Raw genomic sequence first — 72,089 nt, 5'->3', positions numbered from 1 at the left:
AGAATACAGACAGGTATATTAACCCTTGACTTGAAACATATCAAGTAATTCAAGAAAAATTGCAGAGAGAAAAATCCAATCACCCATCATGAATATCAGAACAGACAGAACAGTATCCTGATAGAAGATCTTTGTTATATTCAAATTTGAGAGTCAAATTCAAATTCACATTTGATCTCATGATAATTCTGAGACTCATTAATGGCTGCTGTATTCCAATTTGATATTTAAATAATTAAACTCAATGTTTCAGCAGATCACTAAGTTTTTCATTACATTTTCCATAAAATCAACTTCTAGAATCCTTATTATAATAAGTTACAAAATGTATTTCTTTTTTCTCCTATACCTTATACCTCTTTTGTCTTGATTTTATTTGTGATTTATGTAAAAGATGCCTTTAACATTTGTAAAAACTAAAATAAAATTATACATTACTATGTACACAGAATTAATGTATTAAAACTTTATTTCATTTTGTTAAAGGCCTTAATACTTATTCCATATTAGTGATGGATGACCAAAGCTTATTATTATCACTGACATGAACCCCAAAACTATCTTGTAGGGCAAATGATCAGAAAGGTGGTGCCATAATTGATTAATAAAGCCACCTGATGGTGTTGGGAATCATAAAAGATCTAGTTGGCATAATGATAAGTTTTGTGTTAAAGTTGCTGTAAAAAAAGAGAGTGCACTTTATTAGAACAAACATTACAATGTGTTGTTACTACCCTCTGTTCCTTTCCAAGAGTAAACGTAAAGATTTCTTAATAACATCTCTTCTTATAGTGTGGATCTGACAATGCACTTGTGCTGAAAGTGCACAGATCTACGATGTAAGACCTGGTGGGAAATTTGTGTTTTTAACAAGCTCCCCAAAGTAATGCTTATATGTACTATAGTTTAAAATAACACATGCTGAGAGTCAACAGAACCAAATTTATTTATAAATTTGATATCAGCAAGAAAAGAAACGAAGAAAAGGGGAGAAAAGGGAAGGGGAGGGAAGGGGAGGGAAGGGAAGGGGAAGGGAAAGGAAAGGATAGGAAAGAAAAAGGCAAACAGGGAATCAGATACAGGATGTATTTCACAACCTTAAATTTTAAAAGGGAAAGAAGGGCATGCGTTCTGATTGAAGTGGGCACAAAGCCAAGGTCATTAAAATTCTGACTGACTCCCTGCCTGATTTCTTAGTGACCTGGTCATATTTTAAGCAATTCATCAATCAAGAATAAATATTTAGTGAGAATGTACGGCATGCTCAAGGTGTGGTGTGATTTCTCCTGGTCCCTGGACATATGGACATATGTTATATTTGTGTGATTGATTGTGCATGATATCTCAGTATTTCTGCACTCCATTGGCAGGATGTAACCACTACTACACCCAAATTGCCCTCAACAGGCTACTTATGAAGGAGATGGGAAACAAACCCAAATTAAATAAATGAGTCAGATTTAGATACTAGGCAAATCCAATAGGACCATGCTGAATGTGGTTGAGGTTTCAAATCCGTTCTGTGATGAACACAGACAGCCTGAGCTTTAACAGCATTCTCTGAGGTTGTATCACATTGACTAAACCATATATTTCAAATTACATTGATTTTTAAAAAGTATTTACTTTATAGACTAATTGAAGTTTAAAAAGCAAAGGATTTAGAATCCAATAATCTGTGTCCAGGTTTGACTGAGCTTCTTTTACATGTCCTATTTAAAATATGGATGATTACGGGTTCCTTACAGGACTCTTTGGGCAATGAGAAGCAAATGCCTTATTATATCAGAGATCATCTTGATGCTATAAAGGGCTATACAAATATTGTTTGAAACAATCAACTGTTCATTTCAGGTAGACCCATGACAGAACTAAAGTTCAAAGCTTGTCACTTGCACTAGGATTTTGATAACATGCCTTGTAAAAACCATAGGAAGCTAGAAATTGGCAGGATTTTTGGCTCAATGTGTAAGGATTTTCTGAGGAGAGACATAGGGCTAAGATCCAATTAGGCTAGAAAATACCCAGCAAACAACAGGCGAGTGCTATGCTAGAAATATCATGGTGTTTCACCTCCCTTAGCTGCCATATGTCCGTGATCATTAATTATAGTGACTTCATCCATTGTTCTTGGGGTGGTATCTTGAATTCTCTATATTTCTTTATTGGGTGCTCCCAGGTACTGTGCCGAGCAATTCACCTGCATTAGCTTAGTTATTCTTCACAATATCAATCTGAGAAACACATGACACTGGCCCCATTTTATGATGAACGTAACCTCCATAACAAGAAGAAGCTTGTCTGTGGTTATACAGAAAGGAAGAGATGAAATCTGAATTTAAAACAAGACCATTTTTACTCCAGAACTCTCACTGGGAAGTGCCTCATTATAATTCCTCCTAGGGTTTTTAATTATTTTGAATGACATATTAAAAGATGTGTTAATTATGTTCTTTGTTGTCATTTTCATAAGTTTCATGTATGTTAATTTTTTTCTATTGAAATATTTTTAACAATCTTAATTGGATTCCTTACACATTAGGTTCTAAGCTCTAGAATTTGTTCTCAGAAATAATTCATCCTGCCTTTAATGTAGAATAAATGCATGATACATTTTACATTTTAGAATATTGATATTTTCAACACTTAAAACATTTTCAGTAATACATCTGCACCTGCTTTCAGGGCTAAAGACTCTAGAGATTAACCTTCCATCTGAGTCTTAACCTGTCCCCCAAAATAGCCATATGCAGCATAGGGAATATAATCAATGGCATTTTAATAGTGTTGTGTGGTGACAGATGGTATTGTGGTGAGTCCAGCATTAATGTATAAAGTTGAATCACTATGTCGTACACCTGGAACTAATGTAACATGGAGTGTCAACTATACTGAAATTTAAAAAAAATAGAAAAGAAAGAGCCATATAAAGAGGAAAAAATTGTGAGAAGTTTGCTTATCTGACAAGTCAAGGGAAACTAGTGATCCAAGAGGGATGAAGGGCCAGGCGAAGAGGAACAAGGAAACAATTGGGGGTGGGCTCTGCTTGTCACAATGTCATAGACTCCAAGGATTAGTGGACCACAGGTAGCCCTGGCCTCTTAAAATTAAGGATGTATGCCCAGCCTGCAGGATCTCAACCACTTCCTTACAGCCAGTGGGCAGAATGGACAAATGTGATCCAGTGTACTGGGAAAGAAATGATATATCTAAATACATCACAGTGTATATTCTAAATATTCCTTTTACAATATGACTGTTGACTTGAATCCTGGTTCTGTCATTGACTCATTGAATGATCTTAAGAAACATACTTATTATCTATACCTAAGTTTTCTCATGAGTAAAATGGGGGATCATAATAATGCCTACTTCATTAGGTTATTGAGAAGAACGCATGAGTTAATGCATGCCAAATATATAAGTAAACAGAAAGATGCCTGTCCCACAATAAGCACTCAGTAAGTAATTGCTATTGATTTTATTAGCTATTTTTGTCTATTGTGGTTCAGACCATACTGCATGGAAAGATAAACATAATACTTGGCACAAAGATGGCACTCGGTAAATATCATTGAATTAAATAATACATTTAAACTTTCCTCCATGAAATTACTTAACTATTCATGAAATAGTAAATTCTCTATATTGTAAGACATTGTATGCAGTTAAAGAAGAATTCTTGTGTAATCCTATTCTTATTGGGTACTGCTGGAAATGTTTCCTTTGTTAAAGTCAAAGCTAACACTGACCATTATATATTTTCAGGAAAAGACCACATCTGATGGTCTTCCAAGATATATGAATCTTTAGATTTCCAATAAAAGAGCTCTGATGAGAAGGAGAGATTTGGCTTTGGACTGCTCTCTTCTAAGAGAATTCTGAGCTCCTTGCCTGACAAATCATTACTAACAGAAGTGCCTGGTTAAGACACGATTTGTTGTCAGTAATAGGACAGTCTTTCAAAGCAGGTCTTGTAGATTTTAAGCCACCAAATCATGCTCAAGAAAAGCTTTGTGTTTAATTGCATTCTTCCCCCCTTCCCCAAACCACACTTTCTCACATAAATTGTATCCTACATTGCTATGCTAGAGGGATACAAAATAAAATCTCTAAGGACTAAGAGGACAGCAAGCTTGGTCTCATAATATCCAGTCCAATTTTCCAGAAGTTTATGCAAAAGTGATAATTTGGAGTAATCCTTACCTCATACTCCAAACCTTGAGAAATGCACCCAGCACTGCTCTTTGTTATGTAAATATCATCCCCCTCTACCTGAAAGACACAGCTTGAGTTTACTTTAATCCACCAGCTCTCCTCTAAGTGATAAGGAACAGTGCAAGGCTTGCATATGTTCAGTACCATTCACTGGAGCTGTGAACACTGACAGGCTGGCAGCCCCCTCCTTCCCCCTGGTTACCAGCAGAATTGCTGCCGCCAATGTCTGTTGCTGTTTCACACGCCTTCCTTACACTCCTTCTTTTTCCAGAAAGGCATTGTATTTCATGAAAGAAGCCTGGTCTGGCAGCCAGGGACAAGAAAGTAGGAGAAAATAACAGTGCTCCAGCTTATCAGAAATAAACTAATAAGAACAGAAGTACAGTAGTGGTAGTGGAAAGCATCCTCTAGCCCAGGACTGAGCTATGCAACTTCCTCTGCTATCAAATTTCCAGTCCCTCGTGCCAAGGCAAGATCTCATCTATTAAGTTAAGATGAGACTCCTGAAGTCTTTTCTCACTCAAAGATAACACTAATATGGAAATTAAATCAAACATTGGAGTTTTCAGTGAGGAAAGAGTCCTACATGGAATTTACTACATAGACCAACATATGAAAATTTAGTTAAATAACTTCATTTTACAAAGAATAAAACTGAAATCCAAAAACATTAAGTGGGATGGATTCAGGATTCGAACTTCAATCACCTAACTTCCAATCCAGTGTTCTTTCCATATAACTTCATCAAAATTTCCATGGAATATGTCCAGGCAGCATCTGGTAGCTTGTGGAGGGGGTAATTTAAGATTAAAAAAATAATAATAGGGGCGCCTGGGTGGCGCAGTCGGTTAAGCGTCCGACTTCAGCCAGGTCACGATCTCGCGGTCCGTGAGTTAGAGCCCCGCGTCGGGCTCTGGGCTGATGGCTCAGAGCCTGGAGCCTGTTTCCGATTCTGTGTCTCCCTCTCTCTCTGCCCCTCCCCCGTTCATGCTCTGTCTCTCTCTGTCCCAAAAATAAATAAACGTTGAAAAAAAATTAAAAAAAAAATAATAATAATAAAATGAGAGAGAGACCTTTCAGAGGTCACAGAAATCAGCTCCCATTACTTGCATAACTCATCCTGTATTTCGATCTTGAAACCTGTAAGTGCAGACTTTTGTAGGACTTTCACTCATGGGAATGCTTGTGTGAGAGGGGACAGAATGGAGATGTTCAATTCCACAGGTAAGAAGTATAATACAGGCCTCTTAAGATAAAGTCTGGATAAATTTTATCTCTGGACAGTATTTTAAGTAAAGCTGATGATTATAATTTGAAACAGATTTCCTGTATTTGTGCCTCCAAATTTTAAGAATCTATTTAAGATATTTATTCCACATGATTTTATCCCACAGTATATTCACTTTTACATTTTGAATCTCAGAGATTTTTCTCTAGTGCTTCAAATTTAGGAAATCTAGAATGACAGCTTTCCTCCAAACTTCCATCTTTGGCCATCTGGACTGAACTAAAATCTCTGATTTGAATGGAGCCACTGGAGATAATAATTGTGGCCTTCCACAAGACATCCTTCTCCAAGTTTTCCCGTGTGTCATCAAATCCAGGCAAGGAGCTGGTCTTTATAAATTGTACTCAGTTTACAGCTGGAAATCTTTAATGGGTAGGGCATTTTATCTTTAGCTGTGCATATATAAAGAATGAATATGGGATAAATACATAATTGAAATGGATTTGGTCAAAAGTAATGAGGTATCAGGTAAAAAGGAGACAAGACCAAATAAATGAAGTTATCAAAAAAAGAATAATACTCAAATTTATTTTTATTCTCTCAGCAAGGGGTAAACCATTTCCTGAATAGATGAACTTCATCCGTCAGTTTAAGCTAAATTATGATGCTATAACAGGCAACACTAAAGTCTCAGGGACTCACAACAAAGTTGTATTTCTCTTGGAAGTTTTATGTCTATCACAAACTGGCTCTGACCCTGTTTCATGTTGTCTTACTCCAGTATTCAGGCTTACAGAGGAGACCTAATTTAGGACATTACCAACCTCATGTCGAAAAATGTAAGTCAGAGCTAACACAGGAAGAATTTATGGAAAATAAGTGTTGATATTTTCTCTTAAACCTCACTAATAATTGATTGGCCAGAGTAAGTTATGTGTTCAGGCTTGAGACGAAGAGATGTGAGATGATACTCCAAAGGGAGGGCCACTGAAAAGAAGGATCCTCACAAATGAGCAACAAGAACATGAACAACATGAACATGAGCAATATGAACATGAAATGAGCATGGTTCATGTTGAACCATGATGCAACTCACTACATTGTCCTGTATGTCAGAAGAGGGATGCCTTACAGTTGAATATGTCATGTAGCCTCATATCACCTCCCAATAAAAATAATTATGAAAGTATATACCTCTCCTTCAAAAAAAAAAAAAAATGGAGACTGGCCACCAACCAAATGCCAGACTCTTGTTTAGTCTGAAGAGTAAACAGATAATCAAATGTGTGTAGTATGACCATGTGTCCCAGTGTCCCAGTTTTCCAGACATAATCTCCTTTCACTTTCAAAAATGTCCTGAGGTTGTATGTTTAAAAAATTTTTTAATGAAATATTGACCTAAAAATTGTTGTAGATTGATGGTCAGCTATATTGTCACTCCTAGGGATAGGTAATACCTCTCGCTACGTGTTATTGTCTCAAATACTGGCCCTAAAACCATCAGGAGGTAGAAAAACACAAGCTTATTCTGAGATGTTGTCAATAACAGTCTGGAAAGGCTCTTTCCCCACATATCCATGCTCTCGTAACTTTCTGCATTTGGGTAGGAACAACTAAACAGAAATGAATTGTCACTATTAAACCAAGCAAAAGTAAGAGAGAAGTAGAGAAGTAAAGAAGTAAAGAAGTAGAGAAGTAGAGAAGTAAAATGGCACTGTAAGTCCAAGTGAATACAGAAGGAATCTATGGAAATTGCAATTTTTTTTTTTTTTACATCCTTCCTCAAGTGTGAGTACAACAGAGCCAGGTGGTGGGCTGGTAAAAGAGCAAAAAATAAGATCTTTGCACAGAAGATGAGTAAAGTGGCACAACCACTTTCAAAGCACAATTTGTTGATATTAATTCAAATCCTAAATAATGTACATGTTACTTATTTCAGCAATTTTTCTTCTAGAAACTCATGCTAAGGAAATAATCATAGCTATAAGCAAAGAAGTGTGAAAGCAATTATTTTCACTACCATTTTTAGAACACTTACAATGCACTAAGCACAGAACTAAGCACTTTGCATACATTTTTTAGTTAATACTGACAAAAATGGAATGAAGTCTGAATGATCATCTCCCTTTATCCAGGAAAAAAGACGGTAGTCTAAACACTTCAAAAAACAAACAAACAAAAAAAGCCCTTAAACAGAATGAAAGAGTAAACTTTTGAATCCAGATATGTTAATCTGGATAGGTTAGAAGAGCTTCCCCATGCTGTTTTCAAAAAATTAGAAACTACCTAAATAAGGAGAAATTAACCACCTATTACTTACACCGTAGTCCAAATATCCATTAGAGAGATAATTGCAGTTATCAAAAAGAATATTTTAGATGAGCACATAAGCAAAACTGGCACAATAGGTAACTCCAAGAGTCCGTCCACCCACAGGAACATTGAAAAATCAAGCAAAAATTATCAGAATCAACTGTGTCAGAACTATGGAAAATAGTCAAAGGCTTACAGCAATCAAATCAACACTAAATCAAGAAGAGTATAACTTAAAAACCATAAAAAGTTGTGGCGCTTTTCTTGCATTTGTACCATTCCCTCCTTGGTGGTGGCAGTCCTGAACATGGCAGCCTACTTCCTGCATGGAATCCTCTGTGGTTCCACGGTGGGCAGGCATACCTTATTCTCAAAGAACTGTGTCTACGTGTTCTAACCTGTCTGGGGCTACCTGAAGACTGACACAAAATGTATGACTTAATTTTGCCTCACATAGAACTCACACAATCTGGAAAAGTGGTAGACATTCCACAAAGACATTGTAATACAAGTGAACAACTTGCTGTGGCCTGTAGCTTAACATTATAGTTACAACAAACAATAAAACATATAAATCCTAGGAGTAAAAGTTGGGGAGAGAAGTGTTTTGTTTTGTTTTTTAATTCCAAAGTACGCATGTATACTATAGAATTTTAAAGTTACGTATATTCCAGGTCAAGATACATGCTCAATGAAAGACCTGAGAAGACCCTAAATTTTCACTATAAAACACTGCTGAAAGAAATTAAAGAAGACATCTATGAACATCTCATGTTCACAGATTGGAAGATTAATATTGTTAAAATGTTGATACTGCACAAAGAGATTTACAGAATCAATGCAATTCCTGTCTAAATCCCAATGATATATTGTGTTTGTTTGTTTTTGTTTTGTTTTGTTTTGCAGAAATAGAAAAACTCATCCTAAAATTTATATTAAACCTTAATAGACCCTGAATAACCAAAACAATCTTGAAAAGAAAAAAACAAAGCTGGAGGACTCATATTTCCTGATTTCAACACCTACTACAAAGCTAAGGTGATAAAAACAGTGTGGCATTGGCATAAAGACAGGTATACTGGGAAATTTAATAGAATGGAAAGCCTAGAAATAAACTCATGCATATATGGTCAAATGGTATTTGATAAGGGCATCAAGACCATTCAATGGGAGAAAGCAGTCTTTTTAACAAATGGAAGTAAGAAAACTGGATATCCATAAACAAAAGATGAAGTTGGACCCTTATCTAATATTATATACAAAAATTAATTTAAAATAAATCAAAGGTCTAAATCTAAGAACTAAAACTATAAAACTTTTAGAAGGAAACATAGGGCAAAAGCTTCACAACATTAGATTTAGCAACACTTTTTGGATATGGCATGAAAGACCCAGGCCACAACAGGAAAATAGACAATTTGGAATTCATGAAACCTTTAAAATTTTGTGCATCAAAAGACAGTATGAACAGAGAAAAAAGGCAACCCTCAGAATGTGAGAAAATATTTACAAATCTTGTATCTGATAAGGGATTAATATCCATGATATATAGAAAACTCCTAAAAGTCAACAATAAAACAAACCACCCAATTAAAAAAATGATCAAAGGACTTGAATATACATTTCTCCAAAAAAGATAGACACATGTCCAATAAACACATGAAAAGATGCTCAACATCACTAATCATTAGGACAATGCAAATCAGACATGCAATGAAGTATTACCTCATACCCATTGTGATGGCTACTATAAAAAATTTAAATAAATAAAATAAAATAAGATAAAATAACAAATGTTGGCAAGGATGTACAGAAATGGAAATCATTGGCACTGTTGGCTGAAATGTAAAACAGTATAGCCACTGTAGATAACACTATGACAGTTATTTCAAATATTAAAAATAGAATTGCCATAAGATCTAAAAATTACCTTCTGGCTATATACCCAAAAGAATTAAAATCAGGGTCTTGAGTAGATATTTGTACAAACATTTCCATAGCAACATTCATAGTTGCTAAAATATGGAAGCAATTCATATACCCATTGATGGATGAATGGATAAGCAAAATGTGGTATATACATACAATAGACTATTATTCAGCCAGAAAAAGGAAGAAAATTCTGACATGCTACACCACAGGTGAAACTTGAAGACATTATGCTAACTGAAATAAGCTAATCACAAAAAGAAACACATAAGTGTGATTACACTTATACTTGGAGTACCCACAATCATAGAGATAACTAATGGAATGAGGAGATCATGGGAGTTATTTTTTAATGGATATAGAATTTCAGTTTGATAAGATGGAAGAATGACTTAGATGGATGGTGGTGATTATTGTACAACATTATGAATGCACTTAATACCACTGAACTGTACACTTCAAAATGGTTAAGATGGTTAATGTTATGTTATATGTATTGTACTACAATAAAACATTTTTTAAAAAGGAACCAAACAAATTCTGGAAGTGAAAGCTATAATAACTGAAGTGAGCAACTCACTAGGTGGTTTTAATAGCAGATTTGAGCAAGCAAAAGAAAGAGTCAGCAAACTTGAAAATAAGTCAATTGAAAATATCTAGTCTGAGTAACAGATAAAAAAAAAGAAAGAAAAATGAACAGAGCCTAAGACCTGTGGAACATAATCAGTCATCCTAACATATATGTAATGGCAGACCCAGAAAGAGAGGGGAGAGAAAGAGGCAGAGAGAATATTTGAAGAAATAATGACTGAAAACTCCCCATATTGGATAACTCTCACATCACGGAAGCTCAACAAATTCCAACAAGAATAAACTAAAAAAGATCCACACCAAAACACATCAAAATCAGATTGCCAAAACCAAAGACAAAATGAGAATCCTAAAAGCAGCAGGAGAGAAGTGACTCATCATAGCCAAGTGGTCCTCTGTAAGATTAACAGAAGAAAGTGAGCCGGCAGTCTTAAACTGCTGAAAGAATACACTGTCAGCCAAGATTTCTATACTCAGCAAAACTCCCCTTCAAAAACTGAAGGGAATAGTAAGAGTTTCCAAGATAAATAAGAATGAAGTTGGATTCCTACTTTACAGCATATACAAAAAATTCTCTCAAAATGGATTAAATACCTAAATGTAAGGGATAAAACTATAAAACTCTTAGAAGAGAACATAAGGGTAACCTTCATGTCCCTGGATTTGGCAGTGGATTCTTAGATATGACACCAAAGCCTGGGCAAAAAAACAAAAAACAAAAAAATGGACTTAATCAAAATTAAAAATTTTTATGCATCAAACAACTTTATTAAGAAAGTCAAAAGACAACCTACAGAATAAGAGGAAATATTTGCAAATCACATATCTGATAAAGGTCTAGTATCTGGAGTACAAAAAGAACTCTTATAACTCAACAACAAAAAAGACAATCAGCTCAAAAATGGGCAAAGGACTTACATAGACATTTCTCCAAAGAAGATATACAATAGCCAGTAACACATGAAAAAATGTTCAATATTAGTCATCATAGGGTAATGCAAATCAAATCACAATGAGATATTGCTACACTCACTAGGATAAGTATAATTTTTAAAATTGAAAATAGCAAGTGTTCACAAGGATAGAGAGAGATCAAAAGTTTTGCACATTGCTGACGTGTATGTAAAATAGTGCAGCCACTAACAAAACACTTTGGCAGTTCCTCAAAAAGGTACATATAGATTTACTATATGACCCACCCAGCAATTCTCCTCCTAGATATATATCCTTAAAAATAAAATAGGTACGCAAATGTTTACTTGCATATAAATGTTCATAGCAGCATTATTTATAGTAACTGAAAAGTGGAAACAACCTAAATACCCATTATCTATTGAATACACACACACACACACACACACACACACACACACATACACACACACAATGGAATGTTTTCAGCACAAAAAGAATGAAGTAATGATATGTGTTAATACTTGGATGTATACCTCAAAAGCATTATGTTGTTTGGAAGAAAAAGAAGTCAGAGACAGACGTCACATATTGTATAATTCCATTGAAGTATTAAGAGTATTCAGAAATATCAAGTCAGAAATTAGGTAAGTTGTTTTCCAGTGGTGAATAGGAAACGGCTGCTTGATTGATAGTCGGGTTTTCTTTTGAGGTGATAAAAACGCTTTGAACAAGACAGAGATGGTGGTTGCACAATACTGTGAAAGGATCAAGTACCACTGAATCATACGCTCTTCAGTGGTTGATTTTCCAGGTGCTTGTGTTTCACTTCAATTTTAAAAACATGTTTTAAATATTTTATGAATTGAAAAATGCTGAACATGCATGATGTTAACAGAATATGTATTAAGAGGTTGTGTGTGTGTTTGTGTATTTGTGTATCTGTTTCTCAAATACATTATCCTGTAAAGGACAGAGTTGTTTTTTTTAAAAAAAATTTTTAACGTTTATTTATTATTGAGAGACAGAGAGAGAGACAGAGTTCACTCCAAACATTTGTTGAATGAATGAATAAGTCTATGATTAGGTGAAGGATAGAGAGAAACCAAAATATTACTTCTTGCTATCACTCAGAGAATTGTGGATGATTTTATTTTCTTCAATTTGTTTATTTGCATTTTTCTGATTTAGTTCTTTTAAATAAATATGTGTCATTTTGTAATAAAAACTAATGACAACAAAAGGAGATGGCTTTTAAATTAGGTATTCTTACAATTGACCCCTTCTTATTCCAGTTTAAAAAAAAAAAAGACATATTCCAGGTAAATATTTCATCAGAGCATGGTACAAGCCAGCTACTAAATCCTTGGGGAAAGACATTGAAAATAATTTTCTTAGGGCACTACTAAAAATGTCTTAGTGCTCCAAATAAGAAGCTGGCATTTCTTTTAAGAAAAATGAAAAAAAAAATCAAGTGATGAATAGCAAACATTTTTCCAGTAAAGAGATCTCTGATATAAAAACAATAACAGAATGCGACGACCATGTCATCATTGTGGGTGCAAATTGCTGAAAATATACAACAGGAAAAGCAAGGTCAACAGATATTAACATACTATTTTTCAGAGCCCCAAGCAAGCAGATTAATATGCTACTTAATAAAGTGCAAGCTTTTCAGAGGTGGCTGTTTAATGAACAATTATAGAACTCCAGATGTTAAAGAAGGAATTGAAGACAGCATAGTATTTTGGAACTCATAATGAGTCTGGATATAATGAAATCTACTTCAGTAATGAGACGACAATAGACCTAAAACATGGATCCCTGAAGCAGTGATGAGTTAACCTTTAAAAATCATTGTGAAATCTAGTTAAGAGAAAGAGGTGAAAGCTCAGATTCCTTAATCTCATTAATTGGAAACTTCTGCACACTGCACACACTGAAAATCAGTTTCATTATAACAGAAAGCCTCAACTATATAAGAATAAAAATTGTTTTCACCAGGATATTATTTGAAACTAAACTAGGGAATTTAAATTAAGGGGGAAAGAGCCTTAAACATTTATGGTCACTGGGAAAAAATAGAATAAAGCAACAGTCTGACTGGTTTCATTTGATCAGAATTGACTTTTCAACTTTAGCTGGAGGCTGTCATATTTCTCTAGAGAATTCATTAATGATGTATTTGGAATTCCAATAAAAATTCAAAGTTAGAAAATAACAGGAGCTCCCTGTCCATGATGAAAATCAGAGTCTATGTGCCGAATATGACATCATCTTGCCGCATCTGTACTGAAATGACCAGCTACAATAGGGAAATCTGACAAATCATCTACAGTTTTTAATTGCAAGCAATAGAAAAACCTGGAGTTTATGGAAAGGATATTAAGTCACACACACAGAATGACCAGGCATCCTTGAGATCACACTTGGGAAACAGTTGGAATCAAGGGCAACTATACACTATGACGTCTATCCGTCCCCATTGTTACTGAATGCAGGATGTTCTAGTTTGCTACCTTGATGCCGATGTGCAAAATATAGAATACCATGTGTACTGGAAAACTGATATTGCTGCCAACACCACCATCACCAAAACTGAGTCTACAGTGTTCCCACTTCTGTGTATTACTGACTCCCATTTCAAGGTCTGAGTGTGTGAGCTTAAATGTTAGGGCTTAAATCCTTTATCTGTCCTTTTGTTGCAAGGGAGGCTGACTTCTCAGTTCCTATAGGAAACAGGATTCGGTTCCTATGAAGACAAACACAGAGGAAGTTCCCAAGTATGAGATGATATTTCAATAATGGACTGGTAAAAATTATTAATATTACCTATGATCTAAAATTTTGGTTGTGCACCTCAATATATATGTTTCTTGCATTTTGAAACAATGGTCTTGCCTATTATAATGCAACTATCACATATCGCAAGCAAAACCCCTCACCTCATAACCTTGTAAGGAGACCTCCGAAGTCATGTTATGTACTATGTCAACAAGATCTATTGATAATAGTGTTTCTTTACTTCTGCCTGAATACCATCTATATATAGGCAAACTACTAAGTCATAAAAGTAGCCAAACCTATTATATTCAACAATATAGGGGAAAAAAAGAAATATTCTCTCTGTCTCCCAACACACACACACACACACACACACACACACACACACACACCCATACATGTCCATGCGAAGGAAGAAAACACATATATATGATACATTAATTCTTTGACTTAATTCTGCAAGTAGCTATGAAATGGATTTACTATTTCCCTTCTCTAGTAATAGCTAAAGGTTACTTTTATTCTCATCCAGCTCTTCAAATGGTCAGCAGTCTGCCCACAGTGGGATGGTACACACACGCCATTTCTAACAGATCCAAACCCTGTGATTCAAGGTTTTGGAGGCCTGTGCAAGGTTTCAGTGTTCTTGGAACTTGTTACTCTTTTTTTTTAATTTATCTTTCTAAAGTGTTTATTTACTTAGTGGGGGAGGGACAAAGAGAGGGAGACAGAGAATCCCAAGCAGGCTGCACACTGTCAGCGTGGAGCCTGACACGGGACTCACACTCACAAACTGTGAGATCATGACCTGAGCTGAAATCAAGAGTCAAAGGCCTAAACAGCTGAGCCCACCCAGGTGCCCCATTATTCGTTACTCTTGAACCTAGTAGTAAAAACATGTACCTTAGGGAATCCCAAGGGTATCATTTGTACTCCTCCTTGACCCCAGCATGGTAGCCTAACAGAAATCCAATTAACCCTTGATATTTCAGATCTATTACCTGGACATCATAACACTTTTTTGGGGGGGGGGTGGTAATATTGATCAACTGACATGAAAAGAACAAAATGGCCGGGTGACAGTCTTACTCAGCTTTTAATTCAGGGGAAATGTTATTGTTTCCTTAGTGGCAATATTTCTTCAGTAAGCATTAAAATCTCCAAATAGAGCTCCAAATGGAAGTAAGTATTTTGCCAACAGACCTTGAGGGCTAATCATGAAGTGTTATGCTCTGCAGATATCAGCCTTCCCCAGAAAATCCCTCCCAAATCCAGTAGATTTCAGGCTGGTAAAAATATTTGGATTTTTCCTTTAATCTCACATGAAAAAGGATATACGCATGCAACGCAAGTACCCACAGAACTTCCAGTTCAAGAGAGACACAGGACTATGTTGATAATGCAAGAGCTCAAATCAGACAGTCCTGGGTTAATTTTAGCCAAACTAGTACCGGCAATATGTTCTTGGGGAAGCCACTTAATATCCTTTAAGCTTTAGTTTTCCCATCTGTAAAATGGAGATAACACCAACTACACAGAGATGTTGATTTTTTTTTCTCCTAATAAGATAATATACAGTTAAAGTGCATAGGGCATTGCTTACTAATGTGAATGCTTAATTCATAGAAGCAGGGGTAATATTTAAAGTATTTTGTAATCAACACATCATAGGCACCAGTCATTCAGAACAGATTCAGACTTTGATAATAGTGCAGGATCTTGGGAGCCTGGCATTGGCCTTTGCGATGGTGGAGATTGAGGCAGTTCAAGAGAGAGGCTGGGGCATCAGAAGCCATGTAGGGAGTTTCAGGGAAGCTGTGTTTTAGCAAACCAGGTAAGAGTATTTCAGTGGTATAACAGTTGGCACAGCTAGTGGGTAAGAACTGCTGACCAGCCTGCCATAGAAACAAGTAGGAGCCATGGATGTGGTGAGGGTTATGACGGTAGTTGTGATAAAAACATTCCCTTAGTAAGGATAAGCAGAAAGAGATAAAGTATCCAATGCATGAGAAGACTCAGACTGAGAAATAAAGAAGAAAAAAAAACACCACATTCATATGAGAGTAGGGTGAAAAAAGTCATAAATTGAATACAAATGATGTTCTTGAAATTTCAAAACACTACAGTTGTTCGGTAGTTTTTAACAGAATAAAAATGTGACTCATTATTCTTAGAAATAAGAACACTCCATAATGTTTAGGTTTTTCTTTATGAAACAATTAATTTTTAAAGGAAATTTAATTTTGTTTGTCAGTATTTTCTCCCAGCCAAATGGAAAACTCTTATCGAGAGTTAATTATATTTCATTTTCTAGAATTTGTGAGAAAAGAAAAGGGGAAAAACATCAGCTTCTGAGACATATATTTTGCTGCACAGAAGAAAACAACACTCATAACTTTCAGTTTTCCTTTATCTATGTTTATATTTTAGAACAATAGCTATAATTAAAGATATGGTCTCCTTTTGAGAAACTATATTTATTTGAAGTCGTATTTATTGGGCATCTACCATTTACTAGGTAGGCAACAGGATACTGTGATTGATAGAGCATGGTATTTGTGAGGGAAACCAACATTTACGTTCAGTTCTGTCCTACACAATAGACAAGTCTCCAGGCTAGCTTCCGTGAGCTCTTGTCAGTTTCCCCCTGTTCCTTGTGCTCTAGAAAGTCAAGCTTCTATTCCAGTCCCTAGAGGAGGCCAACCTTAGATGTGACTTCAGTTTTTTGCATTTACTCTATCCTCTATCTGGAACACTCTTGGCACGCCTGCCTTCCTTTCAACATTTACCCTAAGTTCCACCTTCTCAGAAACAATCTTAGCTCCTCATCTTATCCTATGCCAATCTTAGCTAAAGTAGCAACACTCCACCACTGATGACTCTTTAAACTAATTGCCCTGTTTTATTAGTGTAGAGATACTCATGATCCAAAATATGTATGTATTTATGTACTTATGATCTACCTTCCAAGTACAAACTGAACCAGGCCAATATTTTCGTGTGGTCATCACGATATCTTTAGTGATAAAAACAATTCTTGGCATAAAGAGAGGACTCAAAAATAATTATTTAATAAAAGTGGTAACACAAGGTAAAACCAAATCACTTGATTTTCAAAAAGTAAGAATACAAAGCAAAACTGAATCACTTGATTTCCAACTATATAGATTCTGGAATTGCTAGAACTCTACACTGCATTTGAAAAAGGCTGTCATTACATATATCACATATTTGAGGAAATAAACATAAAGCTATTTGGAAATGGTATATAAGTCTATTCCATGTGGGTTCTTTGGCTATACTACTATATCTCAATAGTAGATGGGGTTGGGGCTTGTATTAAAACAATTAAATTTAAGCCTAAAATAATGTGTCTTAAAATTTTCAATGTTTTGGAGACCTGTTCTTAAGGCCCTGAACTAATTTGCACTTATCTATTAAATATGGAGCTTCTCATCCAGTCCCATGCTGTGAGGTTGTGCTAATAATGGTTTATCTAATTTTTAAATCCAATGTTCAAAGGGGAAACAGAATTTTTTCTCTGGATTCGTGTGGAGAGATAAAATGGCTGTAGGAATGAAAGAACAATAGATCAAATATGAAACCACACATCTAAAGCTTGAGGAAAAGAGCAGAAAAGGAGATGGCCAGATACCAACTTTTAAGGGAAAAGATGATCATATTGGAGAAAGATAAAAGAAAAAGAAGAAGGAGTAGAGGTTTTACTATATGAACTTTCCCACAGCTCAGAAAAATATGAAAAGTTCAGTCACTTCAAATTTAGCTGGCATATCATTGTCATCTAACTGCTGACAGATAACTTTAAAAGATTGTGCACCCAATAACAATAGATATTTATACAATAGATAGCTGATAGAAAACAAATATATGATGCACAATTACAAGAAATGTAAAACACATGGGAAAATCATAATAGTAAACATGTGAGACATATATAGAAAGAATCATAATACTTCATTGATTTCAAGAAATGAGGATATTGCATGAATTTAGTGTTGAATATAAAGATTGAATAATACAAATATGACAGTAATTCCTAAATTAATTGAGCTTAAGTCAATTCAAGTCAAAATACTAATTATGCATTTTTAATAAAATTTTACAAAATTATTCTATGTAAATTCAATGTAAAATTACATGGTAATTCTCTATCAAATAATTTTTATAATTTATTTATTCCAGAAAAAAGTATTCATGTTTGAATTTGAAAAATAAATAACTGAAAAGAAATACAAAGATTACATGGAGGTTAATATTAAAGAATATAAAATTATCTCTACAGTCAAAATAATTTGAATAGTATGATACTTACCACAGATTGGGCAAACAGATAAGTATATCAAACTGGAAGCCTTGAAATAAACCAGAGTATGCAATTATTTAGTCTATGAATAGGGCAGTATTTTAAGTTAGCTGTAAATACTAAAATTACTCCAAAAGTGGTGTCAAGATAATTGGCCAATTCTATGGAGGGGGAAAGAAGATTTTACTTTACTTTATGTATCACAATAAATCTCAAAATAATGAAAGAGTTAATAGTAAAAATGTGGAAACAAAAATTTAAATAAAATACAAATATTAATAGAGACTTTCTATACATGACAGCCAAGGTGGAAATTATAAAGGAAAATATTGGTAAATTAAAATCTTTCATCATCAAAAACACAACTAAAAGACAAAGAACAAAAATTAGACAAAAACTATTCAATTAAAAATTAACTAACATATATTATTTTGTAGAATTCATAAGGCTTCCAGTAAAATATTAAAAAAAACACTTCAGCAAATCACAAAGAATAAAAGAAAAATAACTCCAAAGCTCTTCCACACAGATTACTACATAGCTAGCATTTTAGTAAATTTCCCTCCAAATATTATTTTCTCTGCACTGATACACATAGAATTGCAAGAATATAAATATGTGTGTGTGTGTGTGTGTGTATATGTGTATATGTAATTTTATTTTTAGAGAGAGAGAGCACAAGTCAAGGAGAGGGGCAGAGGGAGAGAGAGAGAATTTTATTTTTTTTTAAGTTTAGAACGTGAGAGCAGGGAAGGAGCAAAGAGGGAGACAGAATCTCAAGCAGGCTCTGCCCTGTCAGCACAGAGCCTACTCCAGATTTGACACTGGGCTTGAAGGGGCTTGTCCCATGGCTGGAACTCACAAACCATGAGATCATGACCTGAGCCGAAATCAAGTCAGGTACTTAACTGACTGAGCCACCCAGGCACCCCAAGAGATAGGTGGAGAGAGAAAGAGAGAGATACTCTTTAGCAAGGTCCATGCTCAGTACAGAACCCAATGCAGGGCTCACTCCCACCATCCTGGGATCATGACCTGAGCCAAAATGAAGAATCAGACACTCAACCAACTGACCATCCAGGCACCCTCAAGAATATATTTTTACTTTTTAATATATGTTAACCCGATTTTCTCCAAACAGTATGTTCTGGAAATACAGGTATATGGCCCCATGTTAAATAACTACATATTATTCCATTACTTACACTAAAGTTCGGTTAATCTTTTTTATTCCTTTTGTCCTTTGTATAATAATATGTGTAGTTGTTAACATTTTATCCTGTGCATTTTTATCCTTTATCATATAATGAGTTTCCTGACAGCAGAGATGGTCCCCACCATTTTTCCTGCTGTAATCCCAGGGCCCATGCAGGATCCAGTTAATGCTAGGTTCTCTAAAAGTGGCTATTGGGTAAAAACTAAAGGTATAAAGGTGTACTAGATACTTAAGGATACCTAATTTTGAAAACAAAATAGACTATAAATGGCCTGGGGGGGCCAGCAGCGGGATTTGAAACCCAGATTGTTTAAGAATATGAGTGGTAAAGATAATGGGTGATACAGAAACTATGGGGCCTGATTCTCATTAAAACAATGTGACCATGAGCTTGACATCATTTTACCTTGATGACACGGAGGGTCAAAGTAAGTTTTGTGAATTAATTTATATCATTATTCATAAGAGAAATTACATATTTGTTCTTCAACTGGGGTCAACCATGTAGGTAAGAGAACTTATATATAAGAACTCCACATTTTCTACAAAATAATCTCCTGGTTTGAGTTCTCCAGAATGGATCTAAGTAAGAAGTGGCTGACATTGGAGTCACTGACTGACCCATTAACATTTCTCTACAGAAATTTCAAAGTATCCAAACATTACTGTACGAAGATTGTAGAACAGAGTTTCTAATAATAGAAAAAATGATGGATAAAACCTGCATGAACAGTGATAAAGGAATGGTTAGATCAAGTCTGTGACTTCTAATTATGAGAAGATGAGGAAGTGTGACTATTTTGCTATCTCTAGGTGCTCTTCAAACTATCTGTGGTATCAAGATTTTGTTTTTCAATTTCCAATCTAATGCAGACTGACATTTTACAAAATACAAAGACATTTTTCAGCAATATCAAATTACTGTAAATTTTCTAAGCACTTACCCTGATTTTCTGTACTTATCTGTTTGTGGACCAATTAAAAACAGTTCAGAAACTGGCATCAGCCCATGGACCATACTTTGTGTAGCACAGTTTTACAAAACTTTGGTAAACATGCTCATTAATTCAAAATTGAAATTTTTTTTTTTTAATTTGAATCCCAAATATGCCAAATATATAAATGGGCTTACTTGGAGCGTTTTTCACTATGATATTATTCATCTCAAAGTAAAATGTCCATGTGTAATACTGACTACACTTCAGAATATGGGAATCATTTGTCACCAACTGGTTTTTTGCCACAATTATCAAAGCTGGGGACTCTTGTTGTTCTAGCTTTTGTACAGCAAACATTAAGTTGATATTTAGAATACTTTAGAATATACTAGCTACTCTACTACAAACAAAATATATGGAGTTTTACCTTTATCTGTCTATTTTCCCTATATAAATAAAACTACCAGTCAAGTCCATTCTTGGGAAAATATTAGCTAAAGTTCATTAACATCAGGAAACAAATAACTAATATAATCTCAGCCAGGAATCCTTTCCAAAGAGCTAATTAACTTCAAGTATTTGAAGCCAACAGGATTGCCCACCCTCACCCCAAGAGAGGGCAAATAGGCCTTATTTCCCTGTAATACACTCACAGGCTCTGTTAATAGTTAAAGTCTGGCAGTCGAAACCCAGAGGTTGAGTTTTTAGTGCTGTTAGATTATCCCAGGGCAGCATCAATTTCTGGCAGTGATAATGCATGCAATGGCTTTCCGGCAGGACACGGCCACAGGGTTCCTGGCAAAGCCACTGAGCAAGGTTTTTGTAAGCAGATCCATATCATTTTTGACAGGACTAACATATGGCTTCGAATTTCTGGCCAAAGCCTCCTTCATGGTTCCTATCAGAAGAGACCCTACACGCTCTCTGGCAACACTGCCATGCAATGTAAAGGATTTAATTCCTGGAAGTATATTGCCACAATGATTTGCTACAGAACAAATTTCAAAGTTGGTTTCCTGCCAACACAAAATTCTATAGGTCATGTCAAGGCCAACACCACAGTGAGTTTTCAGCAAGAAGATATTGAGCTGATCTTTTAATAGCCCTCATACTCACACTTTGCCATATTCTTAAGTGTTTCTGTGCACATTGAGCATAAATGAAATGTTTTCTACATGAAAGAATAGTGCAATCATGTAATGTGTTTTGTGCATGTACGTAGATAAGCATTCTCCAGCACCTCTCACTAGTTCACCTAATAGAGTAAATTGCAATTATTTCAAAATTTCACTCTGATTTCCAAAAGCCAATGCATGTTCCTGCTAACAGTGAGGATGGAAAGAACAATAGTGTCCCACAGTTCAAAATATAACTTAATTCTTTCATCTTTTTATTCTGACCACAAGCTAATTCAGCAGCTTAACTGACTGCAAATATCTGAGGGGAAGAAGCCCTGGCCTTTGAAAGGTGATCAAAGTTCCAGATGTAGGACAGGAAGTAGCAATATATCCTTCACTGGGGGGGGGGGGGGTATAGTCATTATCTAAATTAGCACTATGCACTATGCATATATTTAAAATGCTATTCTAATACTGCTATCATCGCATTGGGATTGACAATATCATATCACATTTTCCTAATACTTTCATCACACTTGGGGTCACCCTGCTCAGGGTTAACTTGGCAAGTACGGATTCAGGTAAGAGCTTTCTCAAAGAAAAGGTTGTAGAATCACTATATTCTATTTGATTTATGTGAAATATTAAACAAACTGCCAAGAGAAAAGCAAGGCTCCTCAGCTCAAAATAAACAAAATGCTTTTTTTTTAAGTGATTATTATTCAACAAAAGCAAATAAAAAATTTTTCTAGGTCACTTCCTTTCTGTTTCATGTTGCCTCTGGGGTCTTATGATAACAATTAATTCACTGTAGCTCTTAAAATCTGTTTATTTTCATCCTTAGAAAAACACTGTCCCCAAACCGAAGCTTATTCACACTTGAGTAACCCTTGAGATACACGCAGATTAACTCTAATGTGCAAACTGATGTGATGTGGGGGAAAATGTCTAGGTGAAACTCAAAGGTATAAAACTTACTGGCAAATGAAGATTTGTTGTTCATTTTGGTATGCCTGACAGAGAGAAAAGTGAAAGTTAGAAAAAATTCAGAAAAAACATTTTCTGAGTGCCCTTTGGGACCAGAGCATTGTATTGATGAATGTACTATAGTTGTAATTCCAAATCAGCTTTTACCTTGTCCCTTCACCAAAGCTTGACAAAGAGCCCCGAAGCTGATTTCTGTCCTTTTAATTTAACAGCTGCAAAGGCATCCTGGATCAGGTTGAACTCTGGTTGTTCTTCCATAATCATCCTAATAATTTTGGAATTGTCTTACTACATCTGATGCAAAGTTTAAGACATGATTGTCACGGATTTTCAGTATTTCATTCATTTATTTGTTCGATCAGTAAATAGTAATTGAGGAAAAAGTATGTGCCAGGTACTTAAGTGTAGCCTTTGGGTGTGGAGTGTCCTTACAGGGTTCAATACTCTGAATCTTATCCTAGGACCATAATAAAGGAAGCCTTGTCAATTGTAATTAATTTCTGCCTTGCCAAAAGAAATAGGTCAAAGAAGAAGAATGGAAAGATACGACTTACAGTGCAATGAAGTTAAAAGGTCTCCAAAATTTCCAGCAAACAATGGTTTAATTTGGAAAACAGCACATCATACTACTCTATTAAATACAAACATAACATAATATAGCAAAGAAGATACAGGAATGTGGCACCAGGAAAAAACAATAACTTACAAATATGACCAACCAACACTTTGTTTTGCAATGTTGTGTTAATGCAGGACCATTTCACACGAACTCACTAAGTGCCAATGTTTCCAGCCAAGGAGTTTAAAGATCATTGATTTGGCTGGTTTAGAAAACCAATGGCTGAAACCCAAGAGACAGCTGAAACACAGAAGAGAAATAAATCTGGCTTGAAGAACCACTGAGAATGACACTAACGCTCAGATGATAGGAAAAGACTCTTGGTCTTTGACCTTTCTTTGACTTTCTAAGTGGTAACTTGGGAGGCCTAGTTTACCTAGTTTCTTGGTTGCTAATTATAGCTGAAGTAGGTCAATAAGGTGCAGGTTTCTCCTGAGATATCAATAAAGGAGTCAGACTCTGTCCCATCTTTGAAAGGGCAACAGGAAGGGAACACCAGGTAAAAAGACCACAGTTAAGTGAACTGCTCTGAAAGTGATGGGTATGTTTGTATGCAAAAATAATGACAGAACTTTTTGGGTCTCAAATGAAGATATGCCCCCCCTTTTCCCCTGAGAAAGGGCAGTTACTACAGAGTACTTATTAGGCACCAAAGAAACTTTTTGGATAATATTGTTATGCTATTTTAAGGATGAGGAAAGGATTCTTAGGAGTTAAATAAATAACCCAAAAATGCAGAGCCAGCACCTGGCCAAGGCAAAGCTGGCATACTGTCTGGGGTCCCCTACCATCAGTCACCCAGCCCCCCACCCCCAGTGGCCTCTCCCTAAGCCTGTGGTTCCTTCTTACCAGTGGGGATAAATGACAAAAGCATCATTTTTCCAGTTATTTTAGAGCACAGATTTTGCTAACTACATTTCTCATGTCTATCTTCACAAAATATCCACAGTGCCCTTATATGGGGACACGAATATTAGATTTCTATATGAAACTCTAAAATCTTAAACCTATGATATTTTTTTCTTCCTTTTTTTCATAATTAAAAAAATAGTCAAAAATCCTAATCAATTCATTTTTCCCCCCAAGGAAAATAATTTTAGATTGACTGTTCAGTCTTCCTTAAAGCCATTACCTACGATTCTATGGAACACAAAATATGTTTCAGCTTCCTACTGCTGTGTTTACAGCTGGATTGTCTTCTATTCCACATTTTATCAAACTGTGGTATAATCAAGGTACAGGTTAAGGTAACACATTATTAGGCTTCCTAAGAGAAGTGTAAATGAACTCTGACTTATATATTGGCTAATTATTTTGTGTGCTACATCATTAGCTATCGAAAGTCTTTACATTTAAATGTATTAATGATAGAAAAATTCAAGCCTATCATTTTTAATGGGCACAATCACATTATCCAAAGACATGTTTCAGCTGAGGCATGAAAGGTGGATTTCTTCAAGTCTTCTCATTTTATAACTATTTCCTGATTATGAATATAATAACTGTTCATTGTAGAAAATGTAAGAAGATACTGAAAACCAGAAAGAAAAAGATAAAAATTGCTTGAATCTCACAACCCAGAGATAACTACCATTAACATATTCAATCTGTAAACATATATGCATATACATATATATATAATATGCAAATATACTTATATATTCACAAAATTGGGACAGTAGCATACCACTTGTTTATAGCTTAATATTTTTCATTTAATAAAACAGGAACAGATCTCTAGTTATTAACACATTATTTTAAATTTTATTTTTTATTTTTTTTTAATTTACATCCAAATTAGTTAGTATATACTGCAACAATGATTTCAGGAGTATATTCCTTAGTGTCTCTTACCCATTTTGCCCATACCCCCTCCAGTAATGCTCAGTTTGTTCTCCATATTTATGAGTCTCTTATGTTTTGTCCCTGTTTCTATATTATTTTTGTTTCCCTTCCCTTATGTTCATCTGTTTTGTCTCCTAAAGTCCTCATATGAGTGAAGTCATATGATTTTTATCTTTCTCTGACTGACTAATTTCACTTAGCATAATACCCTCTAGTTCCATCCAGATAGTTGCAAATGGCAAGATTTCATTCTTTTTGATTGCCATTGTATATATATACCATTTCTTTATCCATTCATCCATCCATGGACATTTGGGCTCTTTCCATACTTTGGCTATTGTTGATAGTGCTACTATAAAATTGGGGTGCATGTGTCCATTTGAAACAGCACAACTGTATCCCTTGGATAAATGCCTAGTAGGGCAATTGTTGCACTACTGGGTCATAGTATTTGCTATGGTGGTAGGGTAGTTCTATTTTTAGTTTTTTGAGGAACCTCCATACTGTTTTCCAGAGTGGCTGCACCAGCTTGCATTCCCACCAACAATGTAAAAGAGATCCTCTTTCTCCACATCCTTGCCACATCTGTTGTTGGCTAAGTTGTTAACGTTAGCCATTCTGACAGGTGTGCAGTGGTATCTCATTGTGGTTTTGATTTGTATTTCCCTGATGATGAGTAAAATTGAGTATTTTTTCATGTGTCGGTTGGCCATCTGGATGTCTTCTTTGGAGAAGTGTCTATTCATGTCTTTTCCCATTTCTTCACTGGATTATTTGTTTTTTGGGTGTTGAGTTTGATAAGTGCTTTATAGATTTTGGATACTGACCCTTTATCTGATATGTCACTTGTGAATATCTTCTCCCATTCTGTCAGTTGCATTTTGGTTTTGCTGATTGTTTCCTTTGCTGTGCAGAAGCTGTTTATTTTATGAGGTCCCAGTAGTTCATTTTAGTTTTTGTTTCCCTTGCCTCCAGAACTGTGTTGAGTAAGAAATTGCTGAGGCCAAGATCAAAGTTTTTGCCTGCTTTCTCCTCGAGGATTTTGATGGCTTCTTGTCTTACATTCAGGTCTTTCATCCCTTTTGAGTTTATTTTTGTGTATGGTGTAAAAAGTGGTCCAGGTTCATTCTTCTGCATGTCGTTGTCCAGTTTTCTCAGCACCACTTGCTGAAGAGACTGTCTTTATTCCATTGGATATTCTTTCCTGCTTTGTCAAAGACTAGTTGGCCATACGTTTGTGGGTCCATTTCTGGGCTCTCTATTCTGTTCCATTGATCTGAGTGTCTGTTCTTGCTCCAGTACCATACTGTCTTGATGATTACAGCTTTGTAGTATAGCTTGAAGTCTGAGATTGTGATGCTTCCTGCTTTGGTTTTCTTTTTCAAGATCGCTTTGGCTATTTGGGGTCTTTTCTGGTTCCACACAAATTTTATGATTATTTGTTCTAGCTCTGTGAAGAATGCTGGTGTTATTTTGATAGGTATTGCATTGAATATGTAGATTGAATATGTAGATTGCATTCAGTAGTGTTGACATTTTAGTGATATTTGTTCTTGCTATCCAGGGGCATAGAATCTGTTTCCATTTTTTTTTGTGTCTTCTTCAATTTCTTTCATAAGCTTTCTATAGTTTTCAGTGTATAGATTTTTCACCTCTTTGGTTAGATTTATTCCTAGGTATTTTATGTTTTTTTGTGCAACTGTAAATGGGATTGATTCCTTGATTTCTCTTTCTGTCACTTCATTGTTGGTGTATAGGAATGCAACCGATTTCTGTGTGTTGGTGTTATATCCTGCAACTTTTCTGAATTCATGAATCAATTCTAGAAGTTTTTGGTGGAATCTTTTGGGTTTTCCATATAAAGTATCATGTCATCTGTGAAGAGGGAAAATTTGACCTCCTCCTGGCTGATTTAGATGCCTTTTATTTCTTTGTGTTGTCTGATTGCAGAGGCTAAGACTTCCAATACTATGTTGAATAACAGTGGCAGGAGTGGACATCCCTGTCTTGTTCCTCTCCTTAGGGGGAAAGCTGTCAGTTTTTCCCCATTGAGGATGATATTAGCATTGGGTCATTCATATATGGCTTTTATGATCTTGAGGTATGCTCCTTCTAAACCCCACTTTCTTGTGTTTTTAATCAAGAAAGGATGCTGTATTTTGTCAAATGCTTTCTCTGCATCTATTTAGAGGATCATATGGTTCTTGTTCTTTCTTCTATTGATGTGATGAATCACATTGATTGTTTTGCTGATATTGAACCAGCCTTGCATCCCAGGTAGAAATCCCACTTGGTCGTGGTGAATAATTTTTTTAATGTATTCTTGGATCCGGTTGGGTCATATCTTTTTGAGGATTTTTGCATCCATGTTCATCAGGGAAATTGGTCTATAGTTCTCCTTTTTAGTGGGTCTCTGTCTGGTTTTGGAATCAAGGTAATGCTGGCTTCATAGAGAGAGTTTGGAAGTTTTCCTTCCATTTCTACTTTTTGGAAGAGTTTCAAGAGAATAGGTGTTAACTCTTCCTTAAGTGTTTAGTAGAATTCCCCTGGAAAGCCATCTGGCCCTGGATTCTTGTTTTTTGGCAGATTTTTTATTACTAATTCAATTTCCTTACAGGTTATGGGTCTGTTCAAATTTTATATTTCTTCCTGTTTCAGTTTTGGTAGTGTATACGTTTTTAGGAATTTGTCCACTTCTTCCAGATTGCCTATTTTATTGCCATATAATTGTTCATAACATTCTCTTATTATTGTTTTTATTTCTGCTGTGTTGGTTGTGATCTCTCCTCTTTCATTCTTGATTTTATTTATTTGGGTCATTCCCTTTTTCTTATTGATCATACTGGCTAGTGGTTTATCAATTTTGTTAATTCTTTCAAAGAACCAGCTTCTGGCTTCATTGATCTGTTCTACTGTTTTTTCTTTTCTTTTTTTTTTTTTTCGGTTTTGATAGCATTAATTTCTGCTCTAATCTTTATTATTTCCTGTCTTCTGCTGATTTGGGGTTTTATTTGCTGTTCTTTTTCCAGCTCCTTAAGGCATAAGGTTAGGTTGTGTATCTGAGATCTTTCTTCCATCTCTAGGAAGGCCTGGATTGCTATATACTTTCCTCTTATGACCACCTTTGCTGCATTCCAGAGGTTTTAGGTTGTGGTGTTATCATTTTCATTGACTTCTATCTACTTTTTAATTTCCTCTTTAACTGCTTGGTTAGCACATTCATTCTTTAGTAGGATGTTCTTCAGTCTCCAAGTATTTGTTACCTTTCCAAATTTTTTCTTGTGGTTGATTTCAAGTTTCATAGGGTTGTGGTCTGAAAATATGCACAGTATGATCTTGATCTTTTTGTACTTACTTAGGGCTGATTTGTGTCCCAGTATATGGTCTATTCTGGAGAATGTTCCATGTCCACTGGAGAAGAATGTAGAATCTGCTGCTTTAGGATGAAATGTTCTGAATATATCTGTTAAGTCCATCTGGTCCAGTGTGTCATTCAAAGCCATTGTTTCCTTGTTGATTTTTTGATTAGATGATCTGTCAATTGCTGTGAGTGGGGTGTTGAAGTCTCCTACTATTATGGGATTACTATCAATGAGTTTCTTTATGTTTGTGATTAATGTATATATTTGGGTACTTCCACATTTGGTGCATAAAGTTTACAATTTTTAGGTCTTTTTGGTGGATAGACCCCTTGATTATGATATAATGCCCTTCTGCATCTCTTGATACAGTCTTTATTTTAAAGTCTAGGTTGTCTGATATAAGTATGGATACTCCGGCTTTCTTTTGTTGACCATTAGCATGATAGATTGTTCTCCATCCCCTTATTTTCAATCTGAAGGTGTCTTTAGGTCTCAAGTGGGTTTCTGGTAAACAGCATATAGATGGATCTTGTTTTCTTATCCATTCTGTTACCCTATGTTTTTTGATTGGAGCGTTGAGCCAATTGACATTTAGAGTGAGTACCGAAAGATATTAATGTATTGTCATTATGTTTCTTGCAGAGTTGGAGTTTCTGGTGGTGTTCTCTGGTCCTTTCTAGTCTTTGTTGCTTTTGGTCTTTTTTTTTTTTTTCATCTTTTATCCTCTCATTGAGTCCCCCTTAAATTTTCTTGCAGGGCTGGTTTTGTGGTTACAAACTCCTTTAATTTTTGTTTGTCTGGGAAAGTTTTTATCTCTCCTTCTATTTTGAATGACAGCTTTGCTGGATAAAGAATCTTGGCTGCATATTTTTCTGATTCAGCACACTGAATATATCCTGCCATTCCTTTCTGGCCTGCCAAGTTTCTGTGGATAGGTCTGCTGCAAACATGATCTGTCTTCCCTTGTAGGTTAGGGACTTTTTTTCCCTTGATGCTTTCATGATTCTCTCCTTGCCTGAGTATTTTGTAAATTTGATTATGATATGCTGTGTTGATGGTCGTTTTTTGTTGAATCTAATGGGGGTCCTCTGTGCTTCCTGGATTTTTATGTCTGAGTCTTTATTCAGGTTAGGAAAGTTTTCCACTATGATTTGCTCACATAACCATTCTACCTCTATTTCTCTCTCTTCCTCTTCCAGGACCCCTATGATTCTGATGTTATTCCTTTTTAATGAGTCACTGATTTCTGTAATTCTTAAATCGTGCTCTTTTGCCTTAATTTCCCTCTTTTTTCCTGCTTCATTATTCTCTGTAACTTTGTCCTCTATATTGCTCATTCTGTTCTGCCTCACCCATCCTTGCTGCTGCAGCATCCATCCGTGATTGCAGCTCAGTTATAGCATTTTTTATTTCATTGTGACTAGTTTTCACTTTTACTTCTTTTATCTCTGCAGAAAGGGATTCCAATCTATTTTCAACTCCAGGTAGTATTTTTAATTATTGTGATTCTAAATTCTGATACAGACATCTTGCTTGTATCTGTGTTGGTTAAATCCCTGGCTATCATTTCTTCATGCTCTTTCTTTTGGGGTGAATTCCTTCGTTTTATCATTTTGAAGGGAGAAAAGGAATTAATGAGGTAGAAAAACTAAAATTAAAAAAAATTAAAATTAAAAAAAATTAAAATTAAAAAATTACACACACACACAGATCAAATAGATGATGCTATATCCTAGGTGTGTTTTGGTCTGGGTGTTGAAAGTGGTTTGACAGATTAGAGAAAAAAAGGGGGGGTGAGGAAGGAAATCTTTTGAGAATTTGAAAAATTGAATACACTGAAGTAGACTAAAATGAGATGATGGGAGTAAAATTGAACTGGAAAAAAATTACACAAAAGCAAAGAATATAGTAGAAAAAATTAAAGAAAAATATTTTTAATAAAAATTAAAAATAAAATGAAGTTTTTCTCTTTCTGTATTCAAGAAAAAGAAGAGAAACTAAAAAGAAAAAAAAGAGAAAAAAAGGAAATCATTTGAAAATTTGAAAAAGTGAATACAATGTAGTAGACTAAAAGAAAATGATGGAAGTAAAATAGAATTTGAAAAAAATACATAAAAATAAAATATATAGTAAAGAAACTAAAGAAAAATATTTTTAATAGAAATTGAAAGTAAAAATGAAGTTTTTCTCTTTCTGAATTCAAGAAAAAGAAAAGAAACGAAAAAGAGAAAAAAGAAGAAAATAAAGGAAATCATTTGGAAATTTGAAAAAGTGAATACACTGAAGTAGACTAAAATAAAATGATGGAAGTAAAATAGAATTTGAAAATAATTACACAAAAGTAAAAAAATAATGAAAAATTAAAGAAAAATATTTTTTAATAAAAATTGAAAATAAAAATGAATTTTTTCTCTTTCTGTATTCAAGAAAAAGAAAATAAGTGAAAAAGAGAAAAAATAAAGAAAGAAAATTGAATAGATGAACCTACTAATGGATTGAAGTAAGACTGAAATTCTTCTGTTTTCCCCTAGAAGTCAGACTGTGAAGTGCTTTATAGTCCATAAACTAAGCAGGCGGTGAGACTTGTGTTCTTGAGCGAGGTTGGCCCAGTTGGGCGGGACTCAGTGTAATGGCTCAGTTCTCCACTAGATAGTGCTGCTCGCCTACTGGGGTGGAGTGTTGTGGAGCTCCTGGGTGTGTATGTGCATGCATGGGAGTGGTGAAAATGGCATCACCCATCTACCCAGTCTCTAGTATCGGAACTCTGTTCTCCCCAGTCAGCAATCATGCACCCATCCTCTGTCTTCAGCTTTCATCCACTCGCAACTTTTTCACTCTCCGTGACCAAAACCCAGGCAGTACCTCTCTCCCGAGTTTTGTCTCAGATCCGGCTGTTTTCCCCAGCCCCTTACTTCTCAAGGACTGCGGCTTTGACCCATTCTGCCCCTTTGCAGGAGGGTCTTACAGAGCAATGGCCGAAAGCCAGCTGCACTGAGGAATGCTTGCTGGACCGTGCTGCTGCCAGTGCCACAAGACTGTGGCCAGGTGCCAGCCTGCCCCAGAAAAAGTTCTCGAGACGGTGTAGCAGCAGCATTTCAGGGATTATGGAAAATCACAACACACATCTGGCACCAGGCTTTACCCTTAATGACCTTGTTCTAGCACCAGTGAATGTGGCCATTTTCTGGGGTCTGCTGGGACCGGGTGGCTTCAACAGTCTCCACCAAATGTCCTTCCAGCAGTGGAACCGCTTTTCCCCATGTGGCCCAAGAACCTCCCGGACCCCACTCTGTTCCTGGGGATTCACCCTTCACACCAGAGCACTGCCAGGTATCCAGCTGCGGAGTTGCAGACTCTGTGCTCCTCTTGTTTACAGTCTTCATGGAATTTAAACCCTGTCCTTCCTCCTTTCTCCCTTTAGTTTAGTACCTGTGGTTGTTTCCAATTTTCCACTTTCTCTCCAGCTGCTTTTGGGAAGGGGTGCTTTTCCCGTATTCTACGCACCCCCCCCCCGTCCTCTCTCTGCCCACAAAAGCACTTCCCTGCCTGCTGTGGCTTCTCACTCCCCAAGTTCACCTCTCCATGCTGCATACCTGCTGAATTCTGTGATTCAGGTTGTGCAGAGTGTTGTGTTAATCCTCCAATCAGTTTTCTAGGTGTGCAGGATGGTTTATTATTGGTCTGGCTGTATTTCATGGAAGCAAGACTCACAAAAACTTCTATTCTGCCATCTTGGCTCGTCCTTAAAATATTTTATATAAGGTTACATTTATGCATATGAAATTCATAATGTATCAACATTTATTTTGTCAATACTCTATTATCATTTATTTTATTTGTTTCAAGTCTTTAAACTATTATAAATAATCCCAGCAGGAATATACTTATAGGTAAAAAATGATATCAATCTCTATGACGGTTTCCTAAGAATAAATCAATGGAAAGAGGCAAAGAATATGTATTGTTAGATTCTTTTTTCTAAAATGTTATACCAATTTCATACCTAGCAGCCGTGAGAAAACATTGTTTATGTTTGCTGAGAGTGGCTCTTATCAAGACATTTAAATACTTATCAATTTAATAGATTAAATTTTTGTCTCATTTTTATTTAACTGAAGGTCTTTTGATTATTACTAATTATTAAACTGGAAAATTTTTCAATATAGTGAGTGATTGGTCATTTGTAATAAGTTATATTTTACTTTTATTGTATTCATTTCATTCATTCATTCTTTCTTTCACTCATCCTTTTATTTATTCATTTGATAAGTACCTACTGTGCTGTAGGCAGCATAAGGTGCTGGAAACAAGTGATGAACATGATGAACTCCCACTCTCAAAGGTACACATGCTCCTGAAGGGAGACAGATAAACAATTCAAAAATAAACAAATTAATTTCAGCTCATGTGTAATAGTTTCCTAGGACTGCTGTAACAAAATACCACAAATTGTGTGGCTCAAGCAGAAATTTATTCACAGTTCTGAAGGCTAGATGTTTGAAATCAAGGTGTCAGCTGGGCCTTGCTTTCATAACCTTCTTCCAGCATCTAGTGGCTCCAGGTATTTCTTGATTTGTGTCCTCATCCAATCCAATCTCTGTATCTGTCTTTCCTCTGTGTTTGCTCATGTCTCTTTGTCCAGTATTTCTCTCCTTTCTCTTATAAACAGATGAGTCCTTGTAATGAGAACCCCCCCTAGTCAGTATGATGTCATCTTAACTTGATGATATCTGCAAACACTATATTTCCAAATAAGGTTACATTCACAAATACTGGGCTTAGGACTTGAACAGAGCTGTTAGGGGGTCACAGTTCAACCCACCACACTGTGACAAATACGAGGAGCAGCAAAGAAAGTGCACATTTCAACTTCCAAGATAGAGAGTGGTCAGGGATATGCTGGGAGGCTTACTTTACATGTAGAGGCCAGTGAAGACCTCTCTGGAAAGTTACCACTGAGCTGAGACCTAGGTGATGAGTAGGTGCCAACCATACAGAGATCTCCAAGCAGCACACAACAGCTTGTATAGCATCCCTAAGAGGTGGACTGTTGTGAGACTGGGGCTGGATCATATAAGACCTTATGGACCACAGTAAAGAGACTATAGTTAATCAGGGAATAAAACAATCTTTTTAAATAACTATTTTTTGATGGTTACTATGTGCCAGACAATATTGAAACAAGTTTTATATACCTTAACTTACCTCTACCTTATACATACAGAAAAAATTAGTTTTATTGCCTCCTAAAAATGAGAAAATAAAGTCCTAGAAATTCTAAATAATTTGTTTAAGGTTATAAGGATAATCAGGAGCATTTCCAATTGTTTTGTTAATGTTTTTTATATTAAGTATGTTAACTTATAATTTTTCCAATGTGTACTTTCTTTTTAAATTAACATTTGGGCTTCTTAACCAACAGGTACTATTTATTAATATGCTTAATTATCTATTTATCTATGTACCTAGGTATCTATTATTTTATTTTATGAATTCTGTCTTGACTTGTGTGATTAGAAATGAAAATAATAATAAAAGGAAACTTCAGGGATTAAAATAAATGATGGCCTATATTTTAATAGTCTTTTGCTTTCTTTTCTTTCTTGATTTGTGTGTGTGTGTGTGTGTGTGTGTGTGTGTGTGTATTCATTTACTTTACATGTACTTTTTTCATCCATGTTGAAGATATTTTTCGAGCTAGAACTCCTTTTGGTTCTTCTGACCACTACAGCAGAAAAAAACTGGTGTCATGGTGAAGGCCTTCTCTCTGGTCTATTTGCTCTAAAGCCCTATAAATAATGGCAACCCCAAACTTAAATCCATGGTGGCAAAAATCATTTTCTATGCTAGGACATAGTATGATTTTGTCTTAGTTCAGCCTGCTAGTACAAAAATACCATAAACTGGGTGACTTAACAAACACTTCTCACAGTTCTAGATGTTGGGAAATCCAAGTTAAGGTGCCAGGATAGCTGCTGTGTGTTGATAGTCTCTTCCTGGTTTGAGGATAGCCATCTTTTCTTCGTACCTCATACAGCAGAAACTAGAGGCAGGGCCTCTGGTGTCCCTTCTTATAAAAATGCACATCTAAAACTAATTACTTCCCGAAGTCTGTATCTCTAAATGCCATCATATTAGGAATTAGTGTTGTAACATAGGAATTGTGGAAGTTGGAGGGGAGGGGGCACAAACGTTCAGACCATAGCAAATCTCTAGCTCTTGGCTTTTCAAATTACAGAGCATTAATGTGGCTTTGTAATAGTCTTCTCTACTAGCTTCCTGCAATGCCACATTTCTTTCACAGAGGGGAAGTTCCTGTGAGTCTGTTTTGGGTATTCTCTTTTGTTTTTATTTGGTCCCAAGGCTATCCTATATATCAGATTTACTCTAAAAATAATTACTTTTTACCTTGATTACAAAAGTGATTCAGGTCCTTCCCTTCTTTTCCTTTGGCCATTTCAGGAAGGATCAAGAACAGGATGGAAGAAGTCGTGTTCCGCTGATTTTATTAGATATTTAAAATTAGAACTATTTTTATATATGGACATCTATAAAAACATAGTTACTAGTGAATTTCTGATTTCTCATCAAAATTAATATTTCACATAAGTTTTACTTAATTTATAGAGTTAATCTTTTATCATGGATGCCACTGGCTTCCATAGAGTGTCTTGTTTGTTTTCCAAGTTAATCATTCATTCACTACATTTCTAAGAATGTCAGATCTCCTAGTTAGTTCTTGGTCAGATGGCTAGTCTAACAGAGTCTAATATCAGATATTACCAGAAAGAAGGGCTAATGATACTGAAGTAGTTTAATTGGTTTAGTGACTGATTTGGCAAAAAAAAAAAAAAAAAGAAAAAATGTTGAAATCTGAATGTTAGAAATTATTTAAAAATATCTGACAATACGTAAACTGTTCACATAAAGCAGTTAAACACATAAGAGTAGGTCAATAAGAACATTAAGAAGCACAGACCTTTAAAACTGAAAATGGCATGTTCTCTTGAGATACTGATTCTTAGTCACTTATATGTGACAAAAGTTATGTCTCAGTTTGGTAGATTTCAAGCACTCTATCAACTCCAGCCCCAAAAGAAAAAAGGATGATTATTGGTATGAAACTCAATACAGAAATCATACAGAGAAACAAGAAAATCCTACCAATTTTCTCACATAGAAGTAACTGTTTAAGCAGATACATCGGATCCATTTATATAATTGTAAAATATGGATGGTTCACTTTAAGTTAGAGATTCTGAAAACCGTGCTCTGAATTTTGTGGGAGCTCGGTTATTTATTTTGTGCTGCTTTGATTCTGTTTTTTTTCCCCTTAAATAGTAACTTTACACACAAATTCCTCAGAAGATGATAAGTAAAATTAAAATCGCCCTCTTACATACACCAACGAAAACAAAGAGGTGAAATGATTTGTTTTTGTATGGGTTATCCTTATTCTTTTCCTTGATTAAAATGGTTTAGGAGCTGGAGCCATTTTTTTTTCTTTTTTTCTTTTTCCCCCCTTCTCTTTCTATGCCATCTGGGTAGGCAAACCCAATTAGCACATGTTGAAAGCTAGCAACACCTTTTCCAACATTTCAAAGTTTTGGCAAGCGTTAAAAGTTACTGTGTCACATAAAAGCTCATTTGGCACATTACAGGGTTTGCAGTATGAATTTATCATATGGAATGATCATTTTCCAAGTGCATTGAGAACATACAGCACAATTGGATTTGGAAAGATCAGTTGAAATAAACTTCATCATTGTGGTTCTAGGATCAATCCACTCAATCTCTTTAATGGAGTTCTTCACCTTCTTTACTTATACAAAAGAGAAAAGAGTTATGGTCCAGAAAAGCCCTGGCCTTGGTCTGAGGCAGTCTTATTTCTGGCACTCTCTCAGCTTACTAAAGGAATCTTGGAAAGGATGGAGATGAAGGCTCCAAGTTTACACTACAGGTTTTATAAAATTTCCTGATTCTTATGTCTTTCTCATTATGCTAATGGTCTCCAAGGCTGCTCAGAGCTCAGCAATCATTGCTCTCCTCAGTGATTATATACCTGGAGCTGGCTGCCAATTGCCCACTAGTTTCTCCCTTCTACTTCAGTAACATGCATTAGGGGAATTCTCTGGTGTATTATGCTTGTCTGTTGCGGTGAATATGCTATATTGCCTTGTTTGCCATCTGTTCCACCTCCTTTAAGGGTGCCTTCCTTTACTGAAGAGGCTGGACAACAAAATATTACATTTCCCAGACTCCCTTGCACCGGAGGTCCAGATGTTATTTAGGACCCACATTTAGCTACACTTGCCTGAGCGTTGAATCTGTAATTACGTTAAGTAGGGAGACAGGCAATAACCCTTGAAACATCCATTTCTCTGTTGCATATCAAGCAGCCATGATAGGGCTCTGGGGTCAACAGTCTGACAGCAGCTGCCTATCCCTAGATCAGTACTCAACCAGCTGAGTCAGCAGCTACCCCCCTTTTCAAGACTCTGGATTGTGACTGAATCAGTATTTCTTTTGGTGGGCTGGTCCTATGGATTTTTCTATGCTGGGTCCTTCTATGAGTCTCAGCCCAGACCCTGCACTGACAACCCTTCCAATGATATGTGTGAGCCTCTACTACCCAGGATTAAATAAGTTCAGGTTTAAAAAACTAATTTTCATCTCTACTGAATTCTAACTCATACAGCCATACTGTCCTACAATGAGATTACTATATCCTTGATCTCAAACTATGTTTATGAAATTATTTAAGCTGTGCCACATACTGTCTTTTATCTCCTTCTTGCTCACACAGAGATGAGAACATGAGGAATTATTTTGGAATTAAAAATATCACAGTAGTTCACGAAGACAGCCTATTCTAAAACTCTTGGCATCAGTGAAGATCAATCTATTTTTTGTGTGTGTTCCTATCAGTATAAAGAGCTACACTGGAGAGCATGCAATGCATACCTCCATGCACACATACCCACATTTTAACTGCTCAATGCATACATCTGTATGGATGCTCCCTTGTAAGCCAGCCTCCTCCCCAGAATCTAAATCCAAAAGCATGCTAAAAACAAAAACAAAACAGACACTGGAACTAATACTACCATTTCTATATTTATGGCCATATGTTATTCTTGCTTTTAAATCATCCCTAACATCGAAGCAGACTCTATGTCTTATTTACTCTTCTATCTCAACCACGCTTCATCAAGGGAAATGTTAGAGTGGGGCCAAATAGGCCCTATTCTGCCACATTCTAGCTCTCTGTGAGTAACATCTTCTCATTATCCTCAGTCGGAACTATGGGCACAGTAATTCTACTCTGTAATGTTGGGAGGCAATTAAATTGGAACATTCATGCATCAGTGATGCCTGGCGTAGTAGGTGAGCAATAAGGAGTTGCTTGCTGTTTGCTGTCACCAGTCTCATGCCAGTCATATCATACCTGCATTTTTTTTAACGACCTCTGAATGCTTCTGGCTGGGGCAGAAGGTATTTAGATAGAGAGACCATCACATAAGAGACTTTAGGTAAAAAGAGCAAGTCATGTAATCCTAGGTTATCACCATAAACTTTTCCGATGATGCCATCAAAGCAGTTGTAAGCCTTTACCAATAACACAAATTTATCAGTAACATTTCAAATGTTTGTAATCTTCACCTCTTAAGTAATTTCTACAGTTTTTACATATTTATATTTTCCTAATTATATTATAAACTGGGTTCAGGGCTTATGCTTTGTCCCTTGCTGCATATCACACTACAGGTATTTAAAAAGGTTTGATTGACCTAACCTGACATGTAGTTTTAGAATAAGCCACATTCTTGAATCACTGTAATATTTTAAAATTCTAAAATAATTCCTCATGCCCATATCTCTGTCTGTCTTTTTATTTATCTTATTTTTTGGTGTACTCTTAACATACAACTTTTATTATTTTGTTGTTGTTTTTGTTGTTTTTTTTTCAATGCTTATTTTTGAGAAAGAGAGACTGAGCACGAGCAGCGGAGGAGCAGAGAGAGGGAGACACAGAATCGCAGAATCCGAAGCAGGCTCCAGTCTCCAAGCTGTCAGCACAGAGACTGACGCGGGGCGTGAACTCACAAACCGTGAGATCATGACCTGGCGGCTCAATCAACTGAGCCACCCAGGCGCCCCATTGTTGTTGTTTTTACAAATAGATACCTTGTTAGACTTTCTGCTGCAAGAATTAAAATCTGTCCAGTTTTACAACAATAGCTATTTCTGAAATTATGCTCAATCTCTCAAGTTCTGATTTACTAGTTCTAAAAAGCCACTCTTCAAATTATCACCCTGTCACTGGTGACTAAAGGAAATACTGAATGGAATCAACTTATGATCACACATCAGACTACCCTGAAGTAATCTTTTAAGTGGATGACACATCTCTTGTGTCTTTGTAAACTTATTTTTAATAAATGAGATGAAGATCCTTAAAAGCATAGTGCTTGCAACAGAGAAGATTTTGTATTGTTCTTTGAAAATAGATTAGAATCGGGGCACCTGGGTGGCTCAGTTGGTTAGGTGTCTGACTTCGGCTCAGGTCATGATCTCACAGTTTGTGAGTTTGATCCCCGCGTGGGGCTCTGTGTTGACAGCTCGGAGCCTGGAGCCTAACTTCAGATTCTGTATCTCCCCCTCTCTCTACCCCTCTACTGCTCATACTCTGTGTCTCTCTGTCTTTCAATAATAAATAAATGTTTAAAAAAAAGAGAATCAATGATCAATATTTTTTTTCTTTTTCTTTTCTTTTTTTAATTTACATCCAAGTTAGTTAGCATATAGTGCAACAACGATTTCAGGACTAGATTCCTTAATTCCCCTTACCCATTTAGCCCATCCCCCTCCCACAACCTTTCTAGCAACCCTCTGTTTGTTCTCCATATTTAAGAGTCTCTTATGTTTTGTCCCCCTCCCTGGTTTTATATTACTTTTGCTTCCCTTCCCTTATGTTCATCTGTTCTGTGTCTTAAAGTCCTCATATGAGTGAAGTCATATGATATTTGTCTTTCTCTGACTGACTAATTTCACTTAGCATAATACTCTCTAGTTCCATCCACATAGTTGCAAATGGCAAGATTCCATTCTTTTTGATTGGCGAGTAATACTCCATTGTATATATATACCACATCTTCTTTATCCATTCATTCATCAATGGACATCTGGGCTCTTTCCATACTTTGGCTATTGTTGATAGTGCTGCTATAAACATTGGGGTGCATATGTCCCTTCAAAACAGCATACTTGTATCCCTTGGATAATTACTGAGTAGTGCAATTGTGGGCCGTAGGGTAGTTTTATTTTTAATTTCTTGAAGACCACCATACTGTTCTCCAGAGTGGCTGCACCAGCTTGCATTCCCACCAGCAATGCGAAAGATATCCTCTTTCTCCACATCCTTGCCAACATCTGTTGTTGGCTGAGTTGTTAATGTTAGCCATTCTGACAGATGTGTGGTGATATCCCATTGTGGTTTTGATTTGTATTTCCCTGATGATGAGTGATGTTGAGCATTTTTTCACATGCTGGTTGGCCATCTGGATGTGTTTTTTAGAGAAGTGTCTATTTATGTCTTTTGCTCATTTCTACACTGGATTATTTGTTTTTTGGGTGTTGAGTTTGAGAAGTGTTTTATAGAGTTTGGATACTAACCCTTTATCTGATATGTCATTTGCAAATATCTTCTCCCATTCTGTTGGTTGCCTTTTAGTTTTGCTGATTGTTTCCTCCACTGTGCAGAAGCTTTTTGTTTTGTTGAGGTCCCGGTAGTTCATTTTTGCTTTTGTTTCCCTTGCCTCCGGAGACATGTTGAGTAAGAAGTTGCTGTAGCCAAGATCAAAGAGGTTTTTGCCTGTTTTCTCCTCGAGGATTTTGATGGCTTCCTGTCTTACATTGAGGTCTTTCATCCATTTTGAGTTTATTTTTGTGTATGGTGTAAGAAAGTGGTGGAGGTTCATTCTTCTGCACATCGCTGTCCAGTTTTCCCAGCACCACTTGGTGAAGAGACTGTCTTTATTCCACTAGATATTCTTTCCTGCTTTGTCAAAGATCAGGTGGCCATACGTTTGTGGGTCCATTTCTGGGCTCTCTATTCTGTTCCATTGATCTGAATATCTGTTTTTGTTCCAGATGGTTCAATATTTTTAAAGTAAATATCATTTCTTATACTATTTAGTGTATTATTTTATAAGGTTATTTATAAGTATTATTTACTATAAGAGCTGAACAAAAACTTCAGTGTCAAATATTGTCTGCATTGCTGTGAAGAGGCACAACTGTGATGTGGAGCCTAAATGTTTGGCTGGAATTAGGCAGTTGTCGGATGAAATGACGATTTACCAATTCCATTAGTGGCTTAAGTGGTTAAATGTGTCAACAGGGCTTTTGCCTTGCAAGAGTTCCTGCTTTCTTACACATCTTGAAAATACTTATGTAATGTGGAGCCTGTTCAAAAGGCTCATTCCTACAAGAAAAGAGGAAAGCCAAAATTTGAGTTCCCAAAATGAATGAAAATGTGTTCATTCCTCCCACTTCAGGGAGGTGTCAAAAAAGACTGTCAGTTTCATAATTATGCCTCTTGAGCAGATGGGCGGTAAGACATTCTATGACATTTGAGAAGAAAATAATTTTAAAGCCCTAAAAATAATAATAAAGGAACTTCTAAATAAAGTGCATGCTCCAACACAAAAGTACAATATCTTAAAGTAGAAATGGGTTTTTTAGAACAACTAGAGACCCATTTGTTAGCTAGACCTTTCTATGTTTACAGTACACACACCATCAGGTTTTACAACAGGTCATAACAAAAGACAACCCTGCAGAATGTTCTGGAATAGCTACATAAGTTTGGAGCCGATGAATTTATGTAGTATGAATCTACAGTTTGCTCCTGCTTTGAATCAACCACAGGCAATAGCTGATGCAGAGAACAAGGCTAAAATTACAATATGAAGTGGGGGTTGGGGGAGAGGTGGTTAATTTTCAGCTTTTGTTCCATTCACTCAAAAAGAACAAGTGAAACATAATACAAGGAGAAAATACACTATTCAAATTTCTGTCACAACCTGAAGTCTACCTAGCTCTCCGAACTGCCAAATCTATTGATAGACGATAAAGATTTCCATTCCCTGAATCATCACACCCTTTTCAGAACACTATATTTTCCTGTCAGTGTTTCTTTGGGTCCACTGGGTAGATAAACACTGAAGCTTTAGGTGTGAAGTCTATCTGAAGAGGCATAAAAAAGATATTGACAAGCCATTTGTTCCTTCTGTCTTTTGTGTCAGATTCAGAAAACTAAGGAAGAGCAAAAGAAAAACCAAAAAGATTTCAAACTTACATCAAATTTTGGTTGATTTAGCCACCTGACTTCTGCAACTACCAAGACTGTTCTAATAAGCAAATGACCCTCACTTTTTAGATATAATACATTTTTAAATTACATAAGTTATATAAGGTTATTATAGAACAAACTAGAAAATAAGGATAAGCAAAAAAAAAGAAAAAAAAAAAAAGAAAAATTGTCCACAATTCTACCACCTAGCAATTAGGACTATAAATATTTGGTACTAGTTCTTCCCGGTATTTTTCTATACACACATAACTATATTTGCAAAAATAAGATCATTTTATAGTTACTCTTTTGCGGGCTACTGTCTTGTGTACATTTCATTGTCATTAGACTCTTACAATTTTAATGGCTGTATACTGCTGATATGCACATGAAGTATAGTAATGTAATATTAGGTATATAGTTCCTAATACATTATATATGCTGTTAAGAGATAAACTAAGGCATCTTATAAATTTTAGGAGTTTATTTGACCATGAATCTACTTGAATAGGGCAGCACCAAACTGGAAGCGGTTGGCAGCACTTCGCTGACAGGAGCTAGGGGAAAGACTTACATAGAAAAAGTGTGGAAACAAAGAAAAGAAATTATTTTACTGACTATGGCTTAAAACCTAGTTGGCTGTGATTGGTAATCCTTGGTGTTTTTATTTTGTACCCTTCATGGATTTATAGGCTTAAATTTTGGTTTGCTTACATAGGTCACCATGGCACGAGAGCCGCCTCAGACTAATGGTCTCCTTGTTTAATTAAATTAACAATGCCTATAATGTATATCCCTACTATAATCTGAGCAGTATTAGTATTTCTCTTGGGTTATTTCTAATGTTTTGATTTAAATACTGCTGTGATGGATATTCTCATATACATCGAGTTTCAAATAAGTTTTCTAAGTTACTGAAATAGTTTCCTTAAAAGTCTTAGGAAGTACTGCTGCTTGCTCAAAGGGAATATAGATGTACACTTTAAAAATTTTAAATACCGGGGCGCCTGGGTGGCGCAGTCGGTTAAGCGTCCGACTTCAGCCAGGTCACCATCTCGCGGTCCGTGGGTTCGAGCCCCGCGTTGAGCTCTGGGCTGATGGCTCAGAGCCTGGAGCCTGTTTCCGATTCTGTGTCTCCCTCTCTCTCTGCCCCTCCCCCATTCATGCTCTGTCTCTCTCTGTCCCAAAAATAAATAAAAAACGTTGAAAAAAAAATTTAAAAAAGAAAAAATTTTAAATACCTATTACCAAATTTTCTTCCAGAAAAGTTTCCTCTAATTTATATTATTTGGTTACTAGTGAGACCAAACACCTATTAATAATTTTGTTGGCAATTATGGAAACAGCCTAAATGTCAATCAACCGATGAATGGGTAAAGATATTGTGGTTTATATACACAATGGAATACTACGTGGCAATGAGAAAGAATGAAATATGGCCTTTTGTAGCAACGTGGATGGAACCGGAGAGTGTTATGCTAAGTGAAATACGTCATACAGAGAAAGACAGATACCATATGTTTTCACTTTTATGTGGATCCTGAGAAACTTAACAGAAGACCATGGGGGAGGTGAAGGGGAAACAATAAAAGGTTAGAGAGGGAGGGAGCCAAAACATAAGAGACTCTTAAAAACTGAGAACAAACTGAGGATTGATGGGGGATGGGTGGTGGCTTTTGAGGAGGGCACCTGTTGGGATGGATGAGCACTGGGTGTTGTATGGAAACCAATTTGATCATAAATTTCACATTAAAAATATGAGTAATTTTTCTGTTGGCAATTTCTATTTTTTATTCCATAAATCCTTATTTGTGAATTTATTAGGATTTAACTGCACATAATAGAAACCATTCCAGCTCCTTCAAGTAATTGAAATATAATACAGGGTGTTATATGCTTATAAAATAAGTGGAAGTCCTGGACGCCGACCGTAGGCTGAACATGCACAGTAGAGTGGGTGCTCCTGGTGACCCACCAGATTCCCCTTAGTAGTCAGGGCACTATGCCCAAGCAGCTCTGAGAATTGGCTCATAGCTCTCCACTCTTCCCCAGAATTTTCTTTGGCTGAATGGAAATTGTGTCTCCTGGAGGTTAAGTTACTCTCCTCCCCAAAAGAAGCTAGCAGCCGATAACTAACACGAGGTACAAAAGGACGATCCTTTCCCTCAAGGTGTTACAATTGCTACCCCAAAGTTCCCTTCAAAGGTACAGCTCCCCTCAGATACAGTCTACTTTCTTGTTTAGTCTCTACATACTCCCTTCTTCTTCCTTAACTCCCTGTCCCGAAGAGCATTCCATCAACAAATCACTCACAAAAAAATCCCCATCTTGGCTCTGCTTCTAAGAACCCTGACTGAACACAATAACCATAAGAACAATCATGCAAAAGTGGCCAACCATGAAGGCTGGTGGGCCAACTGAAAATCCTGGGAGTCAGGAAGGCTGCTTTCCCAGTGCTACAAAGCAGATACCCTGGATGTTACATCTTAATGTCTATAATGCTATGGAGTGTCTGTGTATTGCTACTGTTGCTGTCACAAAACTAATCACTTGCACAAATGAAATTGGCTGCAGAAGCAACAAGAACAGCAAAAGCCTATCTTCCATCTCACAGGTCTCTTTCACATTTTTGTACTATTCTATCTTCTTCAGAGAAGCCTAGACCCCAAGCACTAAGGGAATCTGATGAACATTGTCTTCAGCTTCCCAGCCTCTATCAAGCTTTTAAGATTTTAAATCTAGTTGTAAGGTTTGGAAGGATTTGAGTGGCCAGTGTGCCATATTTACCACAAGGACTTTTGCTTCTTTTCCATGATGGATTCCTTCCCCCTCTTCCTCCCTCCTCATAATTCTCAGATCATCATTTGTGTCTTAATATTATTCATGATGATTTTTGACATTCAGAATACATTTTTGAATGCATTTTAAATACATTTTATTTAAAATGTATTTTTTAAATGTCCTTTTCCTTTACCCTTAGAATGGCTTCCCCTATGAAGGTTATAAACAAAAATATTTTCTATCTTCTATTCTAGTCCTTTCATTGTTCTATTATATACATTTAACTATTTTAAATTAGATTGGCATATGCAGTGAGGTAAAGACTCAAATATTCTTTTTTCCAAGGTAGGCAGCTAAATATATGAGCAAAGATTATTGAATAATCAATTCTTTAAATTCTAACTTGAATGTAATTCCTTTTGATATTTTAAGATTTGTGCTCACCTTCATTGCTTGTCTGTCTATGGGGCACCAGCCATTGCTGTAGAACACATTGGAATAGCAGGTGGAATAAAGCAAACTTCGTCACTATTTTTCAAAGTTTACTATGATATATCTCAAGATGAACTCAAGAACTACTTTGTCGAGTCCTAGAAGAAATCTGTTTAGCATTTTAAGTGCAATTGCATTAAATTTATGTTAAAAAAAAGGTAGCACTTATGATGTTGGATTGTATTATTTAAGATGATTGGATTTGTTTTATTATGGCGGTTAACTTTTAATGTTTTCTTTACATAGGTATCAAAATTATTTTGTTGCTATAAATTACTTTCCTGTGAGTCTTTAGATTGGAATATTTATTTCTCCATTTATTTTAGTAAATGGATATTCTAGGAATAGAGAAGAACTTTCAATTTTTACATAACTATGTCTTCGTCATATTTTTTTGTCCTGTCAAGGATGTAGAGCTGTTTAGTCCTTCTACCTTCTGTCCATTTTTTTCCGTGTGGTTCTTAAAAACTTTGTTTTGTTTTATAAATTTAATGAAAGTTCTAGCTGTCATATGCTGATTTAAACCTCATAAAAGAATTTGGGTTTTTGTTTCAAATACTGATTTTAAATTTAAATTTAATTTTTTGTTTTAATATTGTGCCTACTGCTTTGACTTTGCTTGCACACACCTTTCATATTTTATTTTGAAGTTTTCTTTTTTAAAATCATTTTATTACAAACATTTTTTTTGAGAGAGAGAGAGAGAGCATGAGCAGGGAAGGGGCAGAGAGAGAGAGAGAGAGAGAGAGAGAAAATCTTAAGTAGACTCCGCATCCAGATCAGAGCCCAGTGTGGGTTTCAGTCTCACACTGTGAGATCATGACCAGAGCCGAAATCAAGAGTCAGTTGCTCAACCGACTGGGCCACCGAGGCATCCCTAAAATCATTTTATTTAAGTATGATTGACATACAAAACGTTGTATATACTTAACGTATGCAACTTAATGAGTTTGCAGATAAGTTTACATCCATGAAATCATCACAACAATCTGTGCCATAAAGATACCCATCACCTCCAAAAGTTCTGTATTTTTGTACAAACTTTCATTCCTTGATTAAAAAAAAAATAATGTTTATTTATTTTTTGAGAGAAAGAGAGACAGAATGTGAGCAGGGAAGGGGCAGAGAGAGAGGGAGACACAGAATCCAAAGCAGGCTCCAGCCTCCCAGTTGTCAGCTCAGAGTCTGACTTGGCCACCCAGACACCCCCACATTTCTTTCATAATAAAGATGTTAGATGTATATTTTTAATTTTTTGAAAAAGAAAATACAGGAAATATTTTTAAATAGGAACAAAGGAATTTTGTTAAACTAGAGCAAATAAGCTAATTAGAGAGTTATACCTCACTTTTTGTTGCAGACATATGACTAAAATTTGTGCATGAGTAGAATTACTTTAAACGAATTAAGAGATCTGAATACTAATTTAAAAAACCTTCTGTAGTAGGGTATCCGGGTGGCTCAGTCAGTTAAGCCTCTGGCTTTGGCTCAGGTCATGATCTCATGGTTTGTGGGTTCAAGCCCTGCGTGGAGCTCGGTACTAACAGCTCAGAGACTGAAGCCTGCTTCAGATTCTATGGCTCCCCCTCTCTCTGCCCCTTCCTTGCTCACATGCTATCTCTCTCTCTCTCTCTTTCTCGAAAATAAATAAACATAAAAATTTTTTTAAAAACCTCCTATGGTAAAACCAAACAGGAAATACATTATCTCCTTATATGTGTGTTACATTGCAACTAAAAATTATAAATAAAAATATAAATAATAGGTGCAGTAGCCTCATATATATACTTCTCTCTTTATATATCTATATATATATATAGACAGATGTAAATCTTACCTTAATTCTAGTTAGAACATTATTTCTCTATCTTTGGGATCTTGGGATTTTTCTCCTATAGTGATGTCTAGTTTAGCTACTATGCTTCTTCAAATAATGTAGTAAGAAGGTCACATAGTGGAAAATATCCTGATGGTGTGTGTATTTGAAAAGGGTTTTGTTACCTTATACTCATGTAAAAGTTCAGGCTTCAGAAACTGTCCCCTCAGTACTCTCCTGGGAGGAAGGGAAGTGAAGATGGGGCTGGTTTCTAGTTGCCAGATCTGTTAGTCCTTTGGGAATGGTGGAGAGAGGAGAAGGTCATCTCAGCAAGCCCACCTCATTGCTGAGAGGTTTAGTTTCTGTATTTACAACAGTCATTCTGACTGTCATCTTTTCTGGTGCTACCACAGACCTACATTCTCAGGAGCCACCTCTGTACTTCCCACTTCCCACCTATTTTTTTAAGCTATAAATCCAAGAATTACAAGAATTCCAGCTACCTCAACTTCCTCATGTTCAATGGGCAAAGGCCCTCCAAATGGAATGTTGACCATGGGTCTCCCTCAACATGGTCACTCTTCTTCTCTCCAGTCTTTGATTCTCTAAAGTAGGAGCTTGGGGAAAAAATTGATCCCTTGTATTCTGTATTGAATTCTGCTACATAATGATTCATTTTGGCGATGATAATAATTCATGTTGACTAGGAGTTCTCTTCATATCTTGTCCCATCTCTACTGCATTTGGCAGTAAATTGTTAGTGTTTGGCATGTAGATTAAACTAATTCAAACAGCAATGCAGGGTTTTTACCCTCTATTTTTTTAACGATTTATGTTAAAATTAATAGAATTAAGTCTTTCCAGAAATGCCCCAGAAATATTTCACACATTTGACACATCTGGGAGGAAATTTCTCCTGCAATCTCATAAGTCAGAAGGAAATTTATTATATTTCACTGATTAGCTAGGTAAGCAGTCTTTTTCATTTGTTAGTTACTAGATTATTTTACTGTCCTCAGGAAGTTTTACTTAATAGAAGGACAAAACTTTCATATAGGAAGTGTAGATGTACTTATGAGATCATTGAAAAAGGACTCCTAAATGTGTTCATTGTGCATCTGAATATGTTACCTAAATAATTGTCTAGAATGTTGTATTAGCTGTCGGTTGCTGCTATAGCAAATTACCACAGACATAACATCTTAAATGACACAAATTTAATATCTTATAATTCTGTAGATCAGAGGTCAAACACAAGTCTCACTGGGTTAAAATCAAGGTGTTGTCAAGGTTTAGTTTTAGTTTCCTTTTTGGAAACTCTAGGCAAGATTCTGTTTCTTTGCCTATCCCAGAGGCTGCCCCCATTCTCTAGCTCAGGGACCCTCTGTCCAGCTTCAAAGCCAGTAACAGTAGCTTCTCACTGGTCCTGCTTTCATCCTCGCATCTTCTCTGGGCATTGCTGGGAAGGATTCTTTAATTTTAAGAACCAACATGGCGAGATGGAACCCACCCAGATAATCCAGAGTACTCTCCCTGTTGCCAGGTCCTTAAGTTAATCACATCTGCAAAGTCCCTTTTGTCATGTAACATGTGTAACATACACACAGATTCCAGGGATTGGAATGTTGACAAGTATGAATTTTTACAAAAAGCAGTAGAAAAAAACTCTTACAAGTAACTTGATCAATCTGTCTTTTAGACCATTATAAATGCATTTCAGATCATTTTCTGAGACAAAGTGTTAACTTGGAGTTTATGGAATGTTATGGTCTCCTCAGTAGAAGAAGGTGGGGCCTTTCATCACAGATAACATCTGCCCAGGAAACCCATAGTAGTATTCTAGGGTCATTTGTAGATAATTCTGTTTCTTCTTCCATGCCACGTCTTCACTGCTTTCTCCCCACATCCTCACTGCACATACCCACTGTCAGGCACATGTTCATCTTCTGCCTCCTGCTTATTTTCTCAAAGTGGCTTACACAGCAGATGTTCCAGTAAATGTTTTCAACTTTGTCTCTTCACAATTCTGCTACAAAATAGGAACTGTACACATGCTCTTGCCCTTCAGATTTTCAAAGAGAAAACTCTTCACAGCTCCCTTTCCACCTCATTGGAAACTGCCCCCCCTCCTGGACACAGGTGTAACTTATTAGAAGAGTGTGTCCCATTCTACTTCTCTCATCAGCAACTTTCTCCACTTCTAGGTGCCTTTCTCTACAGCCTGACTACTGCATAATTCTTTTCTAATTTCAGATATTTCTGCCTCTTCTGACCCAACAGCGTGACTAACAGCACAGTTTGCATACCTGTCCTTTTCATCCCACAACTATTCTTAGTCCTGAAAACTTATCACCCAGCTTGGGAAAATGGCATTACGAGGTCAGATATCATGAAAAAAAGAAAAGCTCATTACATTAAGTGAGCATCTCTATTGATTTTATTATAATAATATCTGCGATAATGATCATCTGATCATACACATGCATTTTATAAACCTAATATAATATTTTAATAATACCCAATCCAGTAAGTGTTAAGTTATTGACATGCATTCACTTGTTCATTCTACCAATATTTCTTGAGCACCTAGTCCATGCCAACTTTGTGCTAGGCACAGAAGGCAGATACCACCAAGTCATTTTCATCTTGTGTTTCCAGAGCCTAATACCCTGCTCAGCATACAAACAACATCCATTCCATGTGTGTACAATATCCTTGGAGAACCAAAGAAGCAGCTAAATAAAGGAGCTCTTCTGTTTGTCATCGAAGGGCAATATACTACAGCAGTATACATTACAACTTTCTAATTCAGACAAACCTGAGATCACATTCAGATTTTGGCATGCAGTGGCTGCATGCCCATGAAGCAGACGATCATCTCTAAATCTCAGTTTTTTCATCTATCCGTATTTTTGCAAGATCAAATGAGGCAAATCTGTAAAATCATTCCACTAGTGCTGGGCATCGAGTGTGCATGGCATACGTTTTAGTTCTTGAGCTCCTAGTTTTGTTATCACTCCTGTGACAGGCACAGGGTTAAGTGCCAAAGGCCAGCGGAGGCACAGAGAGGGAATAACTGCACAAGCTTCCTAATGTGAAAATTCAGAAAGTGACCCCCAGAAAATTCAGGAAACATCCTTCTATACAAAGAGTGGGTGAAGTTCTAAAATAAGACGGCTGAGGACATAATGTTCATGACAAGTATGGCTCATGTTAGGCAGAGAGGTGTTAGGTAAGGCACTGAGGGTAAACCAACCAATTATTTAGAACCTTTGCTCATGTGGCTGTTCTGTGCAGTGAAACCTGGCCTTTGCTGAGATGGTTTACCGAGAAAACCCTCTGTAACTGTGGCTGGGTCACCGTGTTCAGGGTCAGGGCCAGTATGGATGCTGGGTTTCAACTGCACTTGAATTAAAAAGCTTTTGACTCATAAAGTATTAAGCAGATCAAATCAGTAACTACTTTTACCCTGATGCTAATGGCAGCCACCTTAACTGACATATCAGACCCTCTTCCTCAAATGTTCTCTTTTCATACATTGAGGGTGGGATTGTCAGACAAAATATGAAATTCCCAGGCAAATTTGAATTTCATCAGAACAGTGGCAAATATTTTAGTAGTCTCAAATTCATCTCACATATTGCATTGGAGATACTTATATTTATCCAAAGTTAAAATTTAACAGGGTATACAATTTTTTGTTTTTGCTTTGTTTTTTTGTTAAATCTGGCAATCCTAAATGAGGGAGATTCTCCTTGGGCCGTTTGCTTCTTACCATTACAAAAGGCATTAATGATACCCCTTTCAAGCCATTCTCACTAGAAGAAAACAAGGATAAGTGTGGCCACAAAAATGCCTCATGGAAACCATTTAATTCATCTGAGGGTTTTTTTTTTTTTTCAACGTTTATTTATTTTTGGGACAGAGAGAGACAGAGCATGAACGGGGGAGGGGCAGAGAGAGAGGGAGACACAGAATCGGAAACAGGCTCCAGGCTCTGAGCCATCAGCCCAGAGCCTGACGCGGGGCTCGAACTCACGGACCGCAAGATCGTGACCTGGCCAAAGTCGGACACTTAACCGACTGCGCCACCCAGGCGCCCCTGAAGTTTTAAAAAGAAAGTTCCAGAGTGATTCTTGTGCACAAAAACTTTGGAAAACTCTCTAGCGTGTGATTAAATGAGTTAATGTTTTAAGGTGTATTATTTCTAATAACTTTTATAAGAACCCTTATGATAACTACAATTGTTATTTCCACTTTACAGATAACAACATTGAGGCTGAGATATTTTAAATCAGTTGATTTCCCTAAAGTTGGGATTCAAGCCCAGGTTTTAAGGATTGGAGTATGCACTCATAAGCACCATACTATTTTGTCTTCAATTAATGTAACTTATGATATAATATCTCAAATTATATTCAAAAATAAGAAATCACACCTCTTTTTCCTATCTCAAAAAATGCTTGGCTCAATTATCTAAGTTCATCAACCAATAAAAGTCAGATGACACCATGTCCCAAATATTATAATATGTACACTAGAAAATGCTCCAGATTGGCTTCTCCTTTATCAAGCACATCTTCTTTTATTTTCACAAGTAATTTAAAACTGTAATAATGCCCCAATTAACCCTCTACTCTCATTTGTTCTTATATTGACAATTCTCCTACCTATGCTTAGTCCTGTTTGGACCGTGCCCAGTGGACCACTGTTGCCATCACGCAGTAGTGAGTAATCATTCTAATACCAAATTGCTCACATCTCCCACATTTCTGATGTTCCAGTGAATCAACATGACACGTATCACGTACAAATATCGACGCATCAGCCCTGTGCTCACAGAAATTCTAAAATATGATCAAATCTCAGACTAGTTTCCTAACAGCTCTCTTGAGGATATATCATTCATTATTCTGTTCATCTCTCTTATTTAAAAGCTTTTATTTCCCCTTTGGCTTCTGTCTTTCTGGCATTTCAGTGCTAGATTGATGTGGACTCTGTAGAAAGGAAACAGTCTTAATTCTTTTATTGTCAGAGATCCCCATAATTTGAATAGGCAACCTCCCTGCTCTAATAGTCTTGAGAACTTGGAAAAGTCCCCAGACTTTTGTATCCTAGGGCTGTTTCTAATGGTTCTTTCTCTAGCTGTGACCTTGTATCAAGTGATCTTCTAAAAATTATGTTTATCCTTGGCTTTGGAAATTTGCTACTCCAAAGACAGTACAACATATTATTCCAATTGCATTTTTCTCCTGTGGCATACCCTTCTATTTTTTCTCAGTTGCTGTGTCAGTTACTCATCCCAAGAGGAAAAGAAAACTTTGAATTCTAAACACAGTGCTGCCCACTGCTTGGACCCACCAAGTTAGATTATTCCACTAAAGTTTTGCAGGTCATGTTTCCCTGTTCCTGGAAATAAAGCCTTAGCTCTATCAAGGCTTTCTCTCTGAGTAGGAGTCTGCCTGAATGGGTTCGGCTGTCTTGTGATATGAGTCTACCCCAAATTCCAAAATGAAACCTTTTTCCTGCCCAGCCAGATTCTATCTTCTAATTTCTCCATTCCTTATGTGAGATAATGTCTGCAAGAAATGCAGTTAGTGGCAATACCAGCTTGAATTCTAGGAGAAACTTTCCCAGCCTCAAAGCAAGTATCTCATCCTCATCAAAGGAAGATTCTTTTAGGGACATGTAGGCTATTTCTCAAGGGAAAATGCTATGTCAGCAGATTGAATGTTATTACCAGTAATTCAGGTAGGGCTTAGCCCCCCCCCCCCAGGTCCCAGTTCATTGCATATTTTTTTAATCTGCTGAGCTATGCAAGACTGTATTTGGTTGAGGAAATAATTATATTACAACTGAAGCTGAAAATATAATTAATGATAATATTATGACCTATTATATTTAACACTACTAACATTCCATTATGGAATTCGGTCTTTAGGAAACTTATTTCAGAATTACAAAAAAATTGTTTATACTTGTTTATAAAAATGATACATGTGGGGCGCCTGGGTGGCTCAGTCGGTTAAGTGTCCGACTTCAGCCAGGTCACGATCTCGCGGTCCGTGAGTTCGAGCCCCGCCTCAGGCTCTGGGCTAATGGCTCAGAGCCTGGAGCCTGCTTCCGATTCTGTGTCTCCCTCTCTCTCTGCCCCTCCCCCATTCATGCTCTGTCTCTCTCCCCAAAATAAATAAACATTAAAAAAAATTTTTAAAAAATGATACATGAAAAACTCATATTAACTTTGAATTCCTCCTGAATCCCCATATGATATCAATAAAAGATTTTTAAGGCATATTATCATAAAGAAAAAGGAAAGGAATTAACAACAACATTTTAGAAGCTCAACACAGAACAATGAGTGGTACCTGATTTAGCTTAATAGCCAAAGTGCAAGAATCTAGAAATCACCAAAAAGCCTAAGAAATTGTCAGCAATAAGTCCTCTGGAAGTCAGAGTGAAGATGAGACTAAAAACAGAAGAATCCCAATCTGGAGCAGAACTGGAAGTTAAACAAGATATGAGGGCAGGTAATGGAAGTTGGCTATTGTCGATAGGGGATATTCTAAATAAAAGATAAATAAGATTGCCAGCCCAACTCTGTGCTGCTGCAGGACTGTTCTTTCTCTTTCTGGTGGAAGAGGGGAAACTGGGCAAGAGTATAGAAGGCACAGTTGGCAGTAGGTATATGTACACAAAAGAAAGGAATTTTGTGAATGTACGTCAGATGGTGAGGCCAACAGCCCTCTTCCCCCTCTCATATCCCCAATATCCTCAGCCAGGTGGGCAGCCTCCTGGCAGGATATTAGAAAGGTCCTCTTGAGGAATCTGATTAGCTCCAGAAGAAAGACGTAAGGAAACTGCTAGCAGGCTTTAACAAAACTGTCCAGAGAGATGATCTCCTGGAGAAACTCCTATCATAGTCCATATTTATGGCACTTCAATGAGCTTTCTAGATAGAAAGAAAACAACCAAGGATCAACAGCATATGGGGAAAACTTCTAACATGAAATTTGGAGGTTCAAAGAGGAAACCAAAAATTGGAGGAAACTTGAGTGCCTGAGTGGCTCAGTAGGTTGAGCATCTGACTCTTGATTTCCAGCTAGGGTCATGATCTCACACTTTGTGGAATTGAGCCTCACATTGGGCTCTGCAATGACAGTGCAGAGCCCGCTTGGAATCCTCTCTCTCCTTTCTCTCTGCCCCTCCCACATATGTGTGCATGTTGTCTCTCTCTCTCTCTCAAATAAATATTTAAAAATTTATTCTAATATAAATGTAATATACATTTTAAATAAATATAAATATACTCATAATACATCTCTATGTCTACATATATCTAGCATAAATATATAAAACTAAACATACAGAATGTTTTTATATAAGAAAAAAGGACTGACAAATGAAAAATCACCATGAAAAATGGGTGTAGGGCACTCAAATTCAGAGTTTAAGAGTATTATCTGCCCTTTGAATACCCATTCAATCCAACTGCCTCCTCCCCTTAATTATTGTTTGAGATTAAGAGGGTTAATTTCTTCCTCTGGGTCCCTCATTTATAGCATAAAGGTAATGGACTTTACTTGTTATCATTGTTCTGTGGATTAAACCAGAAATGAATGTAAAGTTTGAGTATGACCTTTGTCACATATGAGATACTCAGCACTTATAGCTATTATTATTATATTATTATTACTATTAGTTTGTAGTGTACAACAAAAGCAAATTTAATCAACATATCATTACCAGTATGAAAATCTATACTGCCTATACATATGGGTAAATTTCTGACCACAAGTGAGAGAAATCACAGATTCTCCCGGAAGAATGGAGGCGCGTGCATTCTGAGACCAGGAGAGGTCCTACTCACTGCCATCTCTCCGTTGCTCAACGAGTGGTGTTGCGCTGAATTCATAAACCTTCAGAGCAGGAAGGACTGGAAAACATAGAAAATATATGTACAAGTTCTAAAGAACAGATGGAGCATGTAGGAGAACTCCACGGCACCGCGGGGAGCTTCGGTCTGTCCTCGCTGACTCTGCTTTCACTCTCCACTCCTCTCGAGAGCGTAGCGCAAGTGTGTGTTCAAGGATATTCAGCTCCTCACTGGAGTCTTCTATTCCTCCAGGTCCTCCTCAGGTGCTCAGCAGCACAGTTGCAGGTAAACCGAATGAGATGATATGGATGAAGCACAATAGATCCGATCAGTATTAAGGATAAAAACAAAACATACAAAAAAATATAACTCAAAGGAAAGGTCCCAGTGCAGCAGAATCAGAAATTACTACCTAAAGCACAGCAATAGCTACAGCCAAATGAATTCTCCTTGAGTTGAGGTGATGTTTTTTCCCCTGCTGGCATTGTTACTGGGTTTGGCTGACCCTGTGCTTAGCCCATGCTGCTTAGGTGCATTAGCCTGCTGCTACTGTCTCCTGCTCTCCAGCGGTGGCAGTCTTGGAGAAGTAAAACCACTTGACACAATTTGATAAAACAAAGCACACTGTTCCCTTTCTCAACGTTTCAGGACCTGAAGCCAGGCACGTTTTAAACAGGTTGACCTGTTCTATTATGTGCTCTTTTTCCTAGTCTTTCTGTTTGTATTGTAAAAGATGGGTGTATACATTACACGTGACCATTTATGTAAGTATATTCATATCAAATAAATATATATATATATATATCTCCATTCAAGCACAGGAAAGCATCCCTGTTACAGAATACAGTTGAAATGGATGCAAATTTTGTTGCAAAGAAACAGAATTAACAGGTGGGTGTTTAACATTTCAAAGAAGTCCCCCCCCCCGCCCCGCCCCCGATAGATGTGTCCATGCTAGGACTTGCTCTTTTAATAAATAATAAGCTTTTCACCACTAAAGGTAAAGACAGACAGTGGTATTATGGGGGAAAATGATGCATTAGAAGAGAGTTTAGACTATATATATACATACATACATATATATGTGTATGTGTGTGTGTGTGTGTGTGTATACATATATATACACACATATATATATATATATATATATATATATTTCCATTCTAAGAGTTCCCTGTTGTGTCAGATACCAGTTTGAGAAATAAAAGGTACATTGTAATTTCAAATGTGATTGATACTCAAGTAAGGACATTATCCACAGTACTTTATTATTTGTTTTCAAGGTGAATTATATTTTAAGCTTACACAGTTCCATCTTCCACTGCTTTGTGTAACAAACATAATGTTACATTTCCTGAATTCCAAAGAAGAAAAAAACCTCTATTCCCTCTAGATTGCCAGCTTATTCTTTTCAAGGAACTGATTTAATTCTTTTACTTCCCAAAATAAAAGCAATAGTCCTGAACTCCTTGGTCACAGAGACTTTTCACTATTCAGTTGTGTCTTCTTCTCCAGCCACACACACCTACTGCCCTTAATTCCCCCTTCACTGCCTTTTTCCTTATTTTGATTCTATGTGTTTTAGCCACCGAGCTAGATATTTTATATAGATTATCACAATACAAAATCTTCAAAATACAATTTTAATCTTAAATTTCACCTCAGATTTGTCCGATTTGTTTTGAGAGAGAGAGAGTATGTGCACTAGTGGAGGATGGGGGCAGAGTAAGAGAGAGAGAAAGAGAGAGAGAGAGAGAGGAGAGAGAGAGAATCTTAAGCAGGCTCCACACTCAATGCAGAGCTCCATGCAGGGCTCAATCCCAAGACCCTGGCATCATGACCTAAGCTGAAATCAAGAGTCAGATGCTCAATGAACTGAGCCACCCAGACACTGCAGATTTGTCCAAATTTTTGTATGTACTATTGTGTGTCTCTCTTATACTTCGTGATTTCTAAGATACCCTGGGAATTTTAGATTTTTCCACTTTGATGTTGTTAGCACATAGGGTGGGTATATGAAAAGTAAAGAAAGCATTATTTTAGAAAATCACAATTGTAGTTATTGGCAAGCATTTAATATAATAGATGCTCATTCAGAAATGAAGAAGAAAAGTCACAGAACATTTTAAAGGCTATTAGTAATCTGGCCCCAATGACATCACCTACAGCCACATGGCAGCACCTAATGATAAAAACTTTTAAAAGCTCTCTGCTAGGCATTTCCATGCCACACAACATCCCAGAACTGAGACAGTCAAGGTTTTATATTAACAGACGAGTGCAATTCAGTGTTAAGATAAAGTTAGAACTGTTGAGGCTAATGGACTATTTTCAGGAATAAACCTGCAAAGGCCTTGGTCATACATCTTTGCATTGCTCCAGCGTCTACACGGAGAGAGAGAGAAAAACAACCAGGCTGCAGGCCCAGACGCATTTTACAGTTGTGCCCATTAACTCTTGGAGAGGATACAGACACACCACCTAATGATAGCAATTTCCAGTCAATCTAGCAAAAGACATGACCTGTTCTGGGTTTCCTGGAGGTTATAAGAACATTGACTAATTTATTGAGCCAATATAATAAGATAACCAGATGGAGAAGCTAATGGGCTGAGACACCGACAGTTAAGCATTATTTGCTAACACTGGTATAGAGGAGAGGAGAGTATATTATAGACCAGTACTTACCTTTTAATTAAAATATAACTGTTTTCAGCATTATTTTAACATAGCAGTCAGGCAGCATGGACTCAGACTACCAGACTTGTTTTTTTTTTCTTTTAGCCTCTTTTGGGATGACTGCTTGAGCAAAGTCAAGACAACCCGACTGATACAGGATATTTCATTGGTTCTTATTTGATTGCTCATTTGACCCTACCAAGCTAATATTTAAAAGAATAAGAAACAATATAGCAATTGTCACAAAAACAAGAAGACTGAAAACTGAAAATAAATCTTTAAGGATTATTCAGGACAATGTCAACATCCCATCTCTGATACCTTCTAACAGTTATTCTGTAAATCACTGAAATTGAAAATCTCCCCTTCAAGTTTCTGTTTTTAAGAACTTCTCACTTGTTGAAATAACAAGACTGCCTTAAGCAAATCCATTTCAGTGGCCCAATACTCTTCTACATCCAATTCTATGGTGACTATTACAAGCAATCTAGAAAAAAGCATTCTTATCATCTTACACCCAGAATACGACTGACTACATGTGTCTTAGGGATTTCTCTTGTACCTCAAAGCCTTAAAGGTATCTTCATATCTCCCTCCCTTTATTGCGCTTTTCTTTCATCTTGATCTATGATCTTGCTGCAAATTTTTAATTTGGACAAATGAAACACATGTTAGCCCAGTTTGCCAACTTATTCCGTCCACCATTGTTTTTCCTTTGTGGGCTCCATTCAGTTATTTTTAACTCGTTCTGTCTCTCTGCCCCTACTTTTACTTCTTTCCTCTTTCCTGCCCCTCAGTTATCCCTTCATTTCTTCCTTGTCCCATCTTTGTCTCTCTTTTTCATCTTGTTTTTTTTTTTTTTTCTTTCACTCTTTTGAATTTACTGTTTGGTCACTCTCATTTCAATACTTCTGCATATTTTGCGTCATAGTGTTGATTTTAATTTTATTTTTCTGGCTTTAAACTTTGAAAGACATAAACACACTAGTAAGATCAGTGACAACAAATACACACAACACATACACAAAATTCAAAAAGCCTTCCTTCCTTCTTCCTTCCCTCCTTCTTCACAGAAGTAGACAGAAAGAAAGTGGCAATAGCCAGTCTGAGTTAACTAAAAGTTTGGCCCACTAAATGGTATCTGTAAGAATAAAATTATATTTGAGGAAAAGAGACTTTTAAAGACTTCTTTTAAATGGACTGTTTTCTTTCTTTACTCCTTCAGCGTGGGAGAAAATGTTCCACTACAGGTACTTTAAATAACAAAATCATATTACATTTTATGTGTGGTCTATGCTGCCACTACTGTACTGATTTGCCCTCCACAAATTTTCTGTAAGGAATCTGTAAAATACACTCTTTCTGAAGTTCTGGATCATGAGGCATTAACTCTCCTTGAGGAAACTGATCTATCAGCCCCCAAGTCACTTTGCACCCTCTGAAGATTTTTAAGCCTGATACGAAGTCTTCATCTCCACACTCAGTTTTGCTGGCCATCTGTTAACTCTGTCATAGGAGAAGATGCTAATCCCTTGCACAACTCAGTTTCTCCATGTGAAAATGGAGAAAATAAGATTACTTACTTCAGAGGCTTATTGAATAAGACAATGGCAGAATAAGTAATTTGGACCAAAATTTCTGATGAGGGCCACTATAAAGGCTATACAAAATATTTTAAAAATCCGCATGAGAGCATCAAAAAACTAACAAATTGGGGAATTATTATTGAGCCAAGATCCAGGAGTGGTAGACAGAGACTTAGGGAATTGATCCCAGTAGGCTGGCTCTCCCCTTTGGAGACATTTGCTGATATCAGAGGAAACGGTTGAGACTTGGCAGCTTATAAACACTTTAGAGATTGTCATGTGGCAAGGGAGACAGGAATTGGAATTTCAAGTTCACCTACGTGGGGATGTGGTCTTGGAGAACACCCCTTCATTTAGTTTGAGGATCAGCAGGGGCTCACACCAGGCGTGAGAAAGAACTGAAAATTAACATTCCATGCAGGGTACTCCAGTTCAAAATAATCTCTATCCGAACACATGAAATTGGATTAAGGTGATCACATCGTGATAATGCCTCCAGGTGTTTGGCAGAAGATGATCATATTAAAAAATATAGACAAACGTGTAGGTTTAAGTCACAGACATGATCTCAAAGAAGATCTTAAATGTGGGATTTTACGGGTAACAGCTGCCAGGATAATAACTAAATGGCGTCACAAGGAGATTAAGTCATTTTCCCTCTTTTTTCCTTTTTATTATTATTTTTTTAAATGAGATTATAAAACAGTTGCAAAGGAGCTGCAGAGAGAGGCCAAACATGTGCTTTCTCTTTTCCCACGTCCCTGAGCTAGAGGGAAAAAGACGTTTTAGCTGGAGAAGTTAGTGAGATCATACCAACCAAATGCCACTGATAGAAAGTTCAGGAAAAATCTGAGGTGAAGGAAATGTCTGTCTTCTTATCATGGCCAATACTTGGTTAATTTTAGAATGTATCATCTGCCACAGACGAATAGGTTATCTTCTCTAGCCTAGGAGTTGGCTCAAAGTCAGATTTCAGTGAATGCTTTTTTACATAATGTTGATTTATAGATATTTCATTTGTGTAATGAAACACTTATTAGCACAGTAAAGGAGATAATATCTATAAACATACCAGCACAGTGCTCAATCCGTCAGATGACTTTGGTAATTTAGGCAAAATGTGAACTTGAATGTCACTGAGCTTTCCGTTTTTAAAAATTTTATTGAACCTTGATACAGTTTGTTTTCAAAATTGAAAATCAAGTTAATTTTATTAATATTTGACTTACCCACTTTATCATCATAGTCATGTTTTATAAGCAACTTATTAAAATATTTTCCAGATTTGTCTTGTCTATTAATTGGCATGGTATTTGAACTTAGGAAGTGTCAAGGTTAAGTACCTTACCTAGATATAGAAATAGAATGACAAAGTATGACAGCAGGAATTGTATATGATATGCCCTTCCACTCAATCATGTGTAGCATGTCACTTCTCGTCCAACTTATCATGAAAGCCATTGAATGTATCTGACAGGACATATATTTGACTGCTGGAATGATGGACGTCTCTGAATGTGTAGTCCTGGCTTGATGGGAGAAGATTATGAATGTGTGGCATCGAGGGCAGGTTCCCAGCAGTGAAAACGGAATTTCTACCTGACGCTGCACGAGGGTTCTGGGATAGTTGCCCTGTATGATGGCTGACAGTTTGCATGTGTTTTAACTCTGGCAATCAGTCAACCTGCTCTTGATAGGTAATTGCCAGCAGGAACCTAATTTTTCCACATCAATTGTCACACATGTCTCTAATATTCTTATTCACTATTAACTAGATTGACGATGTTGTTTCAGACAAGAATAGGAAAAGGAAGGAAAGGTTTCACTTTCTTCCTAGAAAGACCCAACAGTTCAGCTAAATTGTATAAGTAAAAAGCTAACAAATCTTTGGAGCATGTACTTAAGATGAAAATAAATGACGATGTCCAATGTCTCATTCATGCATTGATCAGTATGAAATTGCTAATAATACATTATGTTGATGTGCGTGAAGTCACGTTATTTTAACTCCTGGAGCAGAGAGCCATGAATGCATTTTGAAAGTAGGAGCTTTTAGTAACTGCTTGATGTGGCTAGATTGTCTTTCTATTCTCTTTATTTTAAATATATTTTAAGCTAAAATAAATTACTTATTTTCTAATTATGAAAATAATACATATGTAAGACAGCCTGGAAACAAGACAATAATTGATATAATGAAGAAAATACAAATTACTAACAATCTATCATAAAATAACTTCTGATATATGTATTTACATATATATATATAAACATATGTTATTATGCATTATTGCTCTAATGGATGTTTAATATTCATTTCACCAATTCTGTATTGCACTTTTGGATTTTTTGTAGTTTTAAATTTTTAAAAAATATTTATTTATTTTGAGAGAGAGAGGGAGGGAGGGAGGGAGGGGCAGAGAGAGAGAGGGAGACAGGAACCCAAGTGGGGGCTCTATCTCCCAGGAACCGTGAGATCATAACCTGAGCCAAAATCCAGAGTTAAACCCTTAACCAACTGAGGGACTAAATTTTTATAAATTACACATTAACATATAGTCTTGAGATTATATATATGAAGATAAATTTATTATTTTTTATGAAAAATAACAAAAAGGAATTGCTGGAATAAAGGATATATAATTTTAGACTTTTTTTATATCTAATTTCTCAGAATTTAAACTCCTAATAGTAGAATAAGAATTTCCACTTTCTCACACCAAAGGGTATTTTTTTTCTTTGACAAGTTAATAAGTTAAGAAACAAACAAGATTATCTTTGCTGTTTGTCTTAGACTTGATTTGATTACTGATGGATAAAACATGTGTTTATTGGGCATTTTTATTTCTTGTATTTGCATTTGTGTGTGAATATGTGTGTAAAATGGCTGTTTAAAAAATCTTGACTATCTTTCTTATATCTTGACCATCTTTCTTATATTTTTCTATGTAATTTACTTTTTAAAATTTTTATTTTGAGGTAATTATAGATTCATGGATCTATAATTCATGAATTATACTCTGTATAGAGTTCTTGTGTAAACTTCACTTTGTTTTCCCACTATTCACATCTTACATCATGATAACCAATATTAAAACCAGGAATTTGACATTGGTACAATGTGTGTTTTTAGTTATACTATGTGTGTGTATATATATATAGTGTATATATATATGTATACACACACATGCATATACATATCTATTTGCACATACATTTATACACACTTACAGTATTCTGTTGGGTCTGTTTCTGGGATTTTCAAGTTTTAGTAACCTCTAGTACTTCTATTTTTATTGAAGTGTTTGTCTTGCAAGATATGCATAGACCAGTGTTCATGCAATGCTCATACATTTATCGTAAACTAAATTCCTAGGTATTTTATAAGCTGCATCCTCTCATTTCACCCTGATGGTCTCTTGGTAGGTAATATCACTGGAAGGACCTCTAATCACTTGCACCAAATCAAGGCTGAAGCAAAGGAGTGTTTCCCAGTTATCCCCAGTGGGAACAAAACAGCCTTCCCCAGGCAACAGGCATTAGAGGAGTTCAGCGGACTAGTCCTCTGCCTCCCTAGAGCTCCTGCCTCTCAAGGGGACTCTTACCAGGTACAGCTGGCAAAGACAATGGCCCAGTGGGGAGTCTGGCTCTTACTACACAGCACAGGGGTCTGTCTCCTGTTTCTCTTGTCACTGCCCAGCAATTAGGTGGTGTTTCTCTAGAGAGCCCTCCATCCACACTCTTCACAGAAGCTATTTATAACCTCCACCTTTATTCTCAAACCTCCCATTCTGAACCGTCAGTCTCAGCAAAGAGAAACTCTTAACTCTTAACCCCCTTAACTTCTTACCATCTCACCTATCAAATGACCTGAATCTGTAATCATCTACTTTTTCTTTTCCTTATAATAAAAGAGTTGTCCCTCCTCTTTATAGCTTATTTCTCAACCTATGCTCTTGTTTGCTTGGAGACCTTACCCTATTGATTCCCCTCGTTTCTTTCTTTCCTTTTTTTTTTTTTTTCTTTTTAATGATTATTTATTTATTTTGAGAGAGAGAGAGAGACTATGCACACATGCAAGTCAGGGAGGGGCAGAGGAGGGTAGAGAGAGAGAAAAAAATCCAGTCTCCACGCTATCACAGAGCCCGAAGCCACGGGGACTGGATCTCCAGAACCATGAGATCATGACCTGAGATGAAATCAAGAGTTAGCACTCAGCTGAGCCCTCCAGGTGTCCCTCCACTCTTTCATTTCTTTATTTAAAGTTTCTATCTTTTGCTTCTTTTCCTCCAAGTTTTTCCAGCTTCTTCCATCTTAAAAAAAGAAAAATCCAGTTCTCACATGTCACATCAAGTCGAAGTTCTCTGTGGTTATGTAACGTTTCTAAGTATTCATTTATTTATTGGTGTTTTCCGACTAGCTCTGTCAGGACACTGTCCATTATATTGATCTTTTCAAATAACCAGTGCCAGAATCTTAAATTTTTATGTTTTCCAATGCATCCATTGTGTTTGTGTTACACTTTCTATTTTTAAAGCTTTCCCCCCCTATATTTTTAGTTATAGTCTTTTGGAATCTAAGTCTTGTTCTTTCTTATCATTTATTTAATTGGAGATGGAATTTTTTAGTTACTGCTTCTTGTTTCATAATGAAAGTATTTGTGGCTACTATTTTCATCTGATTTTACCTTGAGTTGCATTTCATATGGTTTGATATATGGCCTTGTCATCTTCTTTCTTTCTTTAAAGCCCGCAATTGCAGTTTTTATTTCTCTTTGAATCAAAAGTTATTAGGAATAGTGCTTTTGGTTTCCAAGTAGTTTGCTTATTTCAGTTTATTTCATTATTACTTTCTGGAATCATCTAGTGGAAGTCAGATAATGTGATCGCCATAAGATATTCTTTGTTACCTCACTATTTAAAGACATTCACGGTCATTTGAAAACAGTATATATTCTCTGTAGGATATAGCATTTAATGGAACTATTAAAGCAACATTGTTATTAAAGATAATATTCTATCCTTGGTTTTTCTAATTTACTTTTTCCGTTTTGAATTTGTCAAGGCTAACAGAGCTAAGTTAAAGTTTTCCACTAAAATTGGTATTGCGGCAATAACTTCTTGCTTCTAATGCTATATATCTAATTGTATAAATGCCTATGACAAAACATCTTCACACTGGAGTGAAATTTTAATCAAAATAATATAATCCTCTTTATCTAATTTCTTCACCTGGATTACTAACTTGCCCATTAATATTGATTTGGTAATATGGTTTGCCTGATATGGCTTTGCTAATCCATTTACAGTTATTTTTGACAGATTGTCTCATAATTACCATATAGATACATTTTGTGTTTTGACCCCTTTTTTGAGAATTATATTTTAATAAAAATTTACTTACCCACATATTTATTAAATAGCTATCCTTTTTGGAATATTGCAAAATTCAAAAGGTACACATTGATATAGGTGAAAAAATAAATCTGTATCCCTCCCCTGTCTCCCAGGTACCCATTTACTGTTCTCAGAAATGACATTTTTACCATATATCATATCTGAAATGAATGGTCCACCAACTTACATACACTTACACATGTATTTTTTTTTGTCAAACAAATGATAGCACATTTTTCAGGTTTCCCTGATATATTTTACTTAGCCCAACGACTATACATAATCTCTATCTATTCATATTCAACTATGCTATTTTTTTTTAGTGACTACAAAATATGTCATTGGTTTCCTATATCATAATTTCTGCCAATCTTCTTTCTTTTACTTCACATGTCTAGCTTCCAGTAAGATTCTTCTTTTTTTAGTGAATATGAATTTTGGTCTGATTAATAAATCTGGAAATAATAATTAACATTGGTTAAAACTAACACATGCACAGGAATAATATAAATGCATTTTGAAATTTGTACTCTGTTGTACCGAGCTACAACATTGCATAATCAAATTACTCTTATATTATGTACATTGACGTATTGACTTATTGATGAATGGGCATGGAGATTTCTCACAGCAACACTTACTTCTTCAGGTTCTTTCATGACACAGGTGGGACCCTAGCCTTCATCAGGTCAAGATGCACAAGAGATAAAACATAACACCACTCGCATACAAACACATGCATCTCCATTCTCAGACATACTCACTATTTGTGTTACTGCCACAGAATTGTGCTCTATAGATAAAATAATTGCAATCAATTTTATTTAGTTAATTCCCATATAAAATAAATAAGCATGTATCTATAATTACAGATAATGCATTTTCAAGTATATTCTGGCAGAATCAAACTTCTTTTTAAATTAGGCTCCATGAGACCCGAATTCTGGGCAATACAGTTTTACAAATCTGATTATTAGAAGAATTTGCACAGATTAGCATCTAGCTCCATATCCCCTATCCTCACATTTCTAAGGCCAAGTGCTATAAGATGTATTCACTTTGTGATTTGATTGCTGGCTCTATACCTTCATCTGTGAGTCAGCAGAAGGGTAGCAGGAGTATTCCTGGAAGCCATTCCTCCTCTGGGGCAAAAAGCTGTACTTTAATTATACACAGAGGTGACTGTTAAACACATAAATATATCCATCTAAACTCAAAGTATGTGTATTGACTAAAAATGTTCTTCTTTGCCCAGATACTCTTAATCTTTTTGGTACTATAGACCTCTTTGGCAATCTGAAGCCTATGGACTTTTCAGAATAAGAGCATCAAATAGTATGATAATATTATAAAATAAATAAATTATATTGAAATATATAAACTAATAAAGTTGTAATATAGTGACATATTGTGTATTATTGCATTAAATAAAAAGACCTACCACTGTGACTTAAAATGGTGATGAACAAATGATATACTGAGTTAGCTATTATAACTCTATAATCATATAAAATATATGTAATTTCAGTTAGGGAAAAATAATCACAGATACTATCCATTTACTGTGGTTTAATGCTTCAATTCATAGGTAAGGGAAATGCTAAGTCAGTGAACATAAAAATGTACTTTTTCATCCCGATTCTCTTGTACATTCTGAGTTCAGTTTATTTATCTGTATGTTAAGACCTCATGACAGATCCAAATTGTCCATGGCCACTCCAAAGCCACTAGGAGAGGAAGGATAATGGACAGGAAGTTGTAATGAAACAATACAGTGATTTAATCAATTGCATCTAATCACTGCATTTACAGAATTCAGTGGTCATGAGGACACATTGTTAGAAGTCCTCTCTAGACAAGGCCCATGAAAATGTGGAAACGTGAAGCTTAAGGTCTGTTTTGTTTCTTGATAAATTTATCTCCATTTGGCTTCAGGGTAAATCCATCTGTGCATTATATTTATATTTTATTTCCCTAAATCTTAGTTTTTAACACTGTACTTTTACATTTCACAGTGGGAAAGGGCTTTAATTCTTTAAATTCTTCTATTTATTTTAACTTAATGGCAGTTTCTGTATGCTCATTCTCACTGAGGTATGTATAGACCTGTCTAATAGGAAGCTGAAGTAAACCAAAAGATTTGTTAGTTGAATTTTGTGCCGTTTAGTCCTGAATAAGGAACATGAGAATGGTTCAGAATCTTTGCAATTTTATTTCACCAATGAAGAAATTAGCAGTGCATACAATCTTGATGGGAACTCCAAGTAGAAATTGTCAAGGAAAGGAGTGTACTTTTTCCATTAACTAAAAGCTTTCCCATCGTTGCTGGGTTAGCCAAAGAGAGATAGGGCTCAGCATCCTTTACTAACTCATACAACTGACAACATAAATGGCCCCTTGTGATAAACTGAATTACTGCTCATCCATAATTGGTGCCTCTCAATGCAATGCCCTTTCCAAGAGGAAGATTATATATACATCCTCACACTGTTGAAATCAGGTCTTGCCATGTGACTTGCATCAGGCCAGTGGTTGTCAAATAGGAGCAATTTTGCCACCAATGGACATTTATCAGCAGCTGGAGACAATTTTGGTTGTCATAACTAGGGGAGGGATTATTATTAGTATTGTGTGGCTAGAGGCCAAGAATGCTATTAATACATTCTACAGTGCACAGGACAACTCTCCACAACAGAGAATTATCTAGCCCAAGATGTCAATAGTGCCCACTTCAGGAAAACCTACTTTAGGCAATAAAATGTGAAAATAAATGATGTTTCTCCTTCCAGGCAGAAGGCTTGAGAGTAATTAGTTATTATGTTCTCTGATAATATTCCTGAGAGAAGTTGTTCCATCAACCTGCTTTCTACAGTAAAAACAACATAGGACCATAAACATTTGTGAAGCATATGATATCTTACCCTACTTGCAAGCTACCAATTTCAGTCTCTCACTGTTTTAGAGTGGAAGACTCAAAACTCTTGAGTCAGAGGGAAAAAAAAAATCATCAGACTCCAGGCAAGCAGCATGAACATCCTTTTTCATGTCAGTTCATCTTGTCTCCCAATTCCTATGGGAATGACATGGAGGCGTTCAGGTCGAAGAGCACATGGATGGGAACCCTGAGTTAGGGAACTCAAAATTTTTATAATGGATGGAAACAAACCCATGACCTTTTCCCTGGAGGGAAAAGTTAACTATTAAACTGAACCCTAGACAAGAGCTCCCTTTGCTTCAGAGGGAGAAACTATCTCTATCTTTCTAGGCTGCTCACCATAGAAACTACTTTGAAAAGATAGTCCAGAGCAAATTCCAGCAGTGCCTCTTCTCATAAGACATTCATAAATGTGAGAGAACCACAAGATTATGTTCCAAAATGAGGAGAATACCAGTAAAGATACACTGAATCTACAGCATGAGTTAAAAATAAACTTGTGATATAAGCCACTGTGATTTGGGCCACCCACTCTCTTCTTTTCTTGTTTTTATTGTTTATTTACTTTTAAGAAAGGGAGAGACAATGAGAGAGAGAGAGAGACAGAGAGAGAAAGAGAGAGAGAGAGAGAGAGAGAGAGAGAGAGAGAGAGAACAAGTAGGGGAGGGTCAGAGAGAGAGATGGAGACACAGAATCCATCTGAAGCAGGCTCCAGGATCTGAGCTGTCAGCATAGAGCCCACGCAGGGCTCAAACTCACAAGCTGTGGGATCAGGGCCTGAGCCAAAGTTGGACGCTTAACCGAGTCACATCCAGGTGCCCCGGGCCACTCACTCTCTTTACTGGAAATCATAGGACTTCTTACTCTTGATCCATTTACCAAACTGTTGATCCATTTCCAGCTAACTAATTCTCACATGTTAATGATCCTTTTACAGCCTAAATTTATAATAATTGTGCTCAGTCTGCAATAGGAAAATGAAGGAAGAAGATCCAGAAAGAAGATTCCCTAATACTCTCTTCAGACGTATTTGTGTCAAGTCATAAAGCTTCATCTGTCGGGCTAACAACTAATTTGTAAATCACTTACCAATTACTTGAAGTAATGAATAGATTAATTAATATTAGTGCAACTGATACACTGTAAATATTTTACAAGGGATTTATTTGCTACCCATCATCATTTTGTGTATTCTGTTACTTGATAAATTATTTCAAAAGGTTAGTGTGCCTTGTGAATAGTTTATAAATATTTGCAAATAATTTATCTCGTATAATAGTCCATAAATAATTTGTGTTTTACACATTACCACATACTTATGAACTTTTGTTTACCATAAATATTTTAATTCCTGTAAATTCATTTAAAGCTACTGAGCTCCAAAGTGATCTATTGTAGTTTTCTGTGACTAGAAAGAATAGCAATAAGGCTTTGTAGAATTTTCTTTGTTTTTATTTCAGTCATTCAACATATATTTATTCCTCTAAGTATTTAGATAATGTGATTATTAATGGTGAAATTGCTACATTTTTAACAATAATGAATAATTTATAAAATTAAGTGAACATGATTTTTCAAAATAATGTATTTGGAGACCCAAACAAATTATCAAGAAATATCAGTTTCAATTTTTTTTTTAACATTTATTTATTTTTGAAAGACAGAGAGAGGCAGAGCATGAGCAGGTGAGGGGGAGAGAGAGAGATACAGAATCCGAAGCAAGCTCCAGGCTCTGAGCTGTTTTGTTAGCACAGAGCCCGACGTGGGGCTTGAACTCACGAACTGCAAGACCATGACCTGAGCTGAAGTCGGAAGCTCAACTGACTGAGCCACCCAAGCGCCCCAAAAAGTGTCAGTTTCAAAATTCACTTCTGAAACCTTCTTTTGGAGTTGTCTTCTGAATTTAGCCTATGAACCTACAGAGTTCTTTTAAAATCAAAACCCCAAAATTTCTCTAGTTTTCCCCTCCATGTGCTATCTCCTTCACTTTCAACAACTTACTTTCTTATTACATGTACTCTTGAACCCACTAAGATGTGTGTTCCTCATCACTCTTCCGTAAGAAACAGCTTTCTTTTTTTTTTTTTTAAATTTTTTTTTTTCAACGTTTATTTATCTTCGGGACAGAGAGAGACAGAGCATGAACGGGGGAGGAGCAGAGAGAGAGGGAGACACAGAATCGGAAACAGGCTCCAGGCTCCGAGCCATCAGCCCAGAGCCCGACGCGGGGCTCGAACTCACGGACCGCGAGATCGTGACCTGGCTGAAGTCGGACACCCAACCGACTGCGCCACCCAGGCGCCCCAGAAACAGCTTTCTTAAATGATAGCAAGATTTCTCATGTGGTATGTAAGTGTGTGCGTGTTTTCTGATTAGAAGAATAACAAATTCATTATAGAACTTTTGAGCAGTTCAGAAAAATAAAAGTAAATGTTGCCATCAGAACTACTTACCATTGTTCTTTGGATGATATCCCACATTCTTGTAGTCTTTCTGTTTTTTCTAAATATATATATATTCTTACACAAATTTGCAGATGGCACCAAATGTTAATTTTACTTGCAGGCTATGAAGACCAGGTCTTTGAGGACAAATATTAAATTATAAACTGGGAATGCTAAGGAAACCAAGTCTCAAAAATTTTTACTCATTTTTAGCTGTGATCCATATTAAGAAATATGTTTTTCATTGTGATTGATTTTACAGACAGTTTTTTTAAAGTCGCATAAAACAATTCCCATCATAATAGCATCCCGTTTAATATCTTCTATTCTTTTTTCTCTTCTATTTCATTTTTAAAATGTGACAAGTGGTTTCATTAGTGGGTCATGGACAGTGAGCTGCAGTTTGGAAAACAATGATCTATGAGTGCCTCTATTGCCAGATCTGGTAGCAAACCCCTAAGCACTAATTCAGTTATCTCTGGGAACTCAAGGCTTCCTTTTGCTTATTTGCTATAGGAGACTCCAGACCTCTATGGCCACCTGGAATGAATCACCACTGATTCAATCTCTGTCCCAGAGCAGAGCTTCCCAGTATCAGCTTCAGTTTTAATTAGTTTATATACTGACTTCACTAATCCATAGGTGTTTGATCAAATCAAAGCACTATATATCTAAGTTTCTTAATACTGGCACCACTGACGTCTTGGGCTGAATAATTCTTTGTTATGAAGGGCTGTCTAGTTCATAGAATGTTTAACAGCATTGTTGACCTTTACCTACTGGATGCCAGTAACAACCCTCCACATACATCATTTATGGTATCAGAAATGTCCACAGACATTATCAAATGTCCCTTGGTGGAGTGGGGGGCAAAACCATTTCAAGTTGACAACCATGACTCTATAGGATCGTGTCTTTAAACAGGAAAAACTTATAGGGAGACAAAACATGAAATTTCAAGTGAGTCCCATACTAGGTTATTCTGTCATCCCACCCCTGATAACCTCAGCCCCCTACCAATTTTTGCTCAGTTCACCAGTACCAGGAAACCATGTGTTCACCATGGGTCTGTACCATGTAATTCTGGTGTGGAACAGAATAATATTAGTAATACGTGGTTATTACAATAAGCATTTATTATGTAGTAGGCACTGCTCTAAGTGCTTTAGATAAGAACCCCTCCGAGAGCTTTGAAAGGCAGTGGGCACTTAAATGTCTTGCCTCATAAAGCAATAAAAGTCCATTAAGGGATGGAGCCAAGATTTGAACCCAGGTAAAGTGGCTGCAGAGTTCACACATTTAGCCACTCTACCACCATTGATCTCAAAATCTCAGTACCTATCATTTGATTTATAACAGATTGGTTTCCAAGCATCCTATATAGAAATCCTCTCAAAGCATTAATCTCTGCAGAAGAGAATTCCTACAAAAAGGAGACACAATTCTTCCACATCATCTTCTTAAACATCAGATTGTCCCTTTAGGACAATTCTTACCTAGAGCCATAGGAAATAATTAATTCAGTGCACTCTACCTATATTACTAAGACTTTGTCCTCAGTGGGTTTGTCCTCTAAAGGATATATGCAATATTAATTAAGTTTCTGGGATGGTGTAATATGCTGTGCTTGTCAGCCTTATTAATTAATGAGGAAACCAGTAAAAAATATGCCTTATTTAGTTGACCCTTGACACCAGCATATATAATCTCACAGTTCACACACAAATTGTTGTTGTCACCTTGAGAGAAATATCAGATGGATTCTTCACTAATAAGTGGGCTTGTTGATCTTGGGGGTGGAAGATGGAATGGTGTAAAAAGGTTCAAATAATCTATGAGGCATCCCCTCCAGTGTCTCTGAACAAGGCATTTATTTTGAAAGAATTGGAGTCAATTGGAAAATCGTACATGTACAATTCAGACATCCATCCCTTTGCCCCAGTGTCTGTACTTTCTGGGCTTCCTTCTGAATTACACTAAGATCCGATGTCTTGAATCTATGAAAATTTTTATAGCCTTGGAGAAAATCATAGTTTGTCTCAAAGGCAAGAAACATCTTTGAGCATCTATGCTGGGATCCATTTCCTTACTCTAGGCCATGTTTACCTTTACAAGTGTATGTTTTACCTACTGGACTGAATCTTTTCTTCCTGAGTAGGAGGAGTATAGAACTGTATTTTAGAGTCTTCTGTTTAATGAGTCTTCCAAAAACAGGACAACTCTCAAGCATTAAGAATTTCATTTGTTTTAGAGTCACACATATTATTACAGTATATTTTTCAAAAACATAAATTGTGACTCCAAGATAAATATCAAATGAATACATGGAAACATTTTACTTAA

This window comes from Herpailurus yagouaroundi, unplaced genomic scaffold (genome assembly GCF_014898765.1).
Source record: "Herpailurus yagouaroundi ecotype Mexico unplaced genomic scaffold, PumYag 221, whole genome shotgun sequence".
Lineage (NCBI taxonomy): Eukaryota > Metazoa > Chordata > Mammalia > Carnivora > Felidae > Herpailurus > Herpailurus yagouaroundi.
The sequence above is the reverse complement of the archived record's forward strand: the minus strand, read 5'-3'. Positions refer to the sequence as shown.